The sequence below is a fragment of the Rhododendron vialii genome, chromosome 5a, assembly GCF_030253575.1.
Source record: "Rhododendron vialii isolate Sample 1 chromosome 5a, ASM3025357v1".
Classification (NCBI taxonomy): domain Eukaryota; kingdom Viridiplantae; phylum Streptophyta; class Magnoliopsida; order Ericales; family Ericaceae; genus Rhododendron; species Rhododendron vialii.
In genome coordinates this window covers 24,386,913-24,458,190 of record NC_080561.1, presented here as the reverse complement: position 1 = coordinate 24,458,190, position 71,278 = coordinate 24,386,913, and the positions used below count along the sequence as shown (strand labels likewise).

At 40.4% G+C, this 71,278-nt stretch overlaps 5 protein-coding genes and 1 long non-coding RNA gene across 12 annotated transcripts; 3 read left to right on the top strand and 3 right to left on the bottom strand.

The window, feature by feature from the left end:
• Positions 1-10,284: 10,284 nt before the first annotated feature.
• On the bottom strand, positions 10,285-12,754 carry LOC131326547 (uncharacterized). The gene is made up of 3 exons (XM_058359364.1): positions 11,457-12,754; positions 10,527-11,339; positions 10,285-10,430 (listed from the first exon to the last, which is right to left on the bottom strand). Exons 1-3 carry the CDS (start codon positions 11,671-11,673, stop codon positions 10,285-10,287), a joined length of 1,176 nt encoding a protein of 391 aa, XP_058215347.1. The 5' UTR covers positions 11,674-12,754.
• Positions 12,755-16,381: 3,627 nt separating this feature from the next.
• On the top strand, positions 16,382-26,151 carry LOC131326546 (uncharacterized). Of its 7 annotated transcripts, XR_009200042.1 has the most exons (7): positions 16,382-16,672; positions 17,469-17,560; positions 17,735-17,881; positions 22,917-22,972; positions 24,173-24,306; positions 25,387-25,526; positions 25,643-26,151. It is a non-coding gene; the product is annotated as an uncharacterized LOC131326546 (long non-coding RNA). The 7 variants fall into 7 exon arrangements; XR_009200047.1 differs by lacking the exons at positions 22,917-22,972; positions 24,173-24,306; positions 25,387-25,526; positions 25,643-26,151 and adding exons at positions 17,970-18,037; positions 23,978-24,150 and having other exon boundaries at positions 16,384-16,672; XR_009200045.1 differs by lacking the exons at positions 24,173-24,306; positions 25,387-25,526; positions 25,643-26,151 and adding an exon at positions 23,978-24,149 and having other exon boundaries at positions 16,385-16,672.
• An 8,364-nt stretch (positions 26,152-34,515) lies between these two features.
• Positions 34,516-42,905, bottom strand: LOC131327703 (uncharacterized). The gene is made up of 14 exons (XM_058360844.1): positions 42,885-42,905; positions 41,443-41,604; positions 40,359-40,529; positions 39,921-40,181; positions 39,634-39,719; positions 37,370-37,477; positions 37,206-37,251; positions 36,969-37,106; positions 36,279-36,884; positions 36,044-36,193; positions 35,225-35,743; positions 35,039-35,145; positions 34,780-34,960; positions 34,516-34,698 (listed from the first exon to the last, which is right to left on the bottom strand). The coding sequence occupies exons 1-14, from the start codon at positions 42,903-42,905 to the stop codon at positions 34,516-34,518; spliced, it is 2,739 nt and encodes a 912-aa protein (XP_058216827.1).
• A 5,196-nt stretch (positions 42,906-48,101) lies between these two features.
• Positions 48,102-48,764, top strand: LOC131327702 (uncharacterized). Its single transcript, XM_058360843.1, has 2 exons — positions 48,102-48,313; positions 48,365-48,764. Exons 1-2 carry the CDS (start codon positions 48,102-48,104, stop codon positions 48,762-48,764), a joined length of 612 nt encoding a protein of 203 aa, XP_058216826.1.
• A 6,174-nt stretch (positions 48,765-54,938) lies between these two features.
• LOC131327701 (uncharacterized) lies at positions 54,939-56,063 on the bottom strand. Its single transcript, XM_058360842.1, has 2 exons — positions 55,407-56,063; positions 54,939-55,181 (listed from the first exon to the last, which is right to left on the bottom strand). Exons 1-2 carry the CDS (start codon positions 56,061-56,063, stop codon positions 54,939-54,941), a joined length of 900 nt encoding a protein of 299 aa, XP_058216825.1.
• Positions 56,064-65,715: 9,652 nt separating this feature from the next.
• Positions 65,716-69,057, top strand: LOC131326545 (germin-like protein 5-1). Its single transcript, XM_058359362.1, has 2 exons — positions 65,716-66,149; positions 68,374-69,057. The coding sequence occupies exons 1-2, from the start codon at positions 66,032-66,034 to the stop codon at positions 68,907-68,909; spliced, it is 654 nt and encodes a 217-aa protein (XP_058215345.1). The 5' UTR covers positions 65,716-66,031; the 3' UTR covers positions 68,910-69,057.
• The last annotated feature ends 2,221 nt before the right edge of the window (positions 69,058-71,278 follow it).

Below are 71,278 nucleotides of genomic sequence, written 5' to 3'. Positions count from 1 at the left end.
GGCGCATGAAAGGCGCTGAGGCGCGCGCTTTTTTTTTGTTGGAGTAAAAAACGATCTCACACCTTGCCGGAGGATGCGATGCACTGAATAATTTCTACCTTTAAATCGATCTCAACCCTATTCTTCAGATCGAGCAGCCTCTTCTTCAGACGATTCAGACTAGGACTCCAGGACGCTGCTTCTTCTCCCTCGTTGATCATCGTCTGTCCAGACTTTAGGTAACGTCGTAGTCTTCTTCTTCTTCCTCCTCCTCTCACCGTCTCACTTCTTCTTCTTCCTCGTCCTCTTCCTCTCGCCGTCTAAATTCTTCTTCTTTTTCTTCTTCTTCTTCTTTCTATTTTCCACCGACGAACCGACCCACGTGTTCCCAGTCACATTCACATAGTGACACTCACCTGCTGTTTTTTTTTTCCTGCTCCGTTTAAAGTCTTTGTTTAGTTTGTTGTATTTATTTGTACTTGTTAATTGAAGATGACATTTGAAATTTCTAGTAAAAAGGACCCTGGTTGGAAGTATTGCGAAAAGGTTGATCCACACAATTATTGCCTTTAATCCTTTTGTTATGTCTCTAGACTAAACATTATTATGTTAGCTTTTCATGGATGATATGTTATGTTTAGTGTTTGGTACTTTCGTTTAACCATTGACATGTTATGTTTTATGACATTTGAAAGTTTTACAAGTATTTGTTTGTGTTGAAAACTTGTTCTAATAAAACTTGCCTCATTGCAAAGATTTTTTTTTTCGCGCTTCGCGTCAATAAATCATGCGCTGCGCCTTGCGCTAAAGCCCTAGGGGACCGTTGCGCCTCGGTGCACCTTTCGCCATTTAAAACACTGTCCCGGGCTATCGTAGAGGAAGTTCCCCCTTCTAACTTCAAGGTCCCAAAGTTTAATACCTACAATCCCAAGTCGGACACACTGACCCACGTTCAACAATTCAGGTTGATGTCAGCTCTTTGTGGACTCAGCGAGGCCATGATGTGCCCGAACGTTCTCCCTAAGCCTACCTGACGCTGCCATGTTGTGGTACACCCAGCTTAAACCAGGATCTATCAATAGTTTTGGGGAATTGGAGCGTTTGTGTCACGGCCTAGTTTGTAGCGAGCAATCGGCGGCTGAAGACAATTGAAGCATTGACGGATTTATGGCGGAAGGTCGGCAAATCCTTGAAGGACTACTCCGAATGCTTCTACAATGTCTACAACTTGGTTGAAAGTTATGACCAAAAAACCGATGCTACGTGTTTTAAACGCGGTCTGGATCGGTCCTCGGATCTCTCCAAAGAGTTGATGCACCGGCTGCTGAGCGACATGTCAGACCTTATGCACACCGTTGCCCGTTATATTGAGCTCTAGGAATATATCAGGGGCTCCGGTGCTGCGGAGGTTGCCGACTCGGCTAAACCGGTGGCGAAAGAAATAAAGAAGCAAGTCAACACTGTTGCCGAAAGGAAGGCATCGGCATTGGCGACAATAGGGGAGGCGACAAGATGTGGGACAGACCACCGAGCGATGGACGGGATCATCTTGCCATTACCACCTACTTCAAAGAGCCCATTTTTCGTATGCTCCGCGAGTGTAGACGATTGCCCAGATTCCAATGGCCAACAAGAGCAGTGGAAAAACTAAGGACTGCGGATGGGCGCGAGCCAAATCAACGAGTGTTCTGCTCATTCTACAATGAACAGGGGCATTATACGACGGCGTGTCAGCCGTATAAGCTCTATCTTGAAGAGCTTGTACAGCAAGGAAGGATGGATTGGTGGATTGACCAAACCAAGTCACCAGACGCAGGGGTCCAAGCGCGGGCCAGGGTCCTAGACGGTGTTGTACTTGCATACATGGCCCAATGGGTCAAAACCGGGCCAATGAGCTCCACAATGAGGTTTATCGGCCTTCTACTTATGAGATGATGGTGATACAGCCATCTATGAAACGCAAGATAGATGCTCATCACTCGTGGGAGATCACGTTCTCCGAGCAGGACATGGATGGGGTGTCTTTTCCCCACAATTACTCTTTGGTCCTCTCAATACCCTTCCAATGGAAGTTGGTCCGACGAGTGTTGGTTGACCAAGGCAGCTCAACGGAGATTCTGTATTACTCAGCGTTTCAAGGCCCTTCGCCTCTCCAAGGATCAATTGTCTCCGATGGACGCCCCTCTAGTTGGTTTTATTGGGATTCCAGTCTACCCGATTGGCAAGATAGTATTCCCGATTTTTGCCGGTTCGGTGTAGCTCGAAGTGGAGTTTATTGCGGTCAACTCGCCGAGCCCCTATAATGCCATTCTTGGCTACAATTGGTTGCACGGCATGAAGGCTGTCACATCTACCCTCCACCAATGTGTTTGATTCATCGGCGAGTTTGGTCGGCAGGAAACCATTAAGGGAGATCAAATGGCTTTCAAAAAATGCTTTGTTAATTCCGTTTGCTAAAAAGGCAAGGCAAAGGAAGTCTAGTGGATTGAGGTCCCCGTATTGTTAGACGAAGTAGAGCCCGACAATGCCATCAAGGAAAACTTCAAGACCAGATAAAATTGGCAAACCGACTTGTGATAGAGCCGTGGAAGATCTGGTTCGAATACCAATCGATGGGGATGGGACTCAGTAATTTTTGGTTGGCTCGGAACTCGATGAAGCCGAGCGCGATCAGTTAGTCCAGTTCCTCAAGGATAATATAGAAGTGTTTGCCTAGACCCCGTACGAGATGCCGGGCGTGAGCCCTGATGTGAAAGCATTCGTTGAATGTTGATCCGGGCAGGAGGCCAATCGTTCAGAAGCCGTGCTGAGCCTCCTCGACTCACGCTGACGCTTTGAATGAAGAGGTTGAACGCCTTTTGGATGCCGAAGCAATCCATGAGGTTCAGTATCCAACTGGGTTGGCAAATCTGGAAGAAAAATGGCAAATGGTGGGTATGCATCAATTTCACCGACCTAAACAACGCGTGGCCCAAGGACTGTTTTCCTTGTCCATGGATCAACCAGTTGGTGGATGCCAAAGCTGGATACGCGCGATTGAGCTTCATGGATGCTTACCGGGGCTATCCCCAAATCGCCATGGATGAGAAGGACCAGGAGAAGACAGCCTTCATAACCTCCAATGGCACTTATTGTTACCTGGTGATGCCTTTTGGGTTGAAGAACGTCGGGGCCACGTTTCAACGTATAATAGCCATGCTGTTCAAAGGATTGCTTGGCTGGATAATGGAGGCATATATCGAAGATATGGTTGCTAAGCGCAAGAATGCAGCCGACCATCTCCTCCACCTCGGCGAAATATTCGACGTGCTGAAAAGGTCTGGCTTGAAGCTTAATGCCAAGAAATGTGCATTTGGTGTTTTGTTCGGCAAGTTCCTTGGCCATTTGGTCACGCATCGAGGGATTGAAGCCGACCCATAGGGCTGTAAACGAATTGAATCGAGCCGAACCCTGTTAAGTTTGGCTCGGGTTCGTTAAGGTATGAGTTCGGCTCGAGTTCGATTCGAGCCTGAACAACTTGGCTCGAGTTCGGCTCGTTAAAATTTTTCAAGGCTTAGGTTCGGCTTGGTTGGGTTCGTTAAGGTAATAGTCTGGCTCGAGTTCGGCTCGGGTTCGATTCAAATTTGAACATCTTGGCTCGAGTTTGGCTCGTTAAACTCAAATGAATCGAGCTGAGCCGAATCTAAGCTCGAATTGAGCTCATCAAGACTCAGGTTTGGTTCGGCTCAGCTTGGCTCATTAAACTCAAACGAACCCATACTCTCTCATTGATCATATAGAATTTGGGAGAAAAATCAGTATTGAATTATATATACAACCTTAAATTTTTTTACAATTACAAATAGACCCCTATTGATTTATTAATTAAATTTAAGTATAGGTTCGCGAACCTAACCGAGCCGATTACCATTAGGCTCAGGTTTGGCTCATTTACGGAACGAGCCAAGAATTGAGGTTCAGGTTCAGTTCGTTTAGCAGACAATTGAACTCGAACGAGCTCTTGCCGAGTCGAGCCTCGAACAGTTCGCGAATGGCTCAGTTCATTTACAGCCCTACCGACCCAAGCCAGATCAAAGCCATCTAAGATCTCAGGGCTCCAGCCACAGTGAAAGAAGTCCAGCGTCTCGCCGGCATGGCAGCTGCCCTTAACCGTTTTATTAGCAAGTCTTCGGATATCTGCCACCCTTTTTTTCAATCAATTATGGGTAATAGCCGGAGAAGCTTTCACTGGTCAGTGGAGTGTGATCACGCTCTCGTCGAGCTAAAAGTTTGCTTATCCCGAGCACCCTTACTCGTTGTGCTGAAGGAAGAGGAAGAGCTCTACCTCTACATCGCCGCGTCGCCGTATCTGAACATGCCACGAGTGCAGTGTTGGTTTGGCAAGAGGGCACCGAGCATGGCAATAACTAGCAGCCAATTTATTACATCAGCAAAACTCTATTGCCTGCCGAAACTCGCTACATGCCAATTGAGAAATTGGCACTCGCGTTGGTCACGGTGAAGAGGAAGCTCTTGCCATACTTCCAAAGCTTCACCATTGTGGTCATCACCGAGTATCTGTTGAAGACCGTCCTCCGGAAGGCGGACTTATCAAACCGGCTTTGCAAATGGTCCATCGAGTTGGCTAATTTCGATATTCGATACCAACCCCGAACGGCGATCAACGGACAAGTGCTGGCAGATTTTGTCGTCGAGCTCTCTCCCGGCCTAGTCCTAAATGAAGGCGGGGGGGGTGAATCCACGCAGATTGATGATTCAGCCGCGCTAGCTCTCGGTCTCGGTCGAGCCACCCAACGCACACTGAATTTATCACTAAGCGCCCCATCCCCCCTTAACGAGCAAAGATTTTTATTGGCCACACCTGGCGTCTTCACATCGACGGTGTGTCTAACAATCGAGAGGCCGACGTCAGGTTAGTGTTGGTATCAGCAAACGGAACGATGCATGAGCATGCCCTCAGCATTGGCTTCCCCACTACCAACAATGAAGCCGAGTACGAAGCCTTAATCGTTGGGCTTAGACTAGCCCGGCATATGGGAGCCGAAGAAGTTCAGGTCTACCGTGACTCTTAGCTTGTAAACCAGTTCAACAACGATCATGAAGCCATGGATGCGCACATGAATAAGTACAGGAGCCAGGTTATTGCTTTGACCGGTTCGCTTCAAAATGTGTTTTTTGATCATGTTGGCAGGGATCTTAACTTGCACACCGATGCTCTGGCTAGCCTCGGAGCCATCTATTACGCGTATGATGACAATCGAACAATAGTCCTTGGTGAGGTTCCTTCACCGAGCTTTGAGCCATGCCTAAGGGAAGTCATGGACATCCATTTGGCGCCAAGCTCGATGGATCCTCTAATCTCTTACTTGAAGCATGCCACCCTTCCTATTGATCGCAATGAGGCTCACAAGATGAGCTGCCAATCCGCCTCCTTTTTCCTCGATCCCTCTGGCGCTTTGTACCTTCGATCTTACACGGGTCTCGACCTTCGTGTGGTTCATGAGCAGGAAGTGCCAGGCATATCCTTGAAGAACTCCATGGTGGGAGTGCTGGCTGCCATACCGGCGGCTGATCCTTGGCCGACCAGGCCCTTTCTCAAGGTTACTGGTGGAAGAAGATGGTACACTCTGCTATCGGTGCGAGCCGTGCCAAAAACACTCTCCACTTCTCCACCAACCGACCTTACACCTACAACCGGTCTCCAGCCCTTGGCCCTTCACCCAATGGGGGGTTTAACATCATTGGAAAGTTTCCTAAAGCCCCCGGCAGTTTCATGCACATCATTACTGCTACTGATTACTATACCAAGTGGGTGGAGGCCAAGGTGCTCATCACAATCACGACTGTCGACGTCGAGAGCTTTCTTTGGAAGCAAATCTTCACTCGTTTCGGTGTGCCATATGCCATCGTGTCTAACAATGGCACCCAATTTGTGGCTAACGCCATCCAAGCCCTTTATAATAAAAGCAATATTCAGATGAAGACGGCCTCTATTTCATATCCTTAGGGGAATGGGCAAGCTGAAGCTGTCGACAAGGCCATTTCCGCCGGACTGAAACGCTGACTTACCAATAAGCGTAGCAAGTGGGCGGCCAAGATGCCTGATGTGCTCTGGGGCTATCGCACCACCCCACGGCGTGGTACCAGTCGAACCCCTTACTTTATGGCGTTCGGCGTTGAGGCCGTGCTCCCGATGGCGGTTACTCGCCCCATAGCTCAAACTACTACTTTCGACGTCCCGATGAATGATGCCATGTTGGTTGCCAAGGCAGATCGTATTGATGACCTTCGAGACAACGCCCACGTCAAGTACGCGGCCTATCAGCAGCAGTTGGCCCGGGGCTATAACAAGAATGTGCGGACCCGGCCTTTCAACATGGACGATCTTGTCCTTTGGCAGGTGGTCCAGAAGAAAGACTTAAAGAAATTCATGCCCAAGTGGAAGGGCCCATTCCAGGTTGTTAAGAAAGTGGGTTATGGTTCTTATGAACTTTCCGAAATGGATTGCACAGCTATGCCGAACCATTTGGAATGCGCAGCTGCTTCGGAAGTTTTGGGCTTAATTTTTTCTTTTCCTTTTATGCTCTCGGCTACTTGTGTAACGCCTTATGCAACTCTTCCTTTTCAATAAAGTTCTTGTTTGACAATTCTTTGTTTTTTCACAATTGGCTTGTTACCCTCGGTAGGATTCTTGTGCTCAAAGTCCCTGTTTATGACCTAAAGGGCATTGGGCACGCTCGATTAATTCTTGTTCGGCAGAATGGGACATGCCATATCCTGAAGGGGGCATGCCCAGCTTTTGCCTCTACTTTTGCTTTGGTAGACCCTTACGCCGCTGTGGTAGGTGTTTGCCAATGTAAGGGCTGGGTACGGCAAAAGTTGGGGCTAAAACTATTTCGAAGCATGTGCATGAAGTGTAATACATGGGCTAACGTATGCATGAAGTGCGGAAACCACAAATGAAATGGAAGTAAAATTTCATTCATTCATTCACCATCCAATATTTACAATCACTGGGGCTCGGCAATGGGAAACTATTTTTTGACGGCCCCAAATACAAAAAAAGAGAAACAAAAAGGAAAATACAGAAGACCTAAGCTCCGACGGTGGAGTCTAGCTGCTGGGAAGGGAGCATGTGGCTCGGAAGTTGCACAGAGGGGCACCATTGGAGGCTCTCTTCGGTGGTCAACCTTTGGAACCTTGGTGTAATCAAGCCCGACCTGGTACCCAAGGAGGAAAGAGTTGTTGCGGGCCTCCTCAATCCGGCTCAGCTCCCCCTCCTTGAAGGCATTCTTGACCAGGCCCTCCACATGCTACTTATACTGCTCCTCAGCCTCATTGAATGCGGCATCGCCGGCCTCTTCCAGCAGCTTCGGCAACTCTTCCTCTGTGCGCTTCTTCTCCTCTAGCAGCCAGTCCAGCTCTGCCTTGAGGTTCTAGACCTCAGTCAGCAACTAGTCCCTCTCCTCCAGCCCTTCCGTCGCTTTCGCAACGGATGCCTTCAGCTTGGAGATCTCATCGGCGGCCGCCTTCGCCTCTTCCCTCTTGATCTTTAGCTCCCCCCTGAGAGATATACTTGTCTCGAGGAGAGAGTCCATATCGCTGTAGGCTCGGCTGGCACACTACCCGGCCTGTAATAGGAGAAAGGGTTAGCATTTGGAAAAGAAATTCTCATGTAACAAAGTGAGATATACCTTTGCGATGAAGAGGCACAACTCGGCCATGCTGGGGGCCTTCCCCTCCTGCAAATTTTCCATGTCTTTGGAAAGGGCCACCTCCTTGAGAAGGGTTATGGCCAGGAGCGTGTTATCCACTAGGCTGTCGTTGGCAGTTATCACGTGCCCATCTGGGCACTCAAAATTTGGCTTGAAGAGCGCCGGGGACCCTTCTGGTTCGGTGGTATAGTTCGTGGCATGGATTACCTCGGTGATCTCCACCTCGTCTTCAGTGGTCTTGGCCTTCTTCTCAGCCCTTTGTTCTGCCCCCTCGCCAGCTGTGCTACTCGGCCTTCGGCAGCTAGAGCAGAGCGGCTGGGTGCTGATGGTGGCAGGGGGCAGAACTTGCTGCTCTAGCCGCTCTACCGAATTTTGGTCAGGCTGCTGCTGTCTGGCAGGCAGATTGGAGGTGGAGAGGTCTTGGGCAGTGTACTGATCCCAGAGTGCCTGCTCGACGCCCGGCGATACTGGCAAGATCCACAACCTTCCTTACCATCAATCTATGGTATGTGGGTTCATAGTCGAGCAGGGTCAGTGCGTCCCGATTGGCATACCGAAGGGGAGCGATCAAGTTTGACCACCTGCCGGTGACGAGGAGTCCCTTGTTCGGTGCGGAGCAATCTACACACAGAAGAAAGGTGTTTGTACGGTGCAATGTTTATAAAGTATAAAAGAAAACATAAAGGTATAAACAATACCGGGGGCGTCCTCGCTGCCGGGGAACCCTCACACTCGAGGGATGCTGTAGGGCCTCTCTACTCGTGCCAGTCCTAGTGGGGAAGGGAAAGTCAAGGAGTGGGTTTATTGGGCCCCATTCGAAGTTCCCTGACACCCTCACTAGGACGTTTCCCCATTTCTCGATGTCATAGAGGTGGTTCACTAGGTGGTCGAACCATTGCCGCTTGGTTAGGTAGTATTTGTCGTACGTTGGGTTCCTCGATACCACGTACATTAGCATCAAGCCCCCCAAGGTGAAGGGCAGGTTGTTCAACTCGGCCAACTTCATCGCTGAGCAAAGGATGCGCCAGCTATTCACCGAAACCTGGATCGGTGCGAGGTTGTACGTCTCCAGGAAGTATCGAAGGAAGGGGCTCATTGGGAACCTTACCCCCCTTGGTGATGGTGTATAGTGGAGGAGGATGAAGTCTACATCGAAGGTGACTCTATCGCCGGTCACCTTCTCCACTAGAACGTCATATGGAATTTCGTACTTCGCCTGAAAGTCCTTTGTGAAGCCCCCAAGGCCGTCACCATAGAAGTGGCTGTATGGCATTGGTCCAAGGGTAACCTGGCAAGGGAGGAATGGCATTTACATCCCTCAGCGGCCGTGTTAGAGCCCCTGCCCCTCCTGCATCGGGCGCGTTCAGCGGAGCCTTCGCCGATGTAGATGTGCTAGCTTGGGCTCCAGCTGCCGTGCGCTCGGCATGATCCGCCTCTTCTGGTTCGGAGCCATATGGGATTGGCTCTGCGGCTTCGTCTGGAGAATATCCCCTAGCCATAGAGGATATCCCTGGAAACCCTGTCGTCCAATTGGAGGGGAACGTGGATGCCGGGGATGACAGGCTGCTCGTGCTGCCGAGCGAAGTTGCTCGAGCTTTCGTCAAAGCTCACATTACCCATCCGTTAACCTCTGCCGAGGTTCCGGATAGTCTCCTGGAGGTCCAGATATGCGTCAGGATCTACCCTCGGCAAGCAGGAGCTGGGAGAGTCCACCATGCTGAAGACCTAAACAAAAGAAAAGAATGAAGAAAGTCAAAAACCCTACTTCAACATGGTTTCACCCCTATTGTCGTTCCCCCAGTGGAGTGCCTAAGGCCAGTGATTTAAATACGCGAGGCGTACACGAGGCGACAAAGCCCTCATCGGAGCGAGGCGAGCGCCTCATTGAAGCGAGGCGAGCGATTTAAAAAAAAAGTAATATAAACTATATAAACGACCAATATTAAATCCTACCATTAGAACAACAACAAACATCACCTTATTGCATAATACCAACAATCCAACATTCCAACATACAAATTACTAGTAAAATACGCTCATAAAATGTAACAAACTAACAATCCAGATATTCCAAACAAGACATCATCAGTCATCCTTTCATCACTCATCACCAATATCTTCATCTTCTTCATCATCATTTGATTGATATCCATCCACATCTTCCTCTTCTCCTTCATCTGAAACAATGTCATCAAATTCTTCTTCTTCCCAATCGTCTGCACAAAAACTTGATGCTTTTGAACGCTTCTTTGAACTTGTTGGTTTATGAGTAGACCTAGTTACTTTGCTAGGTTGTTCAACCCCACTAGCCTCCGCAACAACATTCCAATCCAAATCTTCACCGTCAAATACAAGCTCATCCTCCAATTTCCCAATCAACCATTCATTGCTCTCATCAATGTTCTTCAAGGAAATCGGGTCAAATTTGCCGCGGTTCATATATCGACGCCTCAATGCTCTATTGTACTTAACAAACACCAAGTCATTGAGGCGCTTTTGATCTAGCTTAATTCTTTTTTTGGTGTGACGTTGCAAAATAAAGTTAAAAGGGGTTTAAGTTCATATCACACGATTCACACCTTCAAAACGATTAGAAATCCCTTAATGTAACACTCACATGTTCAAACACACTCCAATTTCTCTCGCATCCGGATGAACTGCAAGTAAGGCTAAGGATCTTGACGGCAAATTTTTGCAATTCAGGAGTTTCACGACCAAATAACTTCCACCACTCAACTGCACATTGCCAATTAGTTATATTGTCGTAAAGGATAAAAAATAAAGAGGTAGTATTTAAGGCTTTTAAGCGCAAAGAGTAAAAATTGTGATCACCTGGTGACCTTGTAATTCTTTGCCTAATTGCCATGTCCTTTTTGAAGATTCCCTCCTCCTCCTCATATAATGCTAGTTGATGAAGAATTTCATCTTGCATCCTCTCAGTTGGTACCAGCCTTTCAATACAATCCACCAAACCCTTCCATACCTCTTTATCAGCTTTCATCCTTGTACCATCCTTGTAAAAAAATGCAGGGTTCAAATAGTAGCCTACTGCATGCAAAGGTTGATGCAATTGCACTTCCCACCTCGCATCAATGATTTCAAACACAGTTTTATACTTGTCTTCATCTCCGCCAAACGTGTTTATAATAGTTTCTTTGGCCCTATCCATGGCCTCATAGATGTATCCCATTGCGGGTTTTTCTTCACCATCAACCAAACGAAGTACTTTAACAAGAGGACATGCAAATCTTAGGGCCAACAAGACATTGTTCCAAAATGACAGCGACAACATTATTTCAGCTACCTTTTTACTGTCCGCCTCCTTTGCCCACTTGCTCTTACTCCAAGCCTCTGATGTGAACATCTTTCTTAGGTTATTCTTTTGTTGATAAACCCTTTGTAAAGTCAAACAAGCTGTTGCAAAACGAGTCTTTGCTGGCTTAATCAATTCTTTTCTTTGGGTAAAGTGTCTCATCATGTTCAACAATGTCGGACGGTTATAGATATAACCGTGTACCTTGATCGCCCTTTCCCATGTCCTCTTCAAGTATGGCAACTTGAAAATGTCTTCCAACATTAAATCCAAACAATGGGCAGCACATGGAGTCCAATACAAATGTGGTCTTTTTGCCATTAACAACTTCTCTATCATAAGTTAGAACAAGTACAATAAGATTCTAAGAGTAAGTAATAAAGTAAGAAATAATACATTTGAGACTTTGAGTAGTAACTAGTAACTAACATATGGCAATTCATTGTTACCTGCCATCTTATTGTATGCGGCACTATCCGTGACAACTTGGACCACATTAGCTTCTCCGATTCGCTCCACATACTCATCAAGCAACCTATACATGCTGTCCCTGGTTGTGGCACGACTTGATGCATCAACCGATTCAATAAACATGCTACCTTTAGGACAATTAACCAAAAAATTTATCAATGACCTATTCTTTCGATCCGTCCATCCATCACACATAAGAGTGCATCCATTTTCCTCTCTCTCCTTCTGTGGTCCTCCATTTGTTTGTTCACATTTTCCACCTCTTTTTTAAGAAGAGGGACACGCACTTGATAATAAGTCGACGGTGTTAAACCAGGGCCATATTGCCCAATAGCCTCAATCATTGGTTCAAAGGACTCCACATTGACAACATTGAGAGGTATTCCAGCATCGTAAATCCATCTCGCAATAGCTTGATGAACCCGCTCTTTCAATAACTTCTTTTGCGGCGTATTATCATCAACTTTAGGTTGTTTACCACTTCTCCTATTCTCTACCTCGATCTCTGGGTCAGGGGTGAAGTAAGCATCCATAGGCCATTTGGTCTTGGGCTTCTTAAGTCGGAACTTGGAGCCAGAGGTAGCAGTGGCAACAGGCCTCTTAGGACGGGGCTTTGATTGTACATAAAACTCATCCTCATCAATGTCCTCCTCATTGCCCATTTCATCAAAATCTGGAAGTGGAGTTATGCTAGATGCCGTCTCCTTTTTCTTATAGATAAATGCCCTAATCTCCTCTTTAACTGGTTCTGGGCAATTAGGACATGAAGTCACATCAGGGTATCCTCCAGCAAGATGTAGCTTCACTCGGTAAACACTCCCAGTAACCACTTTGTTACAAAAATTACATGTGAATTTGAACTTATTATCTTCATGTCTCTTTGAATACTTCCAAGCAGGATCCGTTCTATTCGACATCTACAATATCTATACAAACAAAGGAGATAAAACATAATTCACAAAATTTACAAAATGCAGTCCAGTAAACAATATCTATGATTCTATATATAATATATATACACCCACTAACTGAGAGAATATAATACACCCACTAACTGACTATAAAGTCTAGTAAACATATACAACACAAATACTCCTAAAAAACTTCCCAGTACACTCACTGCAAATTGACAAGTAGATAGCTGCACATGCAGTTCAAGAGAGAGAGACAGCAGAGACGAGAGAGAGAGATCAGAAGAGAGAAAGAGCTGCACATGCAGTTCAAGACAGAGAGAAAGCAGAGACGAGAGAGAGAGAGATCAGAAGAGAGAAAGAGAGAGAGAAAGCAGAGCGTCAGTCGAGAGAGACAGAGAGCAGAGAGATCGAGAGCAGAGAGCAAAGAACTTACCGGAGTCGTTGACGATCGAGAGAAGAGTCGAGAGAGAGGTCTTTGATGTTGAGGTCGATCGCAGAGGAGAGACCGAGAGAGGGCTTCAGATCGCCCAGGAGTGAGAGGCAGCTTCAATCGATCAGGTGTGTTTGTGTGTAAGTCTTATTTTGCCCTTATATTTCCTTTGTGATCTGGACGACGCCTAGGCGCCCTTTCTCCTTCGCCTCACGCCTCGCGCCTAGGCGCCACTTTACTGACTAGGCGGTCGCCTCGGCCATTCTCGCCTCGGCCATTCTCGCCTCGCCTCACAACCGCGAGGCGACCCATCCTCGCCTCGTCGCTCGCCTCGCCTAGGCGCGATTTTTTAATCACTGCCTAAGGCCTTCGCCAGGCGTTATTCAGTAAGATCCTCCTCGGCGGAAGAACATGAGGCCTCACCAAGGCCTTCTACGCCAGATCGTGGCAAGGATTGAGGATCCACCGCTGGCATATGAGTAAGGACCGCCATCGTTGGCGGACCAAGTGGTGGACCACAGCCAAAAGAGGCCGCAGAAACTCGTCAGAAATAGAGTAAATCTAAGGTTTTGTGCAAAGTTGTGTCATTTAGTGTGAGTGTTGTGGCAAACAGAAAAAGAGACGTCAAAGAAATCGAAGTTACCTGAAAGTGCTTAAGTAGAACGACGGTGAGCGGTGGCGTGATAGAGGACTTTGGAGAGCAATGGAAGCGAGAGGTGAAGTTGCAGAAGCGAGAGGTGAAGTTGCAGAGCAAGAGCAGAAAGTGATTTTCTGTCTCACCCCCTTCCCTTATATAATGTACGAAAGGGGAAGGGGGAAACCTAGGGGTTGCGCACCGGAATTGAAGCGACGCGGCCCCGTCCACTCTTAAGGTGCCACGTGGAAAGCCTGCATCAATCCGTACTCGCGATGCCCCCCCCTTCTGCCATGTGGCATTTCTACGCCGTTTCAAGTTCAAACCTGACCATTCAATCTCTGAGCCAAACAATCCCATCAGCCCCCTCTGCAGCGAATATCATCATTACTCTGGATTCAAGATGCCTTTTCGTCCCTCATGAAGGCCGGGCAGACACCTATCGGCATACCTACCACGTGGTGTTCCCTCAAGAAAACATTGGTTCGGCTAATGACATTACCAAGATGGCCTGGAGGAGCCACTGGTCAACTCCTCCCATCTTTGTCCAAGGGTGGAAGAAGTTGAGGGGCTATTGTGGCGGGCATGGCTCGGTGGAGCGAACCAGGTGAAGGCCACAACATGATGACTAGTCAGGCCCATGGACTTAAGGGTTGGATGGACCGGCGGTGCATAGTAGTCACTACGCCTCTGCCGGGCCAGTCTTGCGGGCCAAGTTCGTTCACCCATGGAGGAACCATGAACCCGGATGCGGGTCAAGCCCATCCCATGGACTTAAGGCTGGTGGTGCACAATAGTCACTATGCCTCTGTCGGGCCAGTCTTACCGACCAAGTTCGTTCACCCGCGGAGGAACCATGGACCTGGATGCGAATTAGGTAGTCATAACTTTCGGTTCGATGGCGTCCCACCGGACCAATTAGCAACTCTACAAAAGTTTGAATATAGCTGGGTTATTTCAATCAGCAGAATCAACAACCACTGAGCCACCCCTGCTCCCTGACTCAGAGAGGAAGTTAGGAGGAGTAGGGCAGGTGTGGCAGGTGGCGTGGCACCATTTCCCCTTTTGCGGGAATAGATCTTGGAGATCATGACAGGCCTTAGACTGCGGGCCTGATTTGGCGCCACGATTGACGAACCAATCACCGAGCACGTGGTGCATACTCATGGGCTGGTCTGCACGTTTCCTTTGCCTATAAAAGGAGTCCACCTTGAGGGAAAGGTAACTGATTCTCTCCGAAAGCCCTAAACATAATCTAAAAAGCTCCTCTTCCCTCTTTCTTACTTGACCGTTGGAATGCATATCCTGGACTTCCCACGATCTGGGTTTGGCACTAACACGGGTGCTTAAGTGTGCAGGTCTCAACCACGCTAAAGATACACCAACTTAGCCACCATTCAGGAAGGTTCTATTGGAGATAGCACAACACCACAATTCTCCTTGTTTTTCCCAATTTCTGCTGCCTAATTTTTGCTAGACAGTTCCTACGTGAACATCCACGACCTTTTTTACCAAATTTTGGCGTTACTTCTAAAATTTTTGAACCCTCATTTCTGGTTTCCACTCAAAATTTTGACTCATTTATGGGTCGGCATAGGAATGTTAGCAAGGATGACTGCATAGTAATGCGAAAGTGGACTTGCTTAAAAGTTTAATTATGTAAGTGCAGGACATTAGTGTTGGATTGAAGAGAAAATTTGTGCGTTAAAGCTAGAGGTTAGAGGGCTGTTGGTTCAAGAGGTTCTATGCCATTAGTATTGAACATGCCAATACTATACTTTCCATATTTTTCCCTTTTAATTGATCAGGTTCATAAACTGTTCTTCATTGTTTATGTATTGTGGTTGTTCTGCTACTTGAGAATTGTATATGAGTTTGATCCTTTTTGAGTACAGAAGAAGAATTGGATAAATAATAGATCAAGATAGAGGATTTTTCCTTTGTGGGAAGATTTGCCTCTTTGGTATTGGTTAGCCCTTAGAGCATCCCCATTGTAATAAGCAAATGGGCGTGGATAAGCAAATTTAACAACAATACTCAAAAAACACTCCACGTTGTAATAAGCAAAGTTACAAGTCTTTTAGCAAATAACCAAATTCCACCCATTCCATAACCAAACTTTACAACTTTTACCAATAACCAAAACTCAATAACCAAACCCAAAACTCAATAACTCAAAAACACCCCACATTGGAATTGTCTCATCGAGACGAATAATTAGGTGTGGTTGGGTGCGTGATTGGAACTCGTTTGCGATTGGACAAATGTGCATTGTGTATTGTGGGGAGTTTTTTTGTTAGGGATGCAAAAATAACCAATGTGGAGGTTAAGTTTGATTATGGACTAAATGGATAATCAAATGCTGTGGCACGTTTTGGTTATTGGTTTTGATTATTACCATTGCAAATGCTCTTAGTTGGCTATAGACTTTGCAAGTGTAATTCTTATATAGAACTCTTTCTATCATAGAACTTAAATTGTAATGTTTTGATCTTAAAAGGTGGGCCTTTGCAGCATAAATTTGCGTGGCTCTTTGCTGACTTTGGAGGTGGTTCTTTGTTGGTTGGAGTTTGCTAGAATCGATGGCAGCGATAGACATTGTTGTTATTTTAATGGATTGCTATCCTTTCTTGCATTGTTTTTGTCCTCTTATTTCTCTATGCTTTTGCTTTATTGGTGTAGAATAGATAATTTGGAGAGGCATTGTTCTGCTATCTTTTATGAATAGTTGTGTTTGTTATGAGAAACATCAAATGCCTCTTTTGCTTTTTTCCTCCTCCCTCAGATGAAATCTGCTGCATTTTTTCCGTAGTCCTATGTTGTTGCTTCATTGAACTCACTGAAATCGAACAGACCTGTGAACATAAACTTAAGGTTTTGATGCATTCTTATGATATCAAAGTAATATCATTGAGTAAAGTTTTGATTCAGTTTTATTTTTCAAGTATGAGCAATTTGGAACACAATTATGGCTCTAATGGAATTTCTTTAAAACTACGTCCAAAAGTAACAAAGCTACTCTTCACTCCTTCTCACTATCTCAAACATGGAAGGTTCTAATGTATTCTTTTTTAATTTACTTGCATAAGCACGTAGATGCAAAAGCTGCTCATGTAGAGCACTAAGCTGACAAGCTTTCCCTCTTTACAACCAATTAATTTATGGAGTGGAAGAAATGCAAGGTTTTTTCAAAAGAAGGCTCTGCCTATGGAAGGGGTGAGTTTCAAAATTATTGGGGGCATTATAGCTTGCCTCTCTTCTTGGAGATGATTTTCCCCTTTGCTAAAACCAAATAATCAGGGACAACTGTAAGCTCTCCAATCTAACTTTTAAGGAATAATAGTACGTACGAGATAAAGCTGAGGTTTTGCAGTACTTAGTACATATGCTCTGATTTCAAATTTTGTTACGTGTCCTCAGTAAGTTCTATGCCCCTCAATAACCCTATGCTTCCGTTCACATGTCATTATCTTCATAGGAAATTTTCTTCATTTGAAACCACTTTCTTCTGATGAATCTGATCATTATCTTGGTTTAATAATCCATAAACTACACTCCAGTGAGAACAATTGCTAGTGAATAATTCATGGGAGAGGAGTTAAACATGGAATCAGTGCAAGAGAGACCCAGTGGTTTTTATCTTCAAAACGAAATTTTGAGTCTTGCCTCAGTGACTTTTTTATTCTGCAAATTTTTTCTTTTCGTACCGATCCCTTCCACCATGAGTTAGTTTTTTTTTTATTCTCTCATCTTACGTCTTTGTTCTTTAAGCAATGATATAGAACTTGGGTTTCAAAAAGCTTTGTATTTAATAGTGTTCTGGATTCTTACTAATTTTTTCAAGAAACCTGTATTTTTTTTCATCCCTTTTACCATTGGTCTTTTTGATTGTGTATGAAAATAGTTTCTCTTTCGGGTTCATGTATGGAAAATGGCTATATGTTGAATTTTCAGCATTTTTTTGAGGTCGGAAGAGACTTTCTACTTGGTTTAACATTGTTTCTCTTTCCAGGCGGATTCCTCTGTGTCTACATGCGAGTATTCCAAGGAACTTATGATGCGTGATGAGCGGGATGCCAATGTTACTGTACCCGGGCTACATAGGTACTTAACCCAGTTGAGGTTTATTTCATAAGAAAAGTAATGTAGTTTGGGTGTCTTTGATTCTTCACCCGATTGGGGTTTACTGTACCCGGGTTTATTTCTCGGTATTATTAACTGGTGATAGATTACTTGTAAAACCCTCATATTTTGGTATTTTGTTTTCTGCCTTCGTAGTAAAGGTTGCAGTTCAGACTACTCAAGGCCTAACATGGTAGATGGTTGCTATTTCAAAACGTGATGAGAATAGTTTGTGTGGTGTGATTGTGATGATACAAATCCCTTTAGGTAATTTGAAAAGAGATTGAATTAGGGACCCTTCAAGTATGTTTTGGTTCCCTGTGTGTTTTTATTTATTTGTGGATTGAAATATGACTAATCAATACTGTGACTTTTGTTCTTTGTACCTAAGGTAGAAGAACCATCTGCATTTTGCTTTCTATATCACCAAGTAGATCAAATCACCTTGCTGCTATAAAAGTTACCACATTTTCCTGCTTTTTCTGCGTAATAACTTGAAATAAAATGATATATCAATGAGCTCTCGATAAAGAAATCCATGTTATTGTCATAAACTTGGATAAAGAAGTTGAGGACCCCATCGATAGATGATTCTACTATCCGCTCTTTTTTTATGCAGTTTGAGAAAATTCAGATAAAAAATCTCTATTTGTGGGTGTCATTTTTGAATCCTGGAATCATCCTATTGCATGAAAATTTGGAAGCACATATAGCTTTGTGGTGTGGAAGGCTAGAACAATTATGCAGTGATAATCTCCCTACAAAGTACGTCAGTTGTCAGCTTCACAATAAGGTGTTTGGCTAGGTGTATTACCTTTTACTAGCCTCTTAGCTATGGGGAAATCAGAAGTATTAGTTGAACTACATAGGTTTGGATATTCGACTCAACTTGGGGACAATTTTTTTGCGATTACATGTTTGTCATGTAGGATAAGATAGTTGACTTCAAGTTTAGGCTGAATAAATGCCCATGCATTCTCTAGTAACATTATATAATTTATATGTCTAATGTAACGTTTCAATCACATTTTTTCCCCCAAATTTAGATCTCTCAATATAGGTTTTTGGAGATCAAACACAATTATTTTTTCCTTTTTATTGGGCTTTCTTATATAAAAGTGCAATTTTGTTCACCCTCCTTAGAAGAGGATGAACATTACCCTCTTTTTTATTGGTCCAAATAGGCTCCCTCAACCTAACTTTGGTGCTCCCTCTCACTCTCAATAATTTATCTCCACATCGAAATCACCAGCTTTCAAAACTGCTTACTACTGCTATCAACCGCCATGGACGCCTCTGAATCCCAACTGTCATGGACGCCATTCAAGTAAAGCGAGAAGTACCCGAATACTTAAACCCCCCTAATCCAAATCCAAAACCCCAACCTTCCAACCCAAGTCCTATCATCGATCTGAGCAGCAGCAGCAACCGTGACTCCGATTCTAGGACTCCTCTTCCTTATCTGCCTCCGACGACGATGTTGCTAAGGGCAGTGTTCTCGGAACAAACGGGAAGAGGTCTAGGGTTTCAAGCGAGGGAGGTTCGTTTGGAAAGAAGAGGAAGAAACTTAGAAACTAGACAAGTTGGCCATCGCTTTGCCGTTAGGGTTTCTGGATCCCTTGCCTCGTTGCCGGCTCCGCTCCCGTCGCGGCAATTGGAGTCGGAGAAGGATCGAGCGGTGCCAGTTGTGAATGGTAAGGGTGGGGAGATTGTTGATAGCACTATAGTAGTAGTAAGTAGTTTTGGAAAACTGGTGATTTTGAGAATAGGAAGGGGGTGATTGGGAATTTGGGATACTTTTTCAGGTATGCATGTAAAGAGTTGGTTGCTGGAGATGGTGGTGCTAATAGCTGTGAGGGTGAACAAAATTGCATTATGTGAATTTTGAAACAGTTTGAAACAGGGATGTTTGGCTCTTGAGTTGACATTTTTAAGGGGGAAGTGTAGAAAAGGGGGTTTGATCTTGGCCCCTGGCTTAAAACTCCAACTCAATCACAACCATTAAAAAGGCCAAAAAGTTAGTTTGCGAGGGGTATTTTGAAAACACCCCTTTGTATTGTTATATGGATGTCTAAATTCAATGATTGCCTTGTGTGATTCAACCTATTGATTATAGAAAAGTGTAAACCATGAACAAGTGTTACGACATAAATTTGTAAAATAAAAAGCTCATGGGGGAACATTATTTGATACATGATACTATTAATTGAAGTTCTACCATCCTTTTATTTGCTCTTCTATATTTCATTTCCTAGGTTCGTAAAGTAAATGGACAAGCATATTAAATAAGCGACTTTCCCTCGATGTCTAGAGTGTTATTCATATTAGTTTTAACAACATTTGACCCAGAAAAATAGCACAGGGGAAATGATTTAATGTAACTAATTACCTTAAAAATAACAATAAAACAGGGACATAGTTTCTTCTCATCATTCAAGACTAATTAGTGAAATGTCAAAAACTTTACTGGCATTAAGGTAGAAAACCTAGCATCAAGTGATACAAGCAATGTTCGACTACCTTCTGTTGTGTTTTCAATAGTTTCACGATTACCTTCCATTGAGCTTGTACCTCCTCAAAGTTCCTAACCTTGTCTCTCATCTTCCCTAGCCCTTCGGCCTCTCCAGATAAACTAGGTGAATCATGTTTCGCCTCTCCCCTGAACTTCCTTCTCTCCCTCATCTCGTGAATTGTTTGAATTCAATGCTTGCCCTGTGTTATTCGACCTACTGATTATAGAAAGTGTAAACCATGAACAAGAGTTACGACATAAATTTGGAAAATAAAAAGCTCATCTGGGAACAGGGATTAGAAATTGCAAAATAAGTTCACATCTGGTGAATATTTGGTTTTTGTTGAAGCCTGTGGGTAATTTGCTTCTTATTAGGCTTTATGGTTCACTACTACAAAATGGTATAAAGATCACGGTTCAAAAACTAAAAATATATCACTTTTTGTAAAAGCGTAATAAAATGTTATGGACTATAATTTTAATCTCAACTATAAGAAAAAACTGAGATGGAAAGATTTTTTAATTTCAGTAATCTAAAAAGTGAGATTGTAACTTGAAGAATAGATCTCATTCTCAAAAAACTGAGATGAAAAGATTTTTTAATCTCAATAATCTAAAAGTGAGATTGTAACTTAAAGAATAGATCTCGTTTTTGAAAAACTGAGATTGTATATGAAAGAATATATCTCATTTTGGAAAAACTAAGATAAAAAGAACCTTTAATCTCAATCATCTAGAAACTGAGATCGTAAGTTAGAGAGTGCATCACATTTTGTTTAGACTTGAGATGAAAGCTCTTATATAGGAAAAGTTGAAAGTCGCTTACCCCTTAATCGACTCCGTGCGCAATACCCCTAAATAAATGTCACTCTCAACCATTCTACAAAAAAATATTTCATCAGAAAATGGGATACTTTCAGTGATGAAAATATATTTTGTCACCAAATGGGTACCTTTGGTGACAAAATTTATGAAGGTTGCGTTTCATAGCCAAATGTATTTCGAGTATAATTCTATGCTCAAAACTCCATTAATTGAGATAATTCAAATTGGGTTTGAACAATAACACAAAGGGCTACAATTTTCATGTTTATCAAAATTTTTAATTTTAATATTTAAAGGTTCAAAATGATGTTCGAAATATATTTTAATGTTAAACGCATATGTTATATATTAAATATTTCAATCATATATTGAAAAGTGTGTGTGGTGCAATTGGTTGAAGCTTCTATGCAAAACTCAAGAGACTTAGGTTCAAAACCGAACAGGATAAATAAAGTGGGATTTTTCCCCTTAGGGAAACGCCACTTTTAATCTCAGTTTTTTCAAAAACTGAGATTATTACTCTATAAACAATTACGGTTTTATAATCAAACTGAGATGTTAAGCTATTAAAGGTCACAGTTTTGTCATTTTTTATCACAGTTTTTATGTTTTTAGTCACAGTTTTAATGAGTTTTAATCACAATTTTTATCCTGTGGTTAGAAGATAGGGGCTTTTAGTTACACCTTGATAGACCACGGTTTTGAATGCGAGATTAAAAGTGAAAGATCACACCAAATTACTGAGGTCTTTATCTATTTTTGTAGTAGTGGTTGTACTTTATCTCTATTACGTTCTTCAAATTTTATTTCAACACAATATTCCTTGCCTTATATGTAAAGCAAACTAGTTGTTTAAATAATGTATTACCCTAATAAATACTCCGTATAATTCTTATACACTCAAAACAGTGATGTAACATAAACGAAAGAGACAAATCTCCAACCAAAGGCCAAAAGCGAAACACAACGAAACTATGAAAAGATTGGGTTTATATATTAATTATTCAAGCATTACATAAGATGTTCTATGTACATGTAGTAAAACAATGAAGTTTAATTAGCGAACCAAAATGAAGTAAGCCATCCATTTAAAAAAGCGGTGAATAGAAGATGTAAAACTGTAACCGTAAACAAGTTATGTACTTGTATACGAGAGTGCAATTTTGTGTGAACATCACCATCTTTTTTATTGGTCCAACTAGGCTCCCTCACCCTAACTTTAGTGATCCCTCTACTCTCAATAATTTATCCCCACACTACTCTCCCCTCCCTCACAGCGCACCTCACTGCTATCACCTCCATCATCTCTGGCAGCCACCTCTTACATAAATACCTGAAGAAGTATCCCAGATTCCCAATCACCCCCCTTCCTATTCTCAAAATCACCAGCTTTCCAAAACTATTTACTATTGCTATAGTGCTATCAACAATCTCCCCACCCTTACCATTCACAACCGGCACCGCTCAATCCTCTCTACTACCAATTGCCATGATGGGGGCAGAGCCGGCAACGAGGCAGGGGATCCAGAAACCCTAGCGGCAGAGCAATGGCCAACTTGTCCAGTTTTCAAGTTTATTCCTCTTCTTTTTGAACGAACCTCTCTCGCTCGAAACCCTGGGCCTCTTCTCGTCTGTTCCGAGAACACTGCCCGTAGCGGTATCGTCATCGGAGGCGGATAAGGAAGAGGAGTTATGGAATCGGAGTCATTGTTGCTGCTGCTCAGATCGATGATAGGAGTAAGGTTGGAAGGTTTTGGATTTGGATTAAGGGGGTTTAAGTGTTAGGTTACTTTTTGCTTTACTTGAATGGCGTGGCGGTTGGGATTCAGATGCGTCCATGGTGGTTGATAGTAGTAGCAAGTAGTTTTGAAAGCTGGTGATTTCGATGTGGAGATAAATTATGAGAGTGAGGCTGAGGGAGCCTAGTTGGACCAATAAAAAAGAGGTTTATTGGGATTTTTTCTCATCAGATTAGTGTGACTTTTCCTGTTCTTTTTCCAGATGCATTATGGCTTGTATGAAATCAGTGCGAGGAAGATTATAGGCTAACCAAAAGGGTAAGGATTTTATAATTTGATCAAACTCACCCTCTGTTTTAGTTTTTTCACCTGTTGCAACATCTGTGTTTTTGTTTTTTTATAAGCTAAAGCTGAACACTACTGTTTTCTCTTATGAAAATTGGGAAGGGTTTTGGAGGGTTTCTCTTATGAACTCTACAATAGGGCTATGGTTTGTGACAAATTTTTCTCTCGGAGGTTTGAAAAATCCGGTGGGTCCTTATTGATTTGCTTTTTCCCCTTATATAATGGGAAAGTGAGAAGGTTTTTAGGTTATGGATAATAACAAGACTTGGGATACTTGAGTGGTTATATGTGTGTCGAGGCTAATACTTGGAAATGACATTGATTAGAAGTAGGAATGACTTATATTTTTCAAATTTTCAATGTTCTAATAGCATGGTATGATCACAGATCGTTTTGTTTTTATGTTGGTTACCACCACGAGCTGCCACAAAAAATGTGTGTTGACTTGTACCTTCTCATTGTCAAGTTGTTATCCATAGAACAAGGGAGGGTTTTTTTTTTTCAAATTGTGTAGACACAAACTAACTTTTTGGGCCTTTTGAGGGTTGAGATTGAGTGTTGCTTTTAAGCTAAGGGCCAGGATCAAACCCCCTTGTACCACTTCTCCCTCAAAACTGTCCAGTTGAGATTTCAAACCAGTTCATTAAGCACTCTCTCTCTTTCTCTCTCTCTCTCTCACACACACACACACACACAAGATCTCACTGCTCCCTCGCCACACCCACCCACCAAACTCACTGGGACACCATGAATCAAACGTAATCGGTTTCTTCTAATCTCCTTGCATAATCATGTTTTTTCTGATCTCCTTGCAATCTAATCCTGTCTTCTTGAATGTAATCCCCTTTAAGTGCTTGAATCCACCAATCTCCTTGCATCTAATCCGGTTTTTGAACCCATCAATCTCCTTGCATCTAATCGATTTTAGCTTATTGTGTGCCGATTTTAGTGCTTAATGTGATTTTTTTCCGATTCCAGATACATAATCACTTGCATGCAATCAGTACAAGGAAGTTTATAGGCTAAACATCCGGTAAGGATTTTATTGTTTGGCCAATTTCAGCTTTTCTGGTTTGATCCTCTTAATATTGCTGGTTTGTCTTCAACTTGAAGCGTCATCTGGAGTGAGTTTAAAAAACAGAGATGGCATTGTTTTTGTGTTGTGTGACACAGCAAATTGTTGATTAAGCTGACTAGGATGCAAATAGATGTGCTGCATGTGGAGGAGGAAGGAGGCGACACAGTGGTTTATGAACAATCTTGCTCAGTTACTCGGTAACGGCCTCGATATCGACACCTACAGAAGGGTGAGAACACTGATCGTGTGATTTTCATTAGATTATTGTTTTTGTTCATTTCCTCTGATGACTTGAAGGAATTTCAATTGCATGCTGATCTGTACCTCATTTGGTTTATAAGTAGATGCAATTTGAGTCTTATAGGTTCGTTATTTTGGAGTTATTGCGTTCCATACTTCGTTTGGTTTATTTGCCTTTTCTCTGTTTAGTTTTTCTTTCTGCACTTTTTGTACAAACATCAAATTTGTTTTCTGAGCACTTTTTGAGCTATATATTTTTTCTACGAACTTAATACTCTTTGCACTGTCCATGTTTATGTTTATAGAAGCTGGTGAAGCAAAAGTAGTCATCTTGGCACCGGTTTGAGTAGGATAAGTACTTCTACAGTGCTGTAACGATAATTAGCACCAGGGCAGTACAACCGGTGTGCAAAAAGCTTTATATCATGTGCATGAAAAAGCAATTCAAAATCCTCACCGAAATCTAGATATTGTGTGTATATTTCGAAATTGTATGCAAGCCACTGAGTTTATATATTGTATGCAAGCGTCATTTGGGAAAGTGCATGGAACACTGTGTTCATTCTAGGTTCCATAATAACAATCCAAGGGAGGATTCCAAAAGAATACTTTTTTTCTAACCAATCTCAACCATTCATGCGGAGCACTAAAGTAAGTTGAATCGCAAGGCTTCAGATCCATAAGTATTCCCTTATTATGCACAACACTGACTAGTGTGTTTAGATGTACTTATGTTGTTAATTGCAGAGCCCAGGCTGGTGCTTAGATTTGCTCTTATGTTGTTAAATAAAGAGCACTGGCCAATGTACTTAGATTTTTTACTGATTTAGTTGATGCAAAACACTGGCTAGTGTGCATTTTAAAATGTTGGATGGTGGTTTTTGTTTTATCAATCTTATGCGTTTCAGTTTTTTGGCAAGGGGAAAGCTGTTAAGGATCATAAGAGAAGGAAGGGGAAGCTAGGGGGATCTTCTATTAAGTTAATAATTATGCACACAGCGAGATATGAAAAAAGATTTGAGTATTTTCATGCTAATCTATTTAATTGTTTGATTCGTTGATGTTGTAGTTGAATTTTGGTTACTCCATTAAGTCTCCTGGGATGGGGTGTCCTACTTGAGGTCATACATTGTTTTCCTTTGGAAGGAACTGATTTCCACTCTGATTTCAGGCATGACACATAATGTTAGTTGGAATGGGAAACCTTGGGTAAGTCCCTTTTCGGTATTCAGTTCTTTTATGCATTTATAACAAAATTTTTATTATTTTTACCTATGCAGATTCTTTAGATTGATTACTTTTTTCATGTTTATTTTTTGGAAAAGGTTGTGAATAACCAGAGAAGCTTGGGGCTTGGAATGGAAAAGCTTGGGTAACTCCTTTTTAAAACACATGATGCAAAGGAGTGTGGTGCTACTCTTTCTCTCATATACCAACAAAAAGGATATCTTTGCCAGGGTGGGTTTTGCTTTATGTACCTAAGATCTGGCTTGGAGAGAAGGCAAAAATTAGATTAAATCTTGGCCACATCAAGTGCTTGAAGATGAAGAAATGGACAGGAACATAGTTTCAAAACGTAAAAGTTTTCAACAGCTTAGATTTAATATTGACCATATGTCAAAAAAAGAAAAGAAAAGAAAAGAAGGGGGGAAAGGACTACATATTTGTTGAAGAGCAAATTTGTACTTCTCTAAGGTCTGACTTGAAGGTAGTCAACTTGATGCTGAAAATTAATGATCCATATGTGAAGCTTTTTAGAACTCAGCTTGCTAGGCAAAGGTACTTGCCAGTTGCTTTAAATTGGGGTCATTTTATAGGCACTGGTTATTTTCAATGGGGTATTTAGTTTGAAAATTATTATGCTATGGGGTATTTAGTTTGAAAATTATGTTGCGATGTGCCTTTAGGAGAAGGTTGACCCACAAATGTCGATATAATATTAGCTTTGATAAAATGTGTTTATTTCTTTAGGCACGGGCAATTTCTAGATTGATCAAGTTTGAAATTTTCTCAACAAAACGACAAATTGGAAAAGTCAGGTTTGTCGATCAATAATAGGGAAGGGTGGTTCAGTTTAGTTGTGTTAAGAACACATAGCGTTGAGTCTTTAGACACGGACAATTCCTTGAACATAAGCTTTAACTTTAGAGAATTGATGCTCCATTGCAAAGGGAAATCCATATAACAACCACATTGCTTAAAACCAAGTTTTGTATATCTAAAGTTTCAGCTGTTTCGTTGTCTGAAGCTCCGGCTGGCGGTGCAACCGCTTGGTTATTGGCGACGGGTTACCAACCGTTGGTTGGTTGATCTGTCTTTGCTCGGCGCCTCCTTGTCCTCTCAATTCTGGGTTTTCTTCGGCTGTTGGTGGGAGTGGGCTTAATAACTAGTGAGGTTGAGGTGGGAGTTTTCCTTTCCATTTTTCTGTTTGCTTTTACCGACTGGTTTTCCAGTCTGGTTTTGCTCCGGTCTAGGTTTCCCCTAGATCCGGTTGTGTCCCGGTCTAGGTCTCCCCCAGATCCAGTGGGTTGCAGTGGAGGGCAAATAAGTTTTTCTGGTGTTGGTTGTTTGCTTGGTTCTCAGATGTAAATCCTGTGGCTACCACGGCGTTGTGGGCCGCTGTGCCTCCCATGCGCCGGAGCCTACCGTGATAGCAGAGGTTTGCCTCAGAGTGGCATCCTTGCGACTGACAGCGAAGAAGCCCCGGCGTTCTGCTGGTGCCTTTTCCTCTCAAGAGCTGGCCGGTGTGCCAGTTTTGGTTTCTGCTTCTGGTTGTTGGTTTCATCTTGCGCGTAACTCGGGTTTGAGCTGGGGATCCTTTTGGATCCTCTACTACTGAGTCACTGACGGGATTCTCATACCGGCACTTAGTGTAGGTTTGCTTCGGTAGGGTGTCCTTGAGTCTGTAGCTTGTGTGCTTCGAGCAGTAACTCGTGTCTTTGATTTGGTAGTTTTGGTTTATTCTTGTATATTGTGATGAAATCTTTTCCCTTCGGGTGATGAATATATTACTTGACGTTGATCAAAAAAAAAAAAAGTTTTGTATATCTATGGGGTATAGCTTAGTGGAATAGGTTGTGAGAAGTTACGAGATTTTCTGGTACACATACTTAATTTGGTTAGGAGAAACTCTATGAAGCACCAACACTCCTAGAGATCGCAGCATCCGTACCGAACACTCCAAAGACACTCAACACACCGGGAACACATACATGTCCATTAGATTTTAATATTTTTAACTGCGGGACAAGTCGGGGACACGACAAGGTGAATTATAAATTTTAAAAGCTTATGGTGGAGTGAAATCTTCGAGAAATGCAAGTTTACATTCATTTCGTAAAATTCTATAACATTGTATCCAATGCTATTTACTTATCTTCAATTTCAGGTATAGTTCCCATCTATTTTTTATAAACTGTTTTTAGGCTGTTGATTGTGCTTTTTTAGGGAGCCCTCAGAGTTGAACGAGAAATATTCTCGGTGGGTGGTATTTTGTTGTGTTTTTGAACAAAAAAATTTTTAAAACAAAAATCAAATGATCTCATTTAATCCTGTTACATCAATGTTTAGATTCGATACGCAGGTATCCAGAGATGGAAGGTGGTGGTGGAGGTCATATACTTGGCTATCCTCTTCCTAATCATTTGGGTCTTCTGAATGATTTTCATTCTATCTTTTCTTTTTTTTTGTATTGTTAGCTACCATTTTATCTTTTTTGTTGGTAGCTATTAAGTGCTACATCAACTATGGTGGCTTCGAATTTTGGTGGGTAGGCCCCCACTATGTACTAAATTCAATAATCTTAAGTGATACTCCCTCCGTTCCCTTTTTAAAGTCTAGTATTCTATTTTGGGCTGTCCCTTAATAAGTGTCCATTTTGTAAAAGTTAGTGGGTAAAAATTGGTACATTTTCCATTTTGCCCATAAAAGTAGATTTCATTTTGAAAAGTTACTGAGTAAAAGGTTAATGATAATGTCTTCATAGAGGGTAAGTCGGGAAAATGGAGGTAAAAGTTGGTGTGAAAAGTGTAATAATGATGTTTTCTTAATAAGTTGGAGTTACGAAGTGGGACGCTTAAAAAGGGACGGAGGGAGTATTGAAATCACTTTTGATTGACTTAGTGCATGCTTTGTGATTTAGGTAATTGAAAATGTAATAATAATTAATAACTCATTTGATTATGGAGGAATGCAAAGGATTTATAACTTTTGACGCAAATTGTGAAGACCATTGCAATATGTATCGAATCTTAGCATATCATTTTGGGTATACATGTATGAGAGGAATCTGAGGATGATCTTTATTTATGGAAAATGTATTATATTATTATTTATGTTGAAAATCAAGTGCATGACAGTGACTATAATTTTATGTTTTGCTAAAGTCATAGGGGATCTACCCACAATAGGAAGTATTCAAAAAAGCATACATTAATATATGTACCCATCAAAGGGAATTGATATTTGCGCTTCCTTTTTTGATGCAAGCGCTCCATTTTCAACGTGAAGTTACTAGTAACTTTATGAACAAAGTGGAGCACCTACATCAAAAACGAGAGCGCGAATATCAATTTTCCCATCAAAACAGATGTTTTATGTAGAACCATTCGATACAATTTTTTTTTTTGGGTAAATACCATTCGATTCGATAGGGTCCAAGAGCATCTTACGGTTTCAAACACATGTGCCGAATGTGTGCACCCAAATGTTTGTACAGAGACTATCCAAGTCAAAAAAAATTACCTAGATAATGTTTTCCTTTTACTGAAGGTTACTTGGATTAAAAGACAACAAATGTTAAACAACTTGACAATGAAACTGGAAAATGAACTCAACAAATATAAAAATAACTGTAGATAAGTACCAATGTGCAAATTTTCTATGATGCCCCAATGTGGTATTGGGGCATCATGCCCCTATTTAATCTGGGCCTTTAGATCACGTTTTGGATGAATCTCAGCCGTTGGATGAAAACCACTCCCAAAAAGTAGGGTGGTTTTGCCCATTTTTTCAGAAAAAACGTCATTATACTTACCATGAACACTGATTTTACTTACTACAGTTTATGTTGACACTTACCACAAAATATTGTATACTTACCACAACAAAAGACTACACTTCAACGTTTTTGCCCTTTCTCTCTCTAACTTGTTCTCTAGGTAGCCGGTTTTTGGTGGGAAAATAAATTTTTTTGGCAGAAAAATGTACCTTTTTGCAAGAATTTTTTTAATTATTGAAAATTTATAAGTTCACACCACTTTTGTCCTATTTACCCTATCTTTTGTCATTTTTCTAATCATTTGTGTAATAGATTATCAAATATTGGGTGAAAATATGAATTTAATAATACTTAATTTGTAAACAAATTTTTTATAACAAATTTTCAAAACTAGATATTTAAGCCAAACAATTGCCTTGATTTTAGATTCATGTTGTTAATATATTTCATTAAATTATTTTTAATTAAAAAGTACTTTACAAATATTATTGAGAAAATATTTATTCATTTGTTGTTTTGAATAACTTACAATTAATGTTGTTAATATATTCTATTAAAATTTTACTTTGTGTTTATATGTTCCTTATAACAAATTTTAAAAAATAATAAATATAAACCATATAATTGTAATAATATCCTAATTAAATTTAAATAATTTATTTGAAATGATGTAAGCAATCGTTTAACGTGATATTATAACAATTAGTAGTTATAATTGACATTAGACTATTCAATTAGTGATAGGGTAGCGATTAATCTCTATAATCTACTATAGTAGTCAAAATCATTTGACTGAAAGCTTAATTGATTGATCATATTCAATAAGTGATGATATTGTGATGATTGAGTATTAATATACTTGGCTAAAATGAATTGGTTAATGTAGGTTAATAGTGATCAATGTTATTAGTAGAAGTAGTAGTTAACAGTAGTCTTAGTTGCAATCAATAAGTGATTGATACAATTGGCTAATGTAAGAGTAACCACTAACTATTGATCTCTAATAACCCATTCAATACGTCATTTAGTTTTATTAATCATTAAGGTATTATGTTTTAATTATAAGGTAATACAAATTAAGTAGAACTAACTAACATCACATTTATTGTGGTAGTTACCGTATTAACTACCCTCATTATGGTGCATTAGTTATGTTACATAAATTCGTACCAACCTGTCATTAATGTCATACTTGCCACAAAATCAGGCTATTTATACCACGCCGGCTGGATTTAGTTACCATCACAATATTCGGTTGTTCACGGTATATGTGTACATACCACAATTCTTGCTGGTACTTACCTTATGTAAAGGCTTTACTTACTTTTGAAAATGATTCACTTATTGTCAAACTTGTGAAATAAATGCTTACCTACCCCATATTATGTCATTAAAGATACGAAATTCCTCCCTACCTACCTTAAACTCCTCAAACTTATCCATCTGATTTTTCACTTTTCCACACATATTCCTTCTTGTCTCAGGAAATGAATATTGAAGAACCTCTCTAACTTTCAAGAACAATAAATTGAAGAATTTGACCAAGTAAGTTTATCCTCATTCTGTAGTCTTTATTTAGTTGTTATTTTTAGCTATTGAACATAATTTATTATTTTTAGCAAAAAGTTAATGATTATGTTTTTGGTTTGTTGTTGATTTGTCAAGATAAAAATGACCATATCAGTTGATTACCACGATATATGAAAATACTTACCACAAACTATGATCATATTTGAGCAGATTCAGAATTATCTCCATAATGTGTTGTATTTTTACCACTATATATGAAAACACTTACCACCGATTGTGGTCGTATTTTACCAGAATCAGAGAGATAGATGACAATTTGAAAGGGAAGAATGTAGTGATAGACATTAGTGATGGCATTAGTGATGATGACGGACATAGCGATGATGATGGGTATGGTGATGATGATGGACATAGCGATGATGACGGATATGGTGTTGATGACGGACTTGACGATTATCGGTTGGATGAATTAATGGAAGAAGATGTTTATGAAATGACATTTGATTCGGATGAGGATGGAGAAAGATTCTATAATGCATATGCCAAAGTGAAAGACTTTAGTGTCCGAAAGGATAATATTCACAAGGACAATGAGGGTATTGTTACTTCAAGGAAGTGGGTTTGCTCAAAAAAAGGATATCGAGAAGCTAAGTATATGGAAAGAGAAGATCGAAAAAAAGAGCCGATGGCAGAAACTAGAGTTGGATGTCCTGCTATATTTCATCTCAAATTAGATCGAAAATCAAACAAATACGTGGTTGCTAACTTTGTAAGCTTCCACAACCATAACTTGATAGGGCCTATGGGTGTGCCCTTCCTCCGCTCTCACAGGAAGGTTCGTAGTCCTGATAAAGCCTCGGCCAATACAATGCATAAAGTTGGTATTAAAACAAGTCATATTATAAATTTTGCCGCACAACAATCTGGTGGATATGACAAGATTGGATACACACAAAAAGATCTTTATAATCATTTTACAGCTCAACGCAAAATAGAGGTTGCGGATGGGGACGCGGAAGGTGCATTAGCCTATTTATGTGCGAAAGCAGAATATGACCCCTTGTTCTATTACAAGTATGACGTGGATGAGCAAAACCGGTCAAATAATATGTTTTGGAGAGATTCAACATCTCTAACAGACTACCTGTGTTTTGGAGACGTGCTACTATTTGATGCTACTTATCGAACGAATGCTTATGGGAAGCCTTTTGTGATACTAGCTGGAGTTAATAGTCACTTCCAAACTGCAATATTTGGGTGTGCATTGTTGACTGCTGAGACTGTTGAGACTTATACATGGGTATTGGAAAAGTTTCTTGATTCCATGGGCAATGAAAAAATGCCAGTGTCAGTAATGACAGATGGAGATAAGGCCATGAGGAGAGCAATAAAAACTGTGTTGCCTAATGCTCGTCATCGTTTATGCAAATGGCATATGAAAAAGACTGCTGTGAGTAATGTCCATGTTCCCGGATTCCTGTGTGACTTTGAAAAATGCATGTCAATGCCAATGGAAGAAGAGTTTGAAATTGCATGGACAAATCTTGTGGACAACTATAATCTTCATGAAAACAATTGGGCGATAGAGGTTTACAAAAAACGGCACCTATGGGCTGAGGGGTACTTGCGAGGTATTTTTTTTGCAGGAGCAAAAAGCACACAACGTGTTGAGGGAATGAACGCATTTATGAATCGATTCCTAAAACTACGTTTACGGCTTTTTGAATTTGTACAAGCATATGATAGGGCTCTTGCTAAACTTCAACATAATGAGGCTAAGGCACAAGTAGAGAGTGAGAATAGTACTCCCATTCTTTCTACAGCCATGAAACGCATTGAACAACATGCAGCTGATACATTTTCTCGGGCCATATTCAAGAAATTTCGCGATGAAATTAAGAAAGAGCAATCATTGTTTCGGGTGGATAAAGTTGAGATTGAAGATTTTCTGGTTTACTACTTATCTCGATATCAACAAGAGGATGCAACGTGGTCAGTATACTATCAGCCAACTGAAGGCATCATGAAATGCTCTTGCTTGAAATTTGAGTCAATTGGATTCCCTTGTTGTCATATGATTTCGGTAATGAAAATGGAGCACTTGAGAGAAATTCCCTCTTATCTGATCTCACAAAGGTGGAGAAAAATGGCCAAGTCCTCCTCTCTTCATGGCCGCACATCGATGTCGGAATGGGTAACCCAAACGACAAGGTATGGTGCATTGTCAACTGCATGTGTCGAAATGGCTTTTTATGCTTCACACTCAACCAATGCATATGATGAGGCAAGAGAAGAAATCGCAAGGTTAACATTCAAAATGAGAGAGCTTTATATGTTAGATGTTCAAAGCAAGCAAAAAGCGACAGGAGAAGAGAACAATGTCGAGGGGATATCTATGCATTTTGGTATTGGCGATCCCGTCATTATCAAGCGTAAAGGAAGCCAAAATTTGGCAAAGGACTTTATCCCAAAGGTAAGAAAATGTGGCCACTGTAGACTACCTGGTCATATGCGAACGAAATGTCCGAAATTAGTATCAAACAATATGGAGAACATCAACGAGAATGAATCAGATTCAAGCATAGTTCACCCACAATCATTCGCTGGGCGGTACTCATCTACATATTACCCACAATCATTTACTGGGCGAGACTCATCTGCATATTACCCACAATCATTCACTGCCAATGGTTGTGAATCTAGTGTCGAACCAAATTTGGTAAGTCTCTTATTATGTAGTCATTTAATAGACTAATATCCATTTGTCCATTCACTAATTATTATAACTTTTAAACTATACAGGCTGCTGGATTGTCAACAAATCCAAATAGCGTTCAGGCTCAGATCCTAGGCAGCAACTTTGAAGGATGGTCAACAATTCCCGGCAACGGTTTTGAAGGATAAATGTAATCGTAACCTTTGTTTCATGTAATGTCTTTCATTTGTAATCGTAAAAACATCCAGTATTCGTGGAAACAATATCCAGTTTATAGTTATAAACATCTTTCATTCGTGGTAAGTAGGTTCTTGTTCATAGTAAGTACCTTCAGTAGAGTTTTTTTCCTTCCAAAATCTGTGGTAAGAATATCCAGTTTTAGTTATGTATATCCTGTATTTGTGGTAAGTATGTTCTTTTTCATGGTGAGTACCTCCAGACACTATTTTTTCCTTCCAAAATCTGTGATAATATTTTTCCCTTCAAAATCTGTGGTAAGAATGTCCAGCTTTAGTTAAGTACATTCTGTATTCGTGATAAGTACTTTCTTTTTCATGGTAAGCTCCTCCAGTCACTATTTTTTCCTTCCAAAATCTGTGGTAATATTTTTTCCTTTCAAAATCTGGGGTAAGAATGTCCAGCTTTAGTTAAGTACGTCCTTTATTCGTGGTAAGTATGTTCTTTTTCATGGTAAGTACCTCCAGTCACTATTTTTCCTTCCAAAATCTGTGGTAAGAATGTCCAATTTTAGTTAAGTACATCTTGTATTCGTGGTAAGTGTGTTCTTTGTCATGGTAAGCACCTTCAGTAGAGTTTTTTTCTTTCCAAAATCTGTGGTAAGAATGTCCAGTTTAGTTATGTACATCCTATATTCATGGTAAGTACGTTATTTGACACGGTAAGCACCTCCAGTTTGATGACATGGCCACTAAAATGGTAGGGTATCCTTTCATTCACCACAAGCAGGCATAAAATTTTTCAACATTCATCAAAACAAGGAAAGACCAATGACTGTCTGAATCATTTATTGGGATGTACACCCGTTCACATGCTTGGGGTTCCCCCGTGTATCGATGAGTTCCCGTATAATTTCTGGCCCAACTTTTGGCATTCAAACCACCACGCAAAGCATAATTCTACAAAGGGAGCACTTACACGTTAATAACTATAACCACATTCGCAATTATTAAAACAAGTAATGCATGACAAATACATACCGAAAAATAGGTGGGCAAATACCACGTTGGCCATAATCCAGTCGGGTACCTCTTCTTTTGTAGTAGAGTTTTTTTCAAAGCAACTAAGTTTATCAGTCCACTCTCAATCCACTCATTCGGCCTTGTAGAAAAAAAATCATGCCTATTTAAATGCTCTATGCCCAAGTCACAAAGAATTTCCCTACAAGTAATAAGGCAAATTGTTACTAGTCTAACAATTAAATATGTATAACTATGTCTGCCTTGTAAGAATTCCTACCTTTCAGACTGGATATGGTCAAAGACATATCTTAGCATCAACTGCTTTTCGTTGGAAAGTGTGGCCATTACATCTGCCCTCTTGGGTTCCGCTTCCATGGTAGGCTTCTACAAATTAACAATCACGCATTCTAATGAGAGAACCGTAATAGAATTAAGAATATAATAATTAATCACATCTTGTTACCTTGTTGGCATTTCTCTTCAGCGGCTGAGATTTGTCAAACCTATTTGTCTTCAATTTTTTTTCCCACTTATTCTTGCCATCAATTGCAGGAGCCGTACGAGACAAGGCCTCATGAACATTAGCTGCCATCTTTCGTAATTTCTTTGATGAAGCATTCAATTTAGCTTCCTCCTTGGCTTTTTCCTTGTTTGTCTTTAGAGGAGATGTCATCTGATCCGATAATGCATTTTCGGTGCATTTTGCCTTCTTAGTTTTAAAATGTCCTTCAACATCGGGTTCCTCCAAGGCAGATGGAGTGTCTTTCTTGTTAATGCCTCTATTAGTCGCAGAATATTTATGTTTACTATCTTTCTCATGCATAGCGGCCAATGTCTCTTCTAAGAGGCTCGACATTCTCTCTACCATACTAGTTAGATTTTTAACCTGGTCATTCTCCATTGATTTATCATGGTCAACCTCCCTTCCTTGATTCATCATTCTCTCTCTCTTGCCAATTCCATCTTCAACAATGACTTTGACCTATTATGAAAAATGGGAAAGAACCATATCTCATAGCATCAACTACAATCAAACAACATCAAAACGAACAGCAGCAACACAACAGTCAAAATAGCTTCAGCAGTAACAACAGAACTGATCCTCACGAAAAAAGAGCAATATAATAGACTGCACTCAATCTCAAGTGCTGGACATAACATCTTGACAGGTAAACGGCAACCACATGAGATTATTCAGTCCATTTCCACATGACAGGCACATTTCTAGAACTGATCCTCACGGAAAAAGATTCATCATTGGTTAACAGCAGCTACACATTACCTTTTCACCTTTCCGTTTTCTTATCTTATTGAACCAACAAGCTCTCTCCCTTATGTCTTTATCTCCCCAAGCTGAGAGGCGGGGTGAAGGTCGCATACCACATCGGGAAGTGAAATATTTGGCTGGCGTGCAATGCTCTAAGTAAAACAACTGTAGGAAAATCAAAGATTGACATACATAATCAATTCAACATTCAAAAAAACTTTGACTTAATAAACAAAGTTAAGAGATGTACCATTAGGAACAATAGACATCCCCGAATCACTTTGCGTCCTTTCTGATACTTTTGAATCCCTTCGGCTAAAAACTTAAGAACAAATTGGCTCCAGTCCAACTCCCGTACAGAGAACAAGTCCTTTAATGCATGGAGAAAACGCTTATTGACTCCAAATTCTGATGTTGGACATAGAATAGTCCCCATTATGTACAACACAAATGAAACCTTGAAGTCATCGTCGTCCTTTTTGTTGTTCATCAAATAATTGTGTAAATGATCAAAAGATATAGAACCTTGGTCACGTACTTTATGCCTCAAACACAATTCATGAATTTCGGTATATTCCCCTTCAAGGATCACCCTTTGGCCACCACATGGCAATCCTAAAATGTGGTTCACATCTAGTGGTGTAATTATGCAATCTTTGCCATGCACATGCAAGCAAAGAGACACAGGATCGAAATTTTGCACCAACAACTCACAAAGAGTTCGATCTAACTTCGTACATTTCAGTTGTAAGATACCTCCAAACCCTATAGCTTTTACACTCTCTACTTGATGCGGATCAAGTTCTTGCATCCTATCATAAGCCGCCTTAAGTTGAGTCCTTGATGTAAAGGTGTTCTAAACATAAAATCAACAACTCTAATCAATTTCACGAGAGCAATAAAAACTGAAAAGCATATGAATGAACATAGATACTATTACCACCTTCGGACCCTTCGGAAGATCAAGCTTAATTTTGTGCTCTTTGTATTTCTCGGTACTCCTGATAGATTTTTTCTTGTACTTTCGCTTAGCATGGTCTCCTAAAGCTTTCCACTTTTCAGAAATTTCCTCCATTGACTACAATTATTGAAAGAGTACAAATTCTAGCTTGAGAAGTTCAAAATCCATATAAGTGTAAACACGGAAACACCAATATAGCAAAAATTAAATAGTTACCATTGGCTTTAACGGATCATTATCCTTCAACTTGCATTGTTCTTGGCTACAACCAACAAATTACAAATCAAACTACAATATCACAAATCTATGCCATTGCATTAATAGATTCACAAAGCTGCAAAATGACATATTAGAAAAATATCCATGCATTACGAGGGTGCTTCGGAACTTCATTATGGCATTTTTCATCCATTTCTTTCAACTCTTCATTACGGCAATCTACAGCTACCACATTCCCCTTAGTTTTCTTTTTTGGTGGAGCCATAACACTACAAAACAACACAAAAGATTGCACAAAAAATATAAAACTGTAAAAGAGAACAAAGTGATTTTTCTTTTGCTTCAGACCAATGCAAGCGCATCATTCACTAGAGAACAAAGTGATTTTTCTTTTGTTCAGATCACATCAGAGAGTTACTTATTGATCACTATATGAACTTATCACTACCTGACTCCTTTTCAAAAAAATTCCAAATAAATAAACTCAACTTTCTTTCCAAGTTAAGGAAATTTCTCAACCAACCAATTAACAAATGCACGCACAGTCCAGCCCTGAAACCTTACAATAAAAATGACAACCATTGATTTGATAACCATTTACTAGGCACAAAGGCTTTAATGCCGAGACTACTTGCACAAAATAAAACTACAGAACCAACTACAGAACCCTGTAGCTGTTGGGTATTCAATGCCGAACTTGGATTCACGATTTGCTAGCTGTTGGGTATTGAGAATGCCCCAAAAGTTTCTATTTTCAAAAAACCCTAAATCTGTCCTGATTTTCAGAAAACCCTAAATCTGCCCTGATTTTCACAAAACCCTAAATCTTCCCCTATTTTCCCAAGCAACCCACGCCATGTGTGTGTGCCGTGTGTGTGTTTTGGCCAGAGAGAGGGAAAGGGCAGGTACCTTGAGTGATGTTGTGGAGAAGCGTCCAAGAATGCTGTGGAGGAGTTGTTGTGGAGGGACTGTTATGGCGGAGTCCTGCTCTGGCGTGAGAAGAGATGCTGTGGGCGTGAGAAGAAGAGAAGACGCAGAAGATAGAGAGAAAGTGAGAGCCAGAGGAGTAACCGGTTTAGAAGGTTAAGAGGAGAGAGAGAGTGAGAGTCAGAGGAGTAACCGATTTAAAAGGTTAAGAGGAGAGAGAGAGAGGGGAATTGATCAAGGGCTGAGATTGAATAACAAGATCCAACGATTTAAAATCAAAAGGGGCATGATGCCCCAAAACCGGATTGGGGCATGGGAGCCGGAGCCACCAATGTGGGTCAGATTCAGGTCACGTCCACGGCACGAAGTGAGAATAGATCTAACATAGTGTCCAAAAAAGGCACCAGAACGCGAAGGTATAGCCCTTGGAAAGCCCTTATGCCTTGTTTGGTTTAGGAAACAGGATTCCTTATCATCCAACCTACTTAAACCCTCTTTCTTTATCTCAAAAATGCTATAGATAGAAACTGAGAAAGTGCATAGATCTAAATATAGATGTGCTGAAACTATTTGTTGTATGTGGATCTTGCATCTAGTGTATATATATTAGCCACGTGCATGAACAAGTTCTTATCACCTAAGATTTGTGCACTTACGTCTATATCCGCAGTATTCCTCTTTTATGCTCCATGCGGTGAATTATCCTTAATAAGCGGAAAAAGTGGAAAGGGGACATTTTAGAAAAATTATTGCGGGCACATTCTTAAACCTTTGGTATTCAATTCCGTTCCATTTCAGCCAACAAAATTTAGAGATAAAATCTACATAATAAAGGAGAACTGTTTTTGAATCTTATCTCTCTATAAATCCTAACCATTGATTTGCTCCATAAATCCTACGGCTCTCTCTTTCTCTCTCTCTCTCTCTCTCTCTCTCAAACAATATTAATTGCACAATTGCCACTAATTAGATCTCACGTTGTGTTGTGCCTTCAGGCACGGGCAAACCCGAGTAAGGTAATAAGCTAAAAGGTCGGATAGGGGGATAGACCCTCAATGTTATTCGAAAACTAATTATCTCCTTCAAAATAGTCATTCAAACACACACAATACCATGATCAATTACTATTTTAGATGCTAAATCATTTTTCTCGAGGAGACTTCAATCATTTTGCAATTTAGACACGATCCAATTTCTATTCTTTTGTTTTTTAGAATGACTTTTGCACTGCTCTTTTAATCTTTTGCACCTCATTTCTTGTGTTTATCATGTGAACAATAAATTAAAAAATTAGGATAGTTTAATAATTTTACATGAACAAAGAAAAAAAATGTAAGAGAATATAAGGAGAATAGGAGAATACAAGAATCATGTTCTTTTTCCTTTTCTACACCTACCAAGGAGTAGAAAACCATATATATATGAGCACCAAATTACCCAATATATCGGTTTTAGGGACACAGCACTTAACACACCTTTGACTCAAAATATAAAAAACCTTGTGTGAAACCCATGGAGAGGACGAATCTGGAAGGAGGGCCATCTATTACCCTTGACTAGCTTGTAGCGCTTTGGGGGCCATAACTACAGGGCAACCCATGGAGAGGATACGAGACAAGTTCAGGCAACATGCCAAAACTGCATATGCCAAAACTAAGTAAAAACAAAATTAGATTCATAACCTTCGATGATGAAACCAATGACGAAACACCCATAACCGAACCATACCGTCCTCCATCGCATAGAGGTTATTCAATCTCTGATTCTTCATTAAAACAATAGTACCTTTAGAAACCTCAAAACTCCACCTTTAGTGATGTACTTGCAACCATTGGAATCAAGGGATAAGATTTTCTTCAAATCTGGAACATGTCTAACATCAAATAATGTCCTTAGAATACCATCATGCATTTTGACTCTAATAGTTCTTATCCCACTAGTCTTGCAGGGCATGTTGTTTTTCACAAGAACTTTACTATCGTTGATCGATTCAGAGGATGCAAGCCAATCTCTATGGGACGGAAGCATGGTAGGAACACCCAAAATCTAGAATCAATCCAGTATCTGAACAAACATCACAAATGGTCATTGAGAAAACAGTCTTCGATTCATCAGAATCTCCTTCACAATACCAAGAAGAACCACATTCTCTTCCTTCTTAGCCTTATTTTTCAATTTAGGACAATCTCCGTTAGTATGTCCGTTTTCGTATGGTTAAAAAACTTTATTAATTGTCTCTTGATAAATGAAAAGTGAACCAGAAATCCATCTGTTGCCATTTTTCCTCTCAACTAGTTTTTCTTGCACAAATAATTTATCAGCATAGCCTTCACTCTCACCATATACTTTTTCCCTCAATATATTCCTTAGAATATAAGCTGGATTTAACTTACTCTATGGAAATAGTATCATGTGCATAAACTAGCTAGGGTAGTAACAAAATGCGCACATTTTACTCTAATCCCTCCGCTCTATTTTAAATGTCCATGTTTCTATTTTAGGATGTCCCAAAATAAGTATCTCATTTCTAACAATAACCATCAAAACCAAACTTCCAATTCTAACTTTTAAAAGTACTCTTTTTTGCCAATTGGTTTGTCCATTGTTGATATTCATGTCACTTTAAATTGACAAAAAATTTCATGATTTAAAAGAAATTGTATAATAAAACTAATTGAAATCTATCAAACAAGATTCATATTGCATAGTTTTTAAATTTCAAATCTAAAGATATAACCCATTTAAATGTATTTGTTTAATTGCACAGCTTTGAAAGTTAATTTTTAAAATCTAAAGCAATAATTTTGACTCCTAAAAAAGTTGAATTTTCCGTAGAGGGCATTTAAAATGGGAGTGAGGAAGACAAAGGGCTTGATCATTATCATCAATCTTACCATCAATGTTTTTCAGATTCATAATGATTTTATTTAACTCATCTAAATGGTCTTTAAAGGGCAGGTCATCTGTTAAGAGGCCTTTGGCCCAACAGCATAAGGGGATGTACTTAAGTCCTAAAAGAAAAGAGATGAGATGTTCAACTCCTTCTCCAATGTGTTAATCTAACTATTGTAACAATATTGACTTTCGCTTATCGGGATAAAAACCCGAGAGTATCATCCTTCATACGAAACGTTTAGAGGTGCTACTTCAAAAACAATTTGTTCGTGAGGGACTTGATGGTATAGATGATTTCCAACTTCAAACATATTTTGGAATCCTTAGTCTCCTCCTCAACCTCACAAAACACATCATCAACAAGACTTAACTAAATCTGATTGAGGGTTCTAGCATCGAGTTTTTTCCAAACATCCTCCACCATATTTTCAAGTTTCTTGTCATTTTCCAACAAAGCCTTGTCTAATTGAACTAACAAAGCCTTTAACGTCACCCGCCATAGACTAAAGCAATTGATTTGCCTATCAAACTTCTCAATTCTTGTTTCGCCATCATAATTGCAATCGAGACGCTCCTAAAAAATAAGAACAGTGGAAATAAGGAATGCCTAGAATGCAACCTTGAGCTCTGATGTCAATTTGTTATGACAATCACGAAGTAGAGAAGATACAAACCAATAAATAATCAAGCAATAAAACAATCATTTACGTGGTTCCACCTAATCATAAGTTAAAATGTATTCCGAAGATTGAGAGGATTTAGTATGAACGAGGAGAGATAATTAAGAGCTGACTATGTCTGTCACTTCCAAACAAGCACTTAATAATAGAGACAAAACTCCAGTGGAACTCCTGAAAGGGAAACAATTAAAACCCTAATGGTAACCAAAGAGAAACTTAAAACCCTAATATAACACCTAAATGCAATCCCAGCTAGCACTCCCCAATGTCTTTTTGTTTTTTTTGAGAGCCTCCCCAATGTCTCTTCATATAGGAGAACCAACAATGCTACAGTCACCGCATTAAAATGCGGTGGCCGGCCACTGCAAGCCGTGTGGGACCCACTCTGGGCTCCGCACAGATAATTTGAGTCATTCAATAATTTTTGAAAAAAAAAAATTGAGTAGGCGTAACAGAAAATCAACTTGATCCGATATGTGTACGTACTCAAATCCAATCTTCCTTTTTTGAAAAATTGGAAAACCAATCTTTCCAATTTTCCAAAGATGAGAAGATGGATTCGAGCACCTATACATATCGGATCAAGCTAATTTTTCACAATGCCTACTCGATTTTTTTTAAATAAATTATTAAATGACTCAGATTATCAGTGCGGGGCCCACACGGCGTGCGGTGGCCGGCCATTGCATTTTGGTGCGTTGACAGTAGACTTTTTGATAGGAGAACCCCCACAAAGCTCAAATCGACTTAGAACACGCTCACGGTTATTCATGCATGTTGTTGCCGATGAATGTTGCCATTGGTGTTCTTTCTTATAGTTAGTTTCCGTGTAACGACTCGGAATTTTTAATGAATAAAAATTTCATTTATTTATCAAAATTTCTTTTAATTACTTAATATTACTTTTAATATTCCTTTTTAATTTCTATAATCCGTCATAATTAGATTTTAGTCCTTTAAATTTCATTTCTTGACTAAAAGCCCTACATGGCTAATAAAGTTAGCTTTCAACCAATTAGTTGGAGGAACCGGACTATCAATTCACCTAGTTACATTTCCCTAACCCTAATTGGACCTTTTTAACCTTATAAACCCCTCCCAAACCTAATTGAACCCTTAGACCTTTAGGGGTAATCATTATACCCCATGAATGGTCATTCAAGCCCATACCTACCATCATTACTTCTTTAACCATTGGTTAATACTCCGTATATGTTAAGGAAAATATTATCCCTTGGATAATAGATATTAGGCTTTGCCATTGAATGTACATATATGACAAGACAAGTCATACAAAGGAAGGTCATCATTTTGCTTCCAAAGGAAGCAAGAATAGCCATGCATGCATGCAACCCTAAGATTAATAGGCCTAAACCTAAATTGCCCACCAAAGTTACTTTCCTAGAATCTTTAAGTACATATATAACCATATATGTAGTTATATATATATATATATATACATGGTACAAGAGAGAGAGAGAGAGAGAGAGAGAGAGAGAAAGAGAGAGAGAGGGAGAGAGGGGGGGGGGGGGGAGAGGAGGCCGAGAGATAGAGAGGATGAGAGAGAGAGAGAGAGAGAGAGAGAGAGAGAGAGAGAGAGGGAGAGAGTGTGGTGTGTGCATGTGACTTTGTACACTCCCACAAGCTACCCTTTATAGCCTTAAGCCTATTTGACAACTTTACAACCCATTTCTAGTGTTCCAAAGTACAATCCTAGCCATCATTTGTTCTTCCTTGCAAGTTAGCCCAACCTAGGACAAGACAAGCCATAAAACCCTTCATGATCACCTAGTTTATAGCCTAAAAGTTGGATTGACAAGTGAGGGAAGGCTAGGATCTTGATTAAAGGCTTGATTTGACTAAACAATGGAGCAAATCCATGGGAAAGAAGAGAGAGAGAGAGGGCCGGCCATGGGGGAGGAGAGGGAGTCCAAATTTTTGCTATAAATAGCACCCCATTCTCACCATTCAACTCACACCTTCATCCTCCAACTTCTCTCTCTAAGAAAGCTTGTGTTCTTACTTGTTCTTGCTTAGTTTTCCTTGTCCTCTTGAAGCTCTTTTTGTGTTCTTCAAGAAACTCATCCCCAAACCACCTTTTCGATCCATAAAGTAGAGTAGTTTTAGTCACAAACTAGTTTCGAGAGAAACCCTTCTCTTTCGAAGCTCCCGGAAGCTCACCGTAAGAAGTTACTCCGCCCAAACACCAACTTACTTTTCGTAGTCGTCAACTACCACCAAGAAGAAAGGTAGAGTCCCTTGTCCACTAAACTCAACGTATAACATAGAACCGTATGTTGGAAGTATAAGTGGATTTTTCATATATAAGGTTATCTATCACCTATAGGTTTGAAATGCATGATAATTAGTAAACTTATTCTCGCTAATGGAAGTATGAACATGTTGGAATAATCGACTTTGATTCTAATAAACATGTGTTGTTTTGAATTTCCCTCAAAGGAATAAAGAACGGTTTTTCAAAAGATAAGACTTTATCGTTGATAGAAGTATTCGTATTTTGATCTTTAGATGGTTATGAGCATGTATTATGAATTGTTTGTATTACTTGTCTTGTTTTAAAGCATAAGTGATTTTCACTACAAAGGCGTCCTTACATGTGGCGTTATGCTTTAAGTTGTGTTTTGAGCATGCTTAGTAATATAGAGTTGGATGATCTTGCTAATTTAGTCTCAAGATTACAATGAATGTTCTATGTTTACTTTTGTTAAAAGTCCTACCGTGGAGTCTATGCATGAAAATGTGACACGAAAATCGAGAAAGTTAGAAACATGACACCTAGGGCGTGGTTGATGAAAAGGCGTGTTTTGAAAGGGTGAAATGTTTTGGAAACCGCAATGTGGCCGGACGTGGTAGCCCATTGTGTGGTGTGTATTTTGTGTGCCAATGGGAACCCGGTGCGGCGGAACCATTGTGAGGATACTCGGGAGACCGAAACGACAGAACCGAGGTTGGGTGTGTGGCTTGGTTATCCGCGGAGAGGAGCCAATGCAAAGTGTGCCAATGGGAACCCGGTGTGGCGAAACCATTGTGAGGATACTCGGGAGACAGGAACGGCGGAACCGAGGTTGGGTGTGTTAAAAACGATTTTGGAAATGTTGATATGGTTATGAAATGTGGAAAATGGTGACACGGTCTAGAGGAGTGGCGTAGGAGAAACTCGAAAAATAATGGACACCAACGTTAGTTTGAATAATGAATGTGGATGTGTCAGTGTTAACTGTTTAGTCGAATATGTATGAACTATGTGGAAATCATTGAATTTGTGATCGATTGTTAATAAGTTAAGGGTTAGAGGGTATGATATATTCTATTGAGCTTTTGTTGCTCACGGTGTTACCTTTGGTGACCCTGACATATTATATTGGTGGCGACGCCGGTATAATGTGTCAGACCTTATAGATGAACAGGGTGAGCTCTACACCTTGGAAGCCTTTGGAGCCGAGGAGCTAGTTAGGATGGAGGAACAAGCAGAGCAGTAGCTAGAAACCCTAGTTCCCCCTTGTTTTGTTGAATAAAAGTACTTTTGTTAAGATTATGATGTAATATTGAGCCAGACTCTATTTAATTTTCAATGGAATTGTCTATTTAACGTTCCCGAAATTCGGGGCATTACAACTTGGTATCAGAGCTTTAGGTTCAAACCTCGGCCATGGGTAGAATGGGTAGAACCATAAGATAGCTTGACCGTTGCACAAAACGTGACTTGAGTTTAAGTTTACCATCCCAAATTGGGTGGAATTCTAACAAAACAATCTTCGGATTGAAGCAAGGTGTAGGAAATTGGCAGTACCACCGAGCTGAGAATTCCCGAACAATTGGATGATGACTTAAATCAAGGATCGAACGTGGAATTTAGAAACTCGAAAGTTTTCTTAGTGTTAGTAAACCTTTGTCTAAAAACGTTGCTAATTGAGGTTAAACTCTTTCCTTGTAGATGAGCCAACCAAATCTCTATCAAGCCAACTTGCTAGCTGAAGCTCACCATCTTGCAAGTACCTTAAGATCGATGACGAACCAACTAGTGGGAGATCCTTACTTTCCATATGCCTTTCCCTACACTCATGACTACTACCAAGAACATGGCACCATCATACTTCCCGAGGAGGAGGATGATGCCGAAGCAGTACCAGTCTTAGTCCAAATAGTATCCCCCAATGATGTAGAATTTCTAATTGAGGAGAACGATGCCGAAGTAGCCCCCGCCCTAGCACCAATAGCACCTCCCGATAACATTATTGAAGAAGTTGAGAAGGATCCCGAGGATGAAGAACCCGAGGAGGAAGATCCCGAGGAAGATTCCGAGGAGGAAGATCCCGAGGAAGATTCCGAGGAAGAAGATCCCGAAGAATTCCCCGAAAAGGAACCCGACGATGGGGAAATATTGATTTTTGAAGAGTTACCGACAGAATGGGTTATGCCCGACTTCATGGACATACCCGCTGACTCGGGGGATGTCCCCCACCACCTTTCGAGACCGATATAGGCTCAATTAGGGTCGAATTCCCAAATAGCTTTTAGACCAGTTAGGAAAGCTTAGCCAGTGGTTGGATCTTTTGTTGTAATCGGAATGTAGTAGGAAGCTTAGCTATCTATGTTGTACTTGTTATTTGGCAATGAAAGACTTGTATTTTCCTTTTTGCATATGATCACTGTTTATGTGTACTTGTATTTATTTATGTTCAGTCTACTCCGTACACCATTAAGTCTAATATATAATTTTCTTTATTGATATAGATGTCGAACGTACCACAAGGAGGATGCCCACCATTCGCCCCACAAGTCTTGGCCAACTATCGGTCATTGCTAGCGCCAGAGTACACTGGACCAACCTTTCCATCCGAGGATGGCATGGAGCTCTATGAAGTCCCAATCACTTGGGAGATGCCCCCACTAGTTGCAAATCACGAGCCCCTTCCATCTACCCCGGTCCCTGTACCACCTGTGCAGAACTTCGAGCAACCATTTGGCCCTGCACCACCTGTGCAGAACTACGAGCAACCATTTGACTATCTCATGTCTGACCCAGAATTGGAGGCTACAATGCTGAATCTCTCCCAGTACTACCTAGGACCACTGGAGGAACCACCCGTCCTAACTATGGAAGAGCTGCTCGCACAGGAACGTGAGCGTCTTCTTAGAGAAGAGACCGCTGCTGAAAGGAGCTACAAGATGTGCCTGAGAGAAGTCTTTGGAATCAGTCCACCCTAGAATGCTGTGGCCACGGAGTAGAATAAGGCTTTGTAAACCGTAAGATCGTGTAGTAAGAGCATGTAGGATGGTCTCAACTTGTATTAGGGAATCTTGTTTTAAGTCTACTTGCTTTATAGTAGAACTCTATGTTTGTGATTGTAAGTCTTGCTTATCTATGAAAAGTTTGTTTTGTTTTTTTAAGAGTACTATTGTATACTATATAATCTATTGTGTTTGACTTTTAGAAAGACATACCATTTGCGAAAGGAAAAATTGTTTAGATTGACTAAAACTCTCCCTTTCAATTTTTACTCGTAGATGGTGAATCGACGCAACGAAGTAGGACACGATTATGGAGAAACATCTCCCGCAAATCCCGACCCAGCCCAGATCATGCAAGCGTTCATAACAGCCTTGAATGCCAACCGCCCGAACCAAAACCATGACGATGGACCTATGACTCGAACCCAGGCAATGAACGAGTTTTGCAAACGACGACCTCTAACTTTTCACGGAGATACCAATCCCGTAGTAGCCGAGACATGGCTAAACGAGGTCAAAATGATCCTCAGAACCTTAGGGATCACCCAAGATGGAGATCGTGTGGCCTTGACCACATACCAACTGAAGGGAGAAGCCCGCTACCGGTGGGATCTGATGGAGTTAACCCATGCCATAGCCACCATGACATTTGTCGAGTTTGAAACTCTGTTTCTCGACAAATACTTTCCCATGCCCCTTCGTTTGGCCAAGGAACAAGAGTTCCTAAATTTGAAACAAGGAACGATGACCGTTACCCAATACGCGGCCAAATTCAAGGAACTGTCTCGTTACGCCCAAATTGCTGTTGCAACCGAGGACAAGAAGGCTAGAAGATTTGAGTGGGGGCTGACAACTGCTAGAAGGGCTGTGGTAGCTCAGGCCTTTCCCACCTATACCGGTGTTGTGCAATGTGCTCTTCGACTGGAGAGTGAGGAAAACCCGATGGAGGAGGGCGACAGGCAACACCGGCGGACCAATCCGAACTCAACCTTCCAACAATAATCGCGGACCCTACCCTACCAAACCCTTTACCCCGACCCAAAACAACCAACCATGGAAGACTGTTGCACCAGGGCGTGGTGAACCACAGAGGGGCGGCCAAAATAAGGCGTCAGTTCAATGCTTCAATTGTCAGACCATGGGCCACTACAAGCGGGAATGCCCCCAACCCCAGAGGGAAAGGAATGGGAACTTTGGAGGCCAAAGAGCTCAACAGACGGGACAGACCGGATTTGGAAAGCAGAACCCTGTAGGCCCATCGCAGCAGCTGAATGGGCAGAAGAACAAGGGGAAACAGCCCATGGGAACGCAACAGAGTACTGGAGGACGCATCTTTGCACTACAGATTGAGTAGCAGGAGCAGGATCCCTCTGTGATCCAAGGTATGCTATTATTGTACAGTACCTGCGTGCAAGCTTTGTTTGACTCTGGTGCATCACATTCGTTTATATCTTTTGCTTGCGTAACTGCCCTAGCACTAGAAACAGAACCCCTAAGTACGAGTATGAAAGTCACATCGCCGTTGGGGGGGAGTATAGCTGTTAATCTAGTGTGTAGAGGGTGCAAGATAAAAATAGCCAACCTACGTCTGACTTGCGACCTTAGAGTGATCAACATAGCGGATTTCGACATAATCCTTGGAATGGACTGGCTATCAGCTCACCGAGCGGTCATAGACTGCCACCAGAAGACGGTGACCACTCATACTTCTGAAGGGACTCGTTTCCGATTTAAGGGGGATAGACAAACGACAAGTTCAACGACGAAGAGATCCAGGTGGCAGAATCAACTCTTTGGATGACTAGCTAGTCTCCAAAAGGAAGAAACCGATAGGATGGAATTGGAATTACCGCACATCATTTGCGAGTACGCCGATGTTTGCCCTGAAGAACTTCTAGGTTTACCACTTCTAAGAGAGATAGACTTCTCTATAGAACTCCAACCGGGAACAGCACCAATCTCGATGGCACCATACCGAATGGCCCCTGCAGAACTAAAGGAGCTCAAGACCCAATTGCAGGAGCTGTTGGATAAAGGATTCATCAAGCCAAGTACATCACCGTGGGGAGCGCCCGCATTGTTCGTGAAGAAGAAAGAAGGAACACTTCGACTGTGTATTGACTATAGGAAGTTAAACCAAGTCACAGTCAAGAACCGATATCCCCTGTCTAGGATTGACGACCTATTTAACCAATTGAGTGGAGCAACCAGTTTCTCCAAAATTGATCTCTGATCAGGTTACCATCAGTTAAGAATCCAGGACGAGGACATCACCAAGACAGCCTTCCTGTAACGACCCGCTTTAGAAGGATTAACATAATCTGTCTTAATGAACGCTAAATATCAACCTTAATGAAATTCATTCCATAAACGCAAGATAATGTCGACTAAGTAGATTACAACTGGCTTCCAAAATAAATTTTACAAGAGAACTATACAAGATGAGTTCACATCCACAAAAGCTACAACAACACCCCAAAAAATTTGCATCATCAAATGTACTACGCCAGAAGGACACCAAGTCACCTCTCACGTCCACTCCTACAGCCTGTCAGACCAGTAGTGGACCAAAACTCTACTTCAGTTACCCGAAAGGATTGTGAGTGTTACTACTTCATTCAAGCGGAAAGCATAAAACAGATTTCACGAGCAAACATGGATCGAGTACTGCTTCTAATCATATTTAGCAGGAAACATACTATTTTTCACAAACCATTAAGTAAGTAACAATATTTCAAGAAACCATAGGGTTGCTAGGAGTTATGACGGTATCGTGACCCTATGAACAGGGTACTTCCAACAATTTATGCCCTGTTTGTGTACAGCAAACAGACAATTTATACCCTTCTTGTGTACATCAAGAAGAAAACAATTCCAACCAACAATACAGCTATGGCATGCTCTTGAAATAAAATCATGTTTCAAGCAACTTGATCCATATCCACAACCGTCAAAAAAATTCATCAAACATTAGCAGAAAAAGTATAAGTTTATTTTTAGCTAGCCACTTCAATGAAATAGCACATGCACCTTAGAGATCCAAAAGACAAAAGCGAAAGGCCCCCTTCTCAACTTTGAGGTGGAGACTCGTCCCCAGATCCTAGAATATGAATGACACTATACTTAGTATATTTTATACTCCAACTCATGTTAAAATGCAAGTAAAATGCATCAATAAGTCTAGCATATGATCTTCTTTTTAATCTCCATCCCTAGTATGATACTACATGAGACCAATGCAATAAAAATGATGCATGGGTGATGTGTTTCAATGCTCCAAAGATGATTCAATGAGATTTGATGCAAGAATTCCCAAGAATAAGACTTAGACCATGACCAACATGTACTATTCTGACCGTATCCAAAACATAATCGTGAATTGAAGAATGACACTTTAACCATTGAAAAGTAAACTTCTTCCTCTTCGAATCGACAGGTCATTCATAAAAAACGGAGTTCGGGTAACCTTACTACGGCCTCGCGATTATAACTTAACAAATATTAAAACTGGTGCAGAGACAGATTTTGGGTCAACTTTAACAGCAAAGCTGTTATTGCTCAGGCATAACCAAAGTACACGGGTTGCATCGTTGGAAAGCTCTACGTGTCTAGTTTTCAACAAACCAAGCGGAATGTGTTTTCAATTCTCAAGCTAGAAGATATGACTGTTTTTCCAACTTGTGTCGGTGCAGACTGCTCAGTTCCGAATTTGAGTGATGCTAGGTTAAAATTTTCTATAGAGCTCAATACTTTGAACTAGATCCTGAATTTTTTACTGTAGATAGAAGACTCATAGGGAAACTCTCAGAAAAATTCCCAGAAATTTCAGAACTTTCGAACTATCTCAATAAAATTCCCCAAAATCAGACAAACATGAATTTTTCAATTCTGCAGAATTCTAAACCAAGTAATTTCTGTTCTAAACCACTTTAACTACACAAAATCCATTCTCCTAAGCCCTAATTAGGATTTAAACTACATGAATATGCAGGAATATACATGTTTGATCAATACCCAAAACATAAATTAGGTATAAGATAAGGTTACCTTCAATTAATTTTCCCAATTCTTTCCCCTTCTTCTCTTCACCGCTTCTCTCTCTCTCTCTCTCTCTCTCTCTCTCTCTCTACAAAAAAGAAACGGGAACGGTAGAACGGTATAGAATACCGTAGAAGGTTTATTAGGGAAGAGTTATCCCATGAGGTTGGGTGTATGGGTTCCAATGGTCCAAAACTCATCTTTACCCTTCATTCCACCTACCAAGTCCAATCCTTTTTAATTAACTTAACTAAACTCTCAAATTTAATCATGTATCGCTAAACAATTAATGAATGATATGCAAATGATAACACAACTCGTGTAACAATTAGCATGACCTATGCAACATAAAATTAAATGTCATATGTGATGCACGTGCATGCTTGAAACGGGTGTTACAATTCTCCCCTCCTAATAAAATTTCTTCCTCGAAATTTACTTACTTTGTCCAAATAAATGAGGTTATTGCCTCCGCATGTTAGTTTCAGCTTCCCACGTTGCATACTCTGTTGAACGACTCCTCCACAATACCTTTACTAGCGGTATGATTTTGTTACGAAGGACTTGTTCCTTGTGATCCAAAATCCAAACTGGTTGTTCCACGTAGGTCATATCATCTTTCAATTCCACCGTTTGAGGAACCACATTAGATGAATCTCCTTTGCACTTACGAAGCATGGATACGTGAAAAACTTCATGCATCTTAGCTAATTCTGAAGGTAAATCTAGCTGATATGCTGTCGAGCCCACCTGTTTCACAATCTCATAAGGCCCGATATAGCTTGGACTTAATTTACCCTTTTTACCGAATCTCAACCGCCCTTTCCATGGTGATACTCGGACAAATACTTGATCGCCCACATTAAACTCCAAGTCTCTTCGTCTTGCATTAGCGTAACTTTTTTGTCGACTTTGCGCTACCTTCAGATGTTCTCGAATCACTTTTACCTTATCAATAGTAACTTTTACTAATTCTGGACCTAGAAACTCCTCTTCGCTTACCAACTTCCTTTCACCCACCTCACCCCAACACACTGGAGTCCTGCATTTCCGGCCGTACAATGCTTCATATGGTGCCATGCCAATGTTTGACTGATAACTATTGTTATATGCAAATTCAATAAGAGACAAATATTGATCCCAACTACCCTGGAAATCAAGTACACAAGCTCGCAACATATCTTCCAAAGTTTGGATTGTACACTCGGATTGTCCATCAGTCTGAGGATGAAACGATGTACTGAATTTCAGAGAAGTACCCATAGCGTTTTGAAGTCTAGGCCAAAATCGTGAAGTAAATCTGGGATCTCTGTCTAAAACAATAGAAACTGGAGCGCCATGTAATCGAACAATTTCATCCACATATATGCTAGCAAGTTTATCCAATGAATATGTGTTTTTAACGGCTAAGAAATGTGCAGATTTAGTAAGTCTATCCACAATTACCCATATACTATCATTTCTTGTTTTGGTTCGAGGTAATCCAAGGACAAAGTCCATAGTAATATGTTCCCATTTCCATTCCGGAATAGGAAGAGGTTGCAACAAGCCTGCAGGATGTTGATGTTCTATCTTGACTTGTTGGCATACCAAACACTCGGATACAAATTTAGCAATTTCACACTTCATACCAGCCCACCAATAATTCTCTCGAAGGTCACGATACATTTTGGTACTGCCAGGATGCATAGCATATGCGCTACTATGAGCCTCTTCAAGAATCTCTCTTTTCAAAGATGGATCATTAGGTACACATAACCGATTCCCAAAATACAAAACATTTTCATCCCTCATTGCAAAGTCCTTATGCTTTCCTTTTCTAACCTTTTTCTTAATCTCTTCCAAATTCTCATCTGATTGTTGCATTTCTCGAATACGATCTACTAGAAGGGGTTTAAGAGTAAGGCTAGCTAGTAGAACGGTTCCATTAACGGAAAGTTTTACTCGCAAAGAACGTAGATCAGCAAGTAAATTCTCTTGTGCGATCCGCAATGAAGCCAAAGTGCCCGCAGATTTCCTACTCAAAGCATCAGCTACTACATTGGCTTTACCCGGATGATACTGAATTGTGCAGTCATAGTCTTTCACTAACTCCATCCATCTACGTTGTCTCAAGTTCAGCTCCCATTGTGTGAACAGATATTTCAAACTCTGATGGTCGGTGTAGACTTCACATGCTACCCCATACAAATAATGCCTCCACAACTTTAATGCAAAAACAATAGCAGCCAATTCTAGATCATGGGTGGGATAATTATGTTCATGAGGTTTCAATTGTCTAGAGGCGTATGCAATTACTTTACCATGCAGCATCAAAACACAACCCAATCCTTGTCTAGAAGCATTGCTATAAATAACAAACCCATCATCACCTGAAGGAAGAGATAATACTGGTGCAGTAGTCAACCTTTTCTTCAGCTCCTGAAAACTCTTTTCACAATCTTCAAACCACACAAATTTTACCCCTTTTCGAGTTAATCAGGTCAAAGGAACAGCAATAGAAGAAAATCCTTGAACAAACCTGCGGTAATAACTCGCTAAACCCAAGAAACTGCGAACTTCCGTCACATTAGTCGGCCCCTCCCAATTGATAACCACCTCTATCTTTTTAGGATCAACACAAATTCCATCCCCTGATATAACATGCCCCCAAAACACAATAGAGTCTAGCCAAAAATCGCATTTACTTAACTTTCCATATAACTTCTTTTCACGTAGAGTTTGTAATGCAATTCGAAGGTGACTTGCATGTTCCTCTTTACTTCGAGAATAGATAAGAATATCATCAATAAATACTATCACAAAGGAGTCAAGATATGGCTTAAACACTCGATTCATCAAATCCATAAAAGCAGCTGGGGCATTCGTTAGACCAAATGGCATTACAAGGAATTCATAATGGCCATACCTTGTACGAAAAGCAGTCTTCAGAACATCCTCCTCCTTTATTTTTAACTGATGATATCCCGATCTGAGATCAATTTTAGAGAATACAGTCGCCCCTTGCAATTGATCAAACAAATCATCAATACGCGGTAAAGGATATTTGTTTCGGATGGTCACCTTGTTCAATTGATGGTAGTCAATACACATCCGCTTCGTACCATCTTTCTTTTTAACAAACAAAACTGGAGCACCCCACGGAGAAATGCTAGGTCTGATAAATCCTCGTTCCAATAGATCTTCCAATTGAGTTTTCAATTCCTTTAATTCTACAGGAGCCATATGATAAGGTGCAATTGAAATTCATTGTACCTGGCAAAAGCTCAATAGAGAACTCAACTTCTCGGTCCACTGGCAACCCTGGTAATTCCTTGGGAAATACATCAGGAAACTCACAAACTATTGGTATATCCTCCACCTGAGGTGTACTTTTGCTGGTGTCAACAATATGTGCAAGGAATCCTTGACAACCCTTTTTCAACAACTTCTTGGCCTTCATTACAGAAATTATACGAGCAGAAATTCTATCCCCACGGAATTTCAGTTGTGGATTATTTGGAATCTGCAATGCTACTTCTTTTCGGAAACAATCAATAGAGGCATGATAAGCAGATAACCAATCCATTCCAAGAATTATATTGAAATCTGTGATATTCAATGGCTTCAAATCAACTGACAACTCCTTATCGCCCATTCGAAATTTACAGTCCCGATATATAACTCTAGTTAATAGAGTCTCTCCTGCAGGAGTGGAAATGGCCACAATATATTCTAGTGGACTTGGGGGTCGGTCTACATGCTTTGTGAATGACAATGCTATGAATGAATGCGTTGATCCAGAATCAATCAAAATACGTGCTTCTTTACCAAAAATAGTGAGCATACCTATGACAACATCTGGAGTTGCAATTGCATCTTGTCGATTCATAGCAAAGATTCTTCGTTGTGCTTTAGGTCTACCAACTGAACCACCACCACGGCTTTGATTTTTACCCTAAGAAGTACCTCCACCCATCTGAACGCTACCCGAAGATGAAGCAGACCTCGATGTTCTGGGACAACTTGAAGCCAAATGTCCCGGATCCCCACATCTAAAACACCTACGGAATGATTCTGGTTCAGGACAATCTCGAACAAAATGATCAGGTGATCCACACCTATGACATGTAAGGGCATTGCTGCGACCACTAGAAAAAGTAGAACCCGTCTGACTTTGTTGCTTTGACACATTCGCTCGCTGTCCAGATTGGAATCCTCGAGATTAACTCCCACCATGGCTTTGAAAAGTAGAAGTTCCTATCCCTTTAATTATGGATTGTTGGCCAAAGTTCCTTCCACTTGATGTAGATTCTGTTTTTCTTTTCTTATTTTGTTCCCGTTGTTCATTCAATAACCCCAAATCTCACTCAAAATTTGTTGCCACTTTGATCATATCCGCAAAATTATTTAACCGTTGATTTACCACATAAGGCCGAAGTTTTATATTCAACCCATCCTCAAACATTCTGCATTTATCCTCGTCTGTGCTAACAAGATGCAAAGCGAAACATGATAAGGTTGTAAACCGAGCTTCATACTCTGCTACCATCATCTTCCCCTGCTCCAACTTCAAAAATTCCCGCCTCTGACCCATTTGGTAACTCCTTGGGAAATACTTTTCATGGAAGGCTATGGTAAACATAGCCCAAGTGATAACTGCAAGTATAGGAGGAGCATCATTATTTTCAGGATTTGCCATTGGTGCAGACAATCTTTGTTTGATAACCTCCCACCAACGTCGAGCATCGCCTTTTAACATAAAGGTAGCCAATAAAACCTTTTGTTCATCCGTCACAGCCATTATCTGAAAGATTTCCTCTAACTTTTTCATCCATTCCTCGGCATCAAGAGGGTTAGGCGGTCCATCAAACTCTGTAGGCCCAAGCTTTTTAAACCGACCATATATGGTGTCTCGCTCAGTGTGTGCCCCCGAAGAACTCACTTGTGCGGCTGCCTGAGACTCGAAATATTTTGCATGTTGAGTTGTTAACTGCACTATCGCTTCAAATAATCTACCATCCATGGTTAGCATGCTAGGATTTCCACCTCCAGCATTATCATGTTGACCATCGCGGTCCATAACTAGATATGCAAAAATTCATCAAATAACATCTCAAATAACATAAGTAAATGCATAACATGTTTTATGATCATTCTATTCCTTCCCATCCCCACGGACACAAGACAAACACCCTATGGTCCACCACTAGTCTAAACAGAGCAAGTCTACAGAATTTAACAAAAAAAGCTCTGATACCAACTATAATGACCCGCTTTAGAAGGATTAACATAATCTGTCTTAATGAAAGCTAAATATCAACCTTAATGAAATTCATTCCATAAACGCAAGATAATGTTGACTAAGTAGATTACAACTGGCTTCCAAAATAAAATTTACAAGAGAACTATACAAGATGAGTTCACATCCACAAAAGCTACAACAACACCCCAAAAAATTTGTATCATAAAATGTACTACGCCAGAAGGACACCAAGTCGCCCCTCACGTCCACTCCGACAACCTGTCAGACCAGCAGTGGATCAAAACTCTACTTCAGTTACCTGAAAGGATTGTAAGTGTTACTACTTCATTCAAGCGGAAAGCATAAAACAGATTTCACGAGCAAACATGGATCGAGTACTGCTTCTAATCATATTTAGCAGGAAACATACTATTTTTCACAACCAATTAAGTAAGTAACAATATTTCAAGAAACCATAGGGTTGATTCCCTCGCAACCAGGAGTTATGACGGTACCGTGACCCTGTGAACAGGGTACTTCCAACAATTTATACCCTGTTTGTGTACAGCAAACAGACAATTTATACTCTTCTTGTGTACATCAAGAAAAAAATAATTCCAACCAATAATACAGCTATGGCATGCTCTTGAAATAAAATCATGTTTCAAGCAACTTGATCCATATCCACAACCGTCAAAATAATTCATCAAACATTAGCAGAAAAAGTATAAGTTTATTTTTAGCTAGCCACTTCAATGAAATAGCACACTCACCTTAGAGATCCAAAAGACAAAAACGAAAGGCCCCCTTCTCAACTTTGAGGTGGAGACTCATCCCCCTATCCTAGAATATGAATGACACTATACTTAGTATATTTTATACTCCAACTCATGTTAAAATGCAAGTAAAATGCATCAATAAGTCTAGCATATGATCTTCTTTTTAATCTCCATCCCTAGTATGATACTACATGAGACCAATGCAATAAAAATGATGGGTGATGTGTTTCAATGCTCCAAAGATGATTCAATGAGATTTGATGCAAGAATTCCCAAGAATAAGACATAGACCATGACCAACATGTACTGTTCTGACCGTATCCAAAACATAATCGTGAATTGAAGAATGACACTTTAACCATTGAAAAGTAAACTTCTTCCTCTTCGAATCGACAGGTCATTCATAAAAAACGGAGTTCGGGTAACCTTACTACGGCCTCGCGATTATAACTTAACAAATACTAAAACTGGTGCAGAGACAGATTTTGGGTCAACTTTAACAGCAAATCTGTTATTGCTCAGGCATAACCAAAGCGCACGGGTTGCATCGTTGGAAAGCTCTACGTGTCTAGTTTTCAGCAAAGTAAGCGGAATGTGTTTTCAAGTCTCAAGCTAGAAGATATGACTGTTTTTCCAACTTGTGTTGGTGCAGACTGCTCAGTTCCGAATTTGAGTGATGCTAGGTTAAAAATTTCTATAGAGCTCAATACTTTAAACTAGATCCTGAAATTTTTACTGTAGATAGAAGACTTATAGAGGAACTCTCAGAAAAATTCCCAGAAATTTCAGAACTTTCGAACTATCTCAATAAAATTCCCCAAAATCAGACAAACATGAATTTTCCAATTCTGCAGAATTCTAAACCAAGTCATTTCTGTTCTAAACCACTTTAACTACACAAAATCCATTCTCCTAAGCCCTAATTAGGATTTAAACTACATGAATATGCAGGAATATACATGTTTGATCAATACCCAAAACATAAATTAGGTATAAGATAAGGTTACCTTCAATTAATTTCTCCAATTCTTTCCCCTTCTTCTCTTCACCGCTTCTCTCTCTCTCTCTCTCTCTCTCTCTCTCTCTCTCTCTCTCTCTCTCTCTCTTTACAAAAAAAACGGGAACGGTAGAACGGTATAGAATACCGTAGAAGGTTTATTAGGAAAAAGTTATCCCATGAGGTTGGGTGTATGGGTTCCAATGGGCCAAAACTCATCTTTACCCTTCATTCCACCTACCAAGTCCAATCCTTTTTAATTAACTTAATTAAACTCTCAAATTTAATCATGTATCGCTAAACAATTAATGAATGATATGCAAATGATAACACAACACATGTAACAATTAGCATGACCTATGCAACATAAAATTAAATGTCATATGCGATGCACGTGCATGCTCGGAACTGGTGTTACACTTCCGCACCTGATACGGACACTACGAGTTTGTAGTGATGCCGTTCGGACTGACCAACGCTCCGGCAATATTCATGTGTCTCATGAACAAGGTCTTTCAGCCCTACTTTGACAAATTTGTAGTGGTGTTCATTGACAACATCTTGTTATACTCCGCCAATAAGGAGGAGCACGAGGAACACCTCTAGATAGTGCTACAAGTACTCCGAGATAGCCAACTCTATGCCAAGGCGAGTAAATGCGAGTTTTGGCTGGAAGTGGTTAAGTTCTTGGGGCACGTAGTATCCAAAGACGGGATTGTAGTGGACGAAAGTAAGGTTGAAGCAGTACTGAATTGGAAACAGCCGACCTCGGTATTCGAAATCAGGAGTTTCCTAGGATTGGCTGGATATTACCGAAGATTCATACAGGACTTCTCAACCCTGGCCAAACCAATGACCAGGCTAACTCAGAAAGGAGTGAAGCTAGATTGGAATGAAACCCGCAAGAAGTCCTTCCAGGAACTGAAAAAGAGACTGACCAGTGCACCGATACTCATCATTCCCGAGCGGGGTGTAGATTATACGGTTTACTGTGACGCGTCAAGAGATGGCTTGGGATGCGTGCTGATGCAGAATGGAAAAGTTGTAGCCTACAGATCCCGACAACTTCGACCGCACGAGAGGGATTACCCCACATACGACCTAGAATTGGCTGCCATGGTATTTGCCCTCAAATCTTGGCGTTACTATTTATGGGGAGAACAATTCGAGGTCTTCACCGACCATAAGAGCCTCAAATACCTTTTCACTCAGAAGGAGTTGAACCTGAGGCAACGTCGACGGATGGAATACTTGGAGGACTACAAGTTTACTCTTCAGTATCACCTTGGCAAGGCCAATGTGGTAACGCTCTAAGCCGAAAGGATAGGGCACAGAAGGTCAAGACAGCTATTAAGGAATGGGATATGGTGGATACCCTTAACGAGTTCAACTTGCGACCATCATTAGAAAATGGAAACGCTCGATTTTACGCTCTGGTTGCAGAACCGGCGCTTCACCAAGAAATCTTATTGGCCCCAAACCTTTGAGCAGGATTGTGAGTTCATTCGGTATCGAATCCGAGAAGGAAAGGCGCTACCAAGATGGACAATCAAGAAGGATAACAGCCTGAGATTCAAGGGAAAGGTGTTCGTACTTAATATTGGGACCCTTCGAGAAGCTGTACTCCGAGAAGCTCACCATTCGAACTTCGCAGTTCACGCTAGCGGTACAAAGATGTATCATGACCTACGGAGATCGTACTGGTGGGAAGGAATGAAGAAAGATGTAGCTCAATTTATATCAACCTGCCTAGTGTGTCAGCAAGTCAAGGCTGAACATCAGAAATCGGGAGGAGATCTCCAACCCTTACCGATACCAACCTGGAAGTGGGAGCACATTTCAATGGATTTCGTGACTGGACTGCCAAAATCCGCCAAGTCAAACATTGCCATTTGGGTAATTGTGGATCGACTCACCAAATCCGCGAATTTTCTTCCTGTTAAGATGACAGAGAACATGGAACAACTAAGCCTATTGTATATTCATGAGATTGTACACCTACATAGAGTACCTCTCTCGATTATATCCGACAGGGATCCACGTTTCGTATCACACTTCTGGAAAGGATTGCAGAAGGCATTGGGAACAGACGTAAGGCTTAGTACAGCCTTCCACCCGCAAACAGATGGACAAATGGAGAGGACTATACAGACATTGGAAGATATGCTGAGAGCCTATGCCTTGGATTTTTTCGGGAATTGGGAGCAACACTTACCGTTGGTAGAGTTTGCCTACAACAATAGCTATCAAGCGAGTATTGAGATGGCACCGTACGAAGCCCTATACGGTCGACCCTGTCGATCTCCAGTCTGCTGGACCAATGCTGGAGAAACGGGATTGATTGGGCCTGACATAGTACGGGATACCACGGAGAAGGTCAAAACCATCAGGCAAAGGATCCAGACCGCTCAAAGCCGGCAGAAGAGTTATGCGGATAAAAGGAACCGACCATTGACCTTTGCAATAGGAGATCATGTATTCCTGAAGATCAGACCGAAGAAAGGAGTCATCAGATTTGGGAAAAAGGGAAAGTTGTCCCCACGCTACATTGGACCATTTGACATCGTGGAGAAAATCGGGAAGGTTGCGTATCATCTAGCGCTGCCACCACAGCTAGATAGAGTACATAACTTGTTCCACGTTTCAATGCTCTGCAAGTATCTTGCATTGCCCATGCATGTCCTCAATTGGGAAGATCTCACCATCGAAGAAGACGCGATGTATGAGGAAGAACCAATAGAGATTCAGGACCGAAGTGAGAAGACAATCCGAACAAGACCGTCAAGTTGGTACGAGTTTTGTGGAAGCACCGCAGTTCTGAAGAAACCACATGGGAAAGAGAAGAAACTATGAAGATGAATTACCCTCACCTATTCGAATCCGAGCGTGCACCAAATTTTGAGGACGAAATTGTTTAAGGGGGATAGTTTGTAACGACTCGGAATTTTTAATGAATAAAAATTTCATTTATTTATCGGAATTTCTTTTAATTACTTAATATTACTTTTAATATTCCTTTTTAATTTCTATAATCCGTCATAATTAGATTTTAGTCCTTTAAATTTTATTTCTTGACTAAAAGCCCTACATGGCTAGTAAAGTTAGCTTTCAACCGATTAGTTGGAGGAACCGGACTACCAATTTACCTAGTTACATTTTCCTAACCCTAATTGGACCTTTTTAACCCCTCCCAAACCTAATTGAACCCTTAGACCTTTAGGGGTAATCATTATACCCCATAAAATGGTCATTCAAGCCCATACCTACCATCATTACTTCTTTAACCATTGGTTAATAAATGTTAAGGAAAATATTATCCCTTGGATAATAGATATTAGGCTTTGCCATTGAATGTACATATATGACAAGACAAGTCATACAAAGGAAGGTCATCATTTTGCTTCCAAAGGAAGCAAGAATAGCCATGCATGCATGCAACCCTAAGATTAATAGGCCTAAACCTAAATTGCCCACCAAAGTTACTTTCCTAGAATCTTTAAGTACATATATAACCATATATGTAGTTATATATATATATATATATACATGGTACAAGAGAGAGAGAGAGAGGAGAGGAGGCCGAGAGAGAGAGAAAGGAGGAGAGAGAGAGAGAGACCGAAGGAGAGAGAGAGAGAGGGAGAGAGTGTGGTGTGTACATGTGACTTTGTACACTCCCACAAGCTACCCTTTATAGCCTTAAGCCTATTTGACAACTTTACAACCCATTTCTAGTGTTCCAAAGTACAATCCTAGCCATCATTTGTTCTTCCTTGCAAGTTAGCCCAACCCAGGACAAGACAAGGCATAAAACTCTTCATGATCACCTAGTTTATAGCCTAAAAGTTGGATTGACAAGTGAGGGAAGGCTAGGATCTTGATTAAAGGCTTGATTTGACCAAACAATGGAGCAAAATCCATGGGAAAGAAGAGAGAGAGAGGGCCGGCCATGGGGGAGGAGAGGGAGTCCAAATTTTTGCTATAAATAGCACCCCATTCTCACCATTCAACTCACACCTTCATCCTCCAACTTCTCTCTCTAAGAAAGCTTGTGTTCTTACTTATTCTTGCTTAGTTTTCCTTGTCCTCTTGAAGCTCTTCTTGTGTTCTTCAAGAAACTCATCCCCAAACCACCTTTTCGATCCATAAAGTAGATTAGTTTTAGTCACAAACTAGTTTCAAGAGAAACCCTTCTCTTTCAAAGCTCCCGGAAGTTCATCGTAAGAAGTTACTCCGCCCAAACACCAACTTACTTTCCGTAGTCGTCAACTACCGCCAAGAAGAAAGGTAGAGTCCCTTGTTCACTAAACTCAACGTATAACGTAGAACCGTATGTTGGAAGTATAAGTGGATTTTCCGTATATAAGGTTATCTATCACCTATAGGTTTGAAATGCATGATAATTAGTAAACTTATTCTCGCTAATGGAAGTATGAACATGTTGAAATAATTGACTTTTACTCTAATAAACATGTGTTGTTTTGAATTTCCCACAAAGGAAGAAAGAACGGTTTTTCAAAAGATAAGACTTTATCGTTGATAGAAGTATTCGTATTTTGATCTTTAGATGGTTATGAGCATGTATTATGAATTGTTTGTATTACTTGTCTTGTTTTAAAGCATAAGTGATTTTCACGCCAAAGGCGTCCGTACATTGGGCGTTATGCTCTAAGTTGTGTTTTGAGCATGCTTAATAATATAGAGTTGGATAATCTTGCTAGTTTAGTCTCAAGATTACAATGAATGTTCTATGTTTACTTTTGTTAAAAGTCCTACCGCAGAGTCTATGCATGAAAATGTGACACGGAAATCGAGAAAGTTAGAAACATGACACCTAGGGTGTGGTTGATGAAAAGGCGTGTTTTGAAAGGGTGAAATGTTTTGGAAACCGCAATGTGGCCGGACGTGGTAGCCCATTGTGTGGTGTGTGTTTTGTGTGCCAATGGGAACCCGGTGCGGCGGAACCATTGTGAAGATACTCGGGAGACCGGAACGGCAGAATCGAGGTTGGGTGTGTGGCTTAGTTATCCACTGAGAGGAGCCAATGCAAAGTGTGCCATTGGGAACCCGGTGCGGCGGAACCATTGTGAGGATACTCGGGAGACCGGAACGGCGGAACCGAGATTGGGTGTGTTAAAAATGATTTTGGAAATGTTGATATGGTTATGAAATGTGGAAAATTGTGACACGGTCTACGAGGAGTCGCGTAGGAGAAACTCGAAAAATAATGGACACCAACGTTAGTTTGAATAATGAATGTGGATGTGTCATTGTTAACTGTTTTGTCGAATATGTATGAACTATGTGGAAATCATTGAATTTGTGATCGATTGTTGATAAGTTAAGGGTTAGAGGGTATGAGATATTCTATTGAGCTTTTGTAGCTTACGGTGTTATATTGGTGGCGACGCCAGTATAATGTGTCAGACCTTATAGACGAACAGGGTGAGCTCTACACCTTGCAAGCCGAGGAGCTAGCTAGGATGGAGGAACAAGCAGAGCAGTAGCTAGAAACCCTAGTTCCCCCTTGTTTTGTTGAATAAAAGTACTTTTATTAAGATTATGATGTAATATTGAGCTAGACTCTATTTAATTTTCAATGGAATTGTCTATTTAACGTTCCCGAAATTCGGGGCGTTATAGTCCGGATGACCTTATGTCCCATCCAGATAAAAAATAAAAAAAATAGAGAGTTCCCCCATTCATGCACTTGGGCATCTGGACAGATGCGGTTGCGGTCTAGATGCAACTATGCAATTCACGACATATTCGTAAAATCACTCATGTCATCAATAATAAAAAAGAAATTGATTTCGCACTCTACTTTTTACTAATGGCGCTCCAATTTTAACATGAAGTTACTAGTAATTTCATGAACAAAGTGGAGCACCATCAATAAAAAGTGGAGCGCGAATATCAATTTTCTAATAAAAATTGATATCAAATACAGTACCTGCCTAATCAAGTTCTCTGTCTTCAGTGAAATCCACAAGTTGAATTGAAATTACATAGGGGTGAACAAATAATTCGTTACACCGTGAATCAAATCCAAACCAATCCAAACTGAATTATTTTGTTTGGTTTTTAAGTTGTGTAGTTTGGTCTTTGTTTTAAAAAAATTCAAAACCGAGTTATATGGTTTGGTTTGTGAATTTATATTAACGGTTGTGGTTCCAAACTAATCTGGACCATATATATGCATTTATATATTTTTAAATTTAATATAGATACACCAATAAACATAGGCTATGCCATAGTGAATTAACTTCCTAATTTAGTACTCCACTTCACCGCTACATTCTTTTACAACGAATAGTAATTGCCCAAAATTTCTATTAGTTCACGAGTTTTGGTGATTTCAATAGAATTTTAAGTTTAAATATAAGTTTTGGTTTTATTTATCTATACCATTTTGAGTACTTTAAATCGTGTATAAAATTGATATTTTAACTTCAAGCAAACCGTGGTTCAAAACCGAAACCGATCCGTATCTTAAAGGTTTGGATTGGTTAGGTTTTATGAATTTTATGGATTGGTTTGGTTCTCAAAATTCATAATCTGTAGGTATTGATTTGGTTCTTGGTTTACTACAAAACCGAACCAATCCGGACCATGCTCACCCCTAAAATTACACATTATGATTCCGACAATCCATTCTCTCAAGCACATGTATGATTTGTTGAGATGATTATTGCAACACAACTAACTCAATTTATTAATTGTAAGAATAATTGATAGGTCAATATAGTAAATTAACCAAATAAGGCTAGCTCAGTTGGTCAAGACTCTTGCATCTCACTAGAAATGTCATGAGTTTAAGTCTTCCCAGCGGCGTATAGGTGTTCTTTCTTTTGTATTTGTTGGAGTTATTTCTCTCCTTAATGGGGTTTGTAGTTGAGTTGAGTTTATAACTATTGTGGTCTCTTTGATAGGCTTATTTATCTTGTCGTGGACTCTCACATAATGAATGTAGTGTTCTGTACTTTGTACTTCATACAGGATGTAATGATCTCTCCTACTGATTGGCGAAAAAAAGAAGATATAGTAAATTAAATTACTTAATATTTCACCTAGCTTCTTTGCCGTCCAAGATTCAAATTATGAGATGTAGTCGCATCTTAGTAATTTCTCGAGAATAAATGATCCAGATTAATTTGTGAAATACAGTTACCATTATGAATTCGGAAAAGAAACTAAATCATTAAGATACCATTAAAGATTTTAATGGTACGAATTGTCCTGCAGTTCGGAAACAGATAGAAGCTGAATTCTTAGTACTACTCCCTTCGTCCCATAATGTTTGTTCGGTCCGCAAAACGATGACATAAAAATAATACAATTTTTGCAAGAAAAATTTAAACTTTGTACAACAATTCATTAGATATTGATTAGTTCTTGTAATTTACGAAAATAGTTATAGTTTTTTAGTGAAAGAAATGTGTTATTTTTTAATCCATGTTTTGCAGATCGGACAAATATTTTGGGACGGAACAAATATTTAATTTCCTTAACTCTAATTAAGGCATTAGGCTCACCTTTACCTTTTTCTTTAATGGAGGAGGAAAGGACATTGTGCTCACCTTGTAAAGCAAATTCTACTACACGTTTAATCAGTCCCAGATCTGTATTATGGGGAAGATTAGTGGAGTAATTTCTCCGAAAGCACCGTCACGGGCCTTTTCCCACCATGCGGCAGTGGTGTTCCAACTTCCACGGGCCTTTTTCATCACATTTGATGCGGGTCCGCACATTTGTTTTATGGGTTGTTTTACCTTTACTTCTAGACCAAACAGGGCAACATTTCGTGCTTTCACAGCTCCCCCCCCCCCCCCTTCTCTCTCTCTCTCTCTCTCTCTCTCTCTAGAAAACTCTGCTTATAAATAAGACACCAACTCTTTCTTCTCTCCTCAAGCATTCAAAGCTTCAAACAACCACCCGACTTTTCTCTGTACACTCCACCCTCTTTCCAAGCTCTGATTGCTTTTTACTTTTCGAACCACAATATATTACAAACCCTTTATTTGGGGAAAGCTATGGCGGCTGTTGGCAAACTCTCTGCCGCGGCGGCAGTTATGGTGGTTGTAGCCATCGTTACGGTTTCAGCCGATCCTGATTTGCTTCAAGATGTTTGCGTCGCCGATCTTGCTTCCGGTACCCATTTCCAAAACCCCTTTCCAACTTTTTCTTCCTTTTTTCATCAATTGGCAACACTTTCTTATACTGTATGGGTATTCTGATTAATTATTGTGGTAAAAATGCGTCATTTGGAGCCGTTCGTAAACTTTCGAAGCTCAGCTCGGGAAGGGTTTTTTAAGTTCATTCCCTTATTAAAGAATCAAACTCGAGACTTAATTTTAGGCCCGTTTAAGATATACACTTTCAAAGTAGATTAGACTCGCAAACCTAAATTGATACCGTAAATAATAGTATTTTTTTGGGGTCTATTGGTAATATTATTTTGCTGCGATATTATTAGAGATTTTTTTTTTTTTGGCCCATATTATACGCTCAAGAGACAAATTTGGTTGTGTTTGGTTGAGTGTTTAGTTTAGTTTAGTTTTGGTAATGGGTGGAGAGAGAAATAGAGTAATGATTGAAGATAGGGGTAATGATTGGAGAGAGATAGAGAGAGATGAGAAAGTAATAATTGAAAAAATAGTGTAATGATTGGAAAAAGAAATAGGGTAATGATTGAAAACAAAACAAAAACTAAAACTAAACCGCGAACCGAACAAAAAACTCTTGTTCAAAGTTTTGCCCAAAACAAGCATTCTTTTAACCACCGTCACTACGTCGGAGCACGTCTTTATAGTAAAAATTTTATTTGGGACGCGAAAGTCGAGCATAATGTATGATAGTATTTTTTGCTTTTCAAAGTTTATCAAGAATAAGCTCGAGCTTGACACGTCTAGCGGGAAAAAAAAAAAAAAAAACAGCTCGAGCTTTACACAAGCCTGGGCCAACTCGGCTCAAGCTTGCCACGTCAAATTTGCTTGGCCACTCAAAACTTAACAAACGCATACTAAATTTCTGTTTGACTCGACTCGCTCACGCGCTTTGGTAATCTGTTTCTTAGCCCGCACAATATCATGTTTGACTAATAAATTAGCCAAGTCTTCATCCCCATCGTTTTCTCAATCAATGGGCAAATATCCCTTCTCATTTATTGTTCCAAAAACCCGTGTCGCTTTTTCATCCCCTCTCTAGCGAGAAAGAAATTATTCAGTGGTTCAGGCCATAATTACAATCACATATTATTGTTAGTTTCTTTTGGTCCGGTGTGCAATTTCGGAAGGAAGTGTGTCGGATTTACAGTAGAAAGGCTACTATTATTTGTATGGGATCTCGAAATGAATTCCACAGTCTAATTCGGTGTACACAGTTTTTTTGTTTTTTATTTTTAATTATTACTCCATTCATCCCTTATTTAGAGTCCAGTATTTCATTTTGGGCTGTCCCTTAATAAATGTCCATTTTAAAAAATTAGTGAGTAAAAGTTGGTGCATTGTCTATTTTGTCCCTAAAAGTAGATTTTATTTTAAAAAATTAGTGAATAAAAGTGTAATGATGATGGGTAAGTATGGAAAGTGGAGGAAAAAGTTAATGTGAAAGGTATAATAATGATGTCTTTTTAATAAGTTAGAGTTACGAAGTAGGACACTTAAAAAGGGACGGAGGGAGTATTGAATAAAAGGTGTGATTATTTTGCGACATTGTACAACTACAAAAATACGAGAGCAACCACTTGGTGCATATATTGTCGAAGATTAGGTCTGTCTCCAATCTTCTCCCGTCCATACCTTCAATGATTGAGAACTAGATGGATTCCATTATTGTTTAATTTGTTATAGAGCTACGGAAGATTAAAGAAACGGGCACTGCTCCTCTCTAATCCTTTAGCCCGTGTTGTTATGGCTTTTTACAAATCTCTTTTGGGTTCACTTTGCTATAAAGAACCATTCCTTCATAGCTCATTGAAAACATCAAACTTGTCCGCAACACATTTACCTTGGAGTGAAGGTTTCCAATACAGTATATGACTTCTTTTTTTTCAAGATAAATGTGTTTTCAGATCATATTAATCGAGATCCAAACAACATGAATTTTAACAAGGTTGAAGTCCTTGACAAGTTCTAAAAGATAAACGATGTGGATTCTGAAAAAACACGTAAATAACCCAACAGGACCATCCAATGACCGGGTAGGATCCTCCTCCCAAAGAAGAAGAGTTTTCTCTACATTTCACCCCATGCGCTTCCATTAGTCCTCACCAGTTTATGATGTTAGAAAATGGAAACCAGATCCCATGTGCCCTACGAATATCTATTACTGCTGGTTCTCCCCAAACTAATTAAATGTGTGCCTCTTAATACAGGAGTGAAGTTGAATGGATTTTCATGCAAGCCGACCTTCAATGCATCAGACTTCTTCTTTGATGGGCTAGCCAAACCAGGCCTAACCAACAACACAATGGGCTCAAAGGTGACTCCAGCCAATGTGGAGAAAATCCCAGGGCTCAACACCCTTGGCGTCTCACTCTCCCGTATCGACTATGCACCGGACGGGCTCAACCCTCCCCACACCCACCCACGGGCTACCGAGATAGTCTTCGTGCTCGACGGGGAATTGGATGTGGGTTTTATCACCACTGCCAATGTACTTGTTTCCAAAACAATCAAGACGGGTGAGATATTTGTGTTTCCAAGGGGTTTGGTTCATTTCCAAAAGAACAATGGGAAGGTTCCGGCGGCTGTTATTGCCGCCTTCAACAGCCAGTTGCCCGGCACACAGTCCATTGCTGTAACGCTGTTTGCGGCAACACCCACTGTGCCGGACCACGTGTTGACCAAGGCTTTTCAGGTTGGGACCAAGGAGATTGAGAAAATCAAGTCCAGACTTGCACCAAAGTAGGGACAATATATAGATTGCATGGGGGATATTGTTGTTTCCTTCGTTATTTAAGTGATAAAGGATTCAATTGATTAACTTAAGAATTTCATTTGTATGGGAACATGTCTTATTCTCCTACTCCAAGATTTGAATTTCGTTTGTATGTGAATCTCTACGTGTCATAATATTTCTCCTATGGGTTGAGAGCTCAGTAGTCAATATTGATCATCATTGTCCTTTGGAAAGGAAATGTGAAAATAAAGCACATGAAGGACAAAAAGAGCATCAAATTAATAAAGGAAGTCTGTGTGGTATTTATAGAGTTGAGTGACTTGGCTCAACAAGTATTATTATCTGCTCTCATTGCATGAGACAAATTTGAGTTACGAAAATCAGCTATCCACTATAAAGTAGTGTAGGATTGTTGCATGCATGAATTTTTTCAATATGTGAGTCTTGTGCACTGAATCCTAACTACACGGACGGTTACAAATACTGCAGGTTGGTTTGTGGCTAATCTTTTATGGAAGATAGTATGTATGTTGCTCTTGCTATTGGTTAACATTTGATTATAGTGCAGAGATATTAAGCCTCATTCCACTAAGGAAATAAATTCTTGTTTTTATTTGTCAAATAAGTACTATTTATTTTTTGAATAAAATGTGATGTATTGTGAGAAAATAACTTGTCTCGTATATAATTACTTAAAAAATAAAAACCCTAGCGGAACAGGGCCTAGAGCATCTCCAATCCTTCCCCATTTTAAAATTTGGGTAATAGCATCAGAAACCCATCTCTAATGCTTACCCAAATGTGTACCCATTTTTGAGTTTCACCCTTTTGCATCCCCAAACTAAGGGGTAACAAAATCTCTTACTCATTCTTACCCATTTTTTTCCAACTGCTATTTTGAGAGAGCTTCGCCGGAGGTTTTGATCTGATGTCGGAGTTTTGCCAGGACTTCAATTCGCCAGCTCTTTCAATCTGATGTCGGAGCTTTGCCGACTCTTTCGGTCTGAGGTCGAAGCTTCGTTGGAACTGATACTCTCCTAGCTATCTCTTATTTACATGTATGCCATTGGGTATTTCAAAAATAAATAAATTTGGGTGGAAATTGAGTTTTGCCATTTGATGATGCTCCTATCCAGATCAAGTTTTTACACAATTTTAACTGAAATTTGGGTTTAAAAAAGGTTAGGGCTGGTCCTGGAGATGCTATGGATCTCCAAGCTTTTTTTTTTTAAGGGTATAAATCAAGTTCCTTGCTTTACCTACCAACCGGCAGAGCCGACGTCCTTTTTTGCCATCTGGGTAGGGAAACAACTCTTCATTTGCTTAATCATTAAACAAAGTGTGGTTTCACTTTTACTTATGCTGTGATAATAATTGGGTCCCCCCAAACTCCATTGGTTATTGACCCAATCCTGCATTTCGTGCAAATGAACCAATGTTTTCAACCCTCATCAGCATGACACAAGGTTGTGCATAAATTGCTTTGAGAAATTTCTAGCTAGAGATAGAAAAAGCGAGAGAAAAAAAAGCCAAGTACTAAGAATAGGGTTTCGGGGGACGCTGCCGCCTCCTCCCCCGCCACACTCCCACCGCCATAGCACCAGCTTCTCTGGTCCCCTCCGTTTAAACGCTCTAGTGGATCGGAGCTTCTCCCGGAGCAGTCGTTGATAGTTTTTAGAGCTGGACCGAGATGGCGTTTGGACCTTGTGGTGCTGAGCTTTCTCCGATTGAACCTTGAGTAAGAAGGTGGTTGGGTTGATGTATCTTGGATGAGGATGTCCTGCACAAGTAACACCCGTGTTAGTGCCCAAACCCGGATCGTGGATGTCTGGGATAGGCACTCTGACAGTCAAGTAAGTATGAATGAAGAAGAGCTTTCAGAATAATATTTAGGTTCCAGAGGGTCAGAATCACCTTCCTCTCTAGGACGATCACTTCTTTTATAGGCATGGGAAATGTGGGGACCAACCCACGTACATGCATCACGTGCTCCATGATTGGCTCTCCAATTGTGGTACCAAATCAGGTCCGCAATCATAGCCTTGACGATCCCCACAATCTGCTTGTGTAATTAAGGAAACCAAATCACGCCACCTGCCACTCCTACCAAACTCTTCCTGACTTCATCTTCAAATCAGGAGCAAGGATGGCTCGGTGGCTAAGGGCTCTGTCGAACGATATGGTTCGGCTGAGATAAGCACCTACAGAATTGTCAATTGGTCTGGTGGATCTCTGCCAAATGACACGTGTAACCGGACTGCCCCCTGTCAGGGTCTATAACCAATGCTGGCGAATGAGCTTGGTCTTGCGAGAATGGTCCGACAAATGCATTGCTCCTGTACACTGCCGAACCACCCAACCCATGTTTGCAGGCTTGG

Coding starts and splice junctions, on each gene's coding strand:
- LOC131326547 (XM_058359364.1), bottom strand. CDS start 11,673: ATGTGTGATGGATGGACGGATCGAAAGAATAGGTCATTGATAAATTTT. Junction 11,340..11,456: donor CGCATACAATAAGATGGCAG/GTAACAATGAAT, acceptor AACTTATGATAG/AGAAGTTGTTAATGGCAAAA. Junction 10,431..10,526: donor AAGAATTACAAGGTCACCAG/GTGATCACAATT, acceptor GGCAATGTGCAG/TTGAGTGGTGGAAGTTATTT.
- LOC131327703 (XM_058360844.1), bottom strand. CDS start 42,905: ATGGTTAAAGAAGTAATGATG. Junction 39,720..39,920: donor GAGTTTTGAGGTTTCTAAAG/GTACTATTGTTT, acceptor GTTGCCCTGTAG/TTATGGCCCCCAAAGCGCTA. Junction 36,885..36,968: donor TTCCGAAGGGTCCGAAGGTG/GTAATAGTATCT, acceptor TTTTATGTTTAG/AACACCTTTACATCAAGGAC.
- LOC131327702 (XM_058360843.1), top strand. CDS start 48,102: ATGGGCCACTACAAGCGGGAATGCCCCCAACCCCAGAGGGAAAGGAAT. Junction 48,314..48,364: donor ATCTTTGCACTACAGATTGA/GTAGCAGGAGCA, acceptor ATTATTGTACAG/TACCTGCGTGCAAGCTTTGT.
- LOC131327701 (XM_058360842.1), bottom strand. CDS start 56,063: ATGGACCGCGATGGTCAACATGATAATGCTGGAGGTGGAAATCCTAGC. Junction 55,182..55,406: donor TAAAACTTCGGCCTTATGTG/GTAAATCAACGG, acceptor CAATCTGGACAG/CGAGCGAATGTGTCAAAGCA.
- LOC131326545 (XM_058359362.1), top strand. CDS start 66,032: ATGGCGGCTGTTGGCAAACTCTCTGCCGCGGCGGCAGTTATGGTGGTT. Junction 66,150..68,373: donor CGTCGCCGATCTTGCTTCCG/GTACCCATTTCC, acceptor CTCTTAATACAG/GAGTGAAGTTGAATGGATTT.